This window comes from Trematomus bernacchii, unplaced genomic scaffold (genome assembly GCF_902827165.1).
Source record: "Trematomus bernacchii unplaced genomic scaffold, fTreBer1.1, whole genome shotgun sequence".
NCBI lineage: Eukaryota > Metazoa > Chordata > Actinopteri > Perciformes > Nototheniidae > Trematomus > Trematomus bernacchii.
In genome coordinates, this window is record NW_022987547.1 from 9,670,018 (window position 1) to 9,742,106 (window position 72,089).

Consider the following 72,089-nt stretch of genomic DNA (forward strand, 5'->3'; position numbering starts at 1 on the left):
TCCAATCTGCCCCAGGTCAGAACACCTTCTATACTGTAGGTAAACGATGTTGACAGTTGCATCGTGACACAGTTGTTTGGTGTGTATCTTTATTTGTACATTTGTTTGTTTGTATAGCCTCCAATCACAGTGGGTAACATTGCCAGGAAGCAGAACAATTATACTTTTATACATTTCCAAATGACACCCACAACATCTTACATCTTAGTGAAGACGATACAAAAGACACCCACAAATATTTTTCAAAGATCAGATATTGTTTCTTGCATCCATTTAAAATGTTTACAAGGATTGTGCAGGACTCAGGAGTATGACAAAAGTGCTGTTGTCAGTTTAGAACCCAATGTATTGAAAAACAAACAGGAAGAGGATCGACACCCTTTGTAAATATGACTGTCATGCATATATTATGTATTTGAAAGTAATTATTCAACTGTCTTCTCACTGCAGCAACTACACAAATGTGTATGCACCTATCATTATTGATAGCCAGTCTGAGCCAGAAGACAACATGGAGCAAACTGCAGAGCAAAGGTATTAATTGTTACTATTACCACTTGATTTTTCTATTCTATTCTATACTGTAAATCTTATTACTAGCTTCATCATTTAATATTACAATACATCAGTGTGTCTTTCCCAGCACAGAATACCTGACTGCGGAGGACATTTAATCAAGTCAATCAAATCATTTAATCAAGTCAATCAAAAACACATAGTCTAAATAGTGGTTAGCTAAATAAATAGAAAGATACATCACGTTGAATCTGTGTTTTGTCTCTCCTTGAATGTCTTCTCTATATTTGTTCTTGAGCATGTCTAATGCAAACTACTCTCCTGTCATTACTTTGTCCCGCTGGGACGCTCGATCCTCGGTCCTCGATGTGCATTTAGAGAAATTAGATGTCCTTCAACATGGCCCGCCGAAAACCATTTCCGGGTCACTACCAGAGGACCGAGGAGGGGGAATTAGAGAAATAAGGGTGCGTTTTACTTCTCTTATTTTTTATTTCTCTTATTTTTCATTTCCTCGCTCCTCGGTCTCGGTATCACCGGAAGTTGATTTGTCTGCGCCATCTTGAGTACCGTCCCAGTGGCCTTATTTGTGCCGGAGGATCGAGGATCGAGGAGCGATAACGGAGGAGCGATAATCGAGGAACTACCAGACCATCCTCCGGTGAAATCCTCATACACTCGCCCCGCCCCCTTACTGTGTATCGCTCACTGATTGGACGATGCAGCGCATGCACTGATCTGGCTGCTGTCAGACGATCAGCTGTGCGGCGTCATCACAAACGGACGTCGCTTCACGTGACGCTTTGGAGGAAACAACGTCCCATTGCTCTTAAAACTAATTTCCCTGCTTCTCGTGGTTTCCTTGCGTCTCTCCATGCTTCCCTGGTGGGAGGGACTAGTCGCAGGGAAACGACGCAAGTGAGGGACGCAAGGATTCCATTTAACCGAAGTGAAACACACCCTAAGAAAGGCCCTTTGTCCACTTCAATCAACTTTGTTTTCCTCCGGCTTCAATTTCCATCACTCTCGTTCGTTCTCTCTGTCTGGTCAGACATCAATCTGTTCCACGTAACGCGCCCCCTAGAGGCCTGGAGCATTGTGTGTTTTGGGGATTGTATGTGTTTTTGACTTTGCATATCGTTTTTGTATTTGCAGCGTTTTTCTGTTGCGTTTGTTTTCGGGGTTTGTGTGTTGTATTTAGTTTGCATCATTTCTGTAAATGCAGCGTTTTTTTGTTGTATTTGTTTTCAGGGTTTGTTTGTTTTTCATGTCATTATTTGCAGCTGTTTCCTGCTTATGTATGCGTTTTTGGCCGTTGTTCCGCGTTTGCACCTGCCGGCCACCGTAATATTTAGTGCTGTATAAGTGCAAAGCAACAAAAACATGTAAATACTTCAGTGAAGCACAATTTAAATTGTATCTAATTATTATATAGTATTTCTGTAAATGCATGTATTTACATTACACCACTTTCACTCAGCGCTGACAATGGGAGTTAATTAATCTATTGATGGATCAAGATGAAAAGTCAGAAGGCCACTAAAGTTATTCCAATTCACCCTGACACACACAAGAATGTCTGCACCAAATGTCATTTTGATGGTCGTTAAACTCACGTTATCTTGGTTTCTATGACCTTAGTAAAGCACAGTGAATAATGATGATCTCCTGAGCATGTTGATGGGTTAAATAGTTGGATACAGGCAGCTATCAGCTTGCTGTGTTGACACTGTGCATAAACATGACAGTATTCAGAGATATGCGCCTCATATGTTGTGTAATATTTAGGGAGCTAACACATTTCTTTGTAAAGGAAAATGTAAAAACTGGGTCATACAGGAATCTGCAAATAGAGATGAAACATCCCCTTCATGCTCCAGAATCTGCATGGTGAAAAGCTCTTTGACAATGTGTCTTCAGTCTCTCATGGAAAGCATATAGAAAGAAGCTCATTAGAAGGACACATATATATTTAGCAACCACTCAACCCTTATCAGTCTTAGTTCACGGTTATGTACACATTTGTTCTAGTCGACGCGCTCAATGCCCCATTAGGTCATAATGTTTTCTGCTGATACAGAATTGTGTTTATGAAGTGCACAATCGTTTATTTTCCTTTTAAGCATGCCATTTTTTACATTTACATTCTGCATCCAGCACAGTTATTATTTCTTATAAAGCAAGTTGTTGTGCATATCATTACATATACAGTATTTGTTCTCCCATCCTGACAGGCTTAAAATGCATCTTAAATAAATGAAGTGGACTAAAAAGTGAAAGATATTCAGAAAATGGCATTTTCATTAAAAAGCAAAGATAATAAAATAAACATTAAGAGAAAAAATACATGAATAAAAGTGACAGTGCAGTTTAAGATAGGAATAGCTCAATTAAAAGCAGCGTCAAAAAGAAAAGTCTTCAGCCTGGATTTAAAAGTAGTCAGCGTTGCAGTGGACCTGCAGGTTTCTGGGAGTTTGTTCCAGATATTTGGAGCATAATAACTGAATGCTGCTTTACCATGTTTAGTTCTGACTCTGGGGACAGAAAGCTGACCAGTCCCTGAAGACCTGAGAGTTCTGGATGGTTCATAATTTAGCAGGGGGTCAGAAAAGTATTTTGGGCCTAAACCATTCAATGCTTTATAAACCAGCAGCATTATTTTTGAAATAAATTATTTATTTTATTTAAATTATCTTATTTTATAAGACTTCAGAACTTGAGTGATGTAATTATTTAGCAAATCTTAATTTTGCGTTTTTTAGACTAAATCTATTCAGCAGGCCTAAAGTAGGCTCAGATAAGCTCCTGCAACAGCTTTTAAATCAGGGATGGAAGTAACATATTACATTTACTTTTATTAACAATATTGATTTATATGCATTTTCAAGTTAAAATCTGTAGGTTACTCTTACCTACTTTTTGTATTAGTTATTTATTTGTATAGCAATGCAATTCATGCAAAGATGCAAACTCTAGTATGGGCTAGCATTGTTGTACTCTGTAGTGCATTGACATTAATTATTTTCTGATTAAATGCTAAACCCAGCTAGCATGCTAATTGACACAAATCAATCACACTTACGATATTGACCAACGTGACTAACAGGTGCATGCTGGGTGTCAAACATGCTGATGCTAACTGATGCTAACATACTCCAGGTGGATCATACAGATGACTGAGAAACTTCTACCTTAATTTTTGACTGTGTGAGTTCTTTCTGCTGTTTGTGGACTGGTTATACTGGGACACAAAGGCTAGGCATTGCTGTGGACTTTACATTTGGGAATAAACGAGGAGATGAAGTTGAACCTGGAAGAAATTGTGGAAGTTCATTCAGGTCAGTACATCAACAACTAGCCTGTTTAGCCTTTAGTTGTTTGCTGCTGCAGCTGTGGTTTATAGCTTTTGTTATATACGTGCTGTTTTAGTATTGTTTTATTATTTGACTCTTAGTTGGTTAGTTTACAGTATGTGGCTTAATTTAGGACATTGCTTGTTGTATCTGCCAAATGGTTAGGGTTAATACATAGGGTACTTCACCTTGACTGTTATAGGCTATTCTCATATTTGTCTCTTCGTTAATACACAAATTAAGATGGTTGTATATTTAATATGCAGGGTGCAAAGGGCATGTACAGTTTTAAAGGAATATAATATGGCTGTGTACATAAGGACTGGTGGTGTGATGTTTATGTTGATCTAATAGACTTCATCTTGTGTAAATGTGTTCATTACTAAATAGTTTAATCCAAATACAACTTCCCCTTTCCCTAAAAATGTAACATAGTAACGTTGATTTGGAGTAGGCTAAACTTCAATCTTTTGGCCTACTTTCTACAGAAGTGCAATTTTACCAAGGTCCTTTAATTTATTTTTTAAAATAAAAAATAGTTAAAATACCACTACTGTTACCTGACTGTAATATAGGCAATCTTCATTACCCTGATTAAAATGATAAATCCAGGCTCCATGTTGCTGATAAAGAACTTCAATGAGACTTGTACTCGCAATTTAAGCACTTTATTATAATTATTTGTATTTATTATGACCTGCACACTTTAGCAGTCCTCTGGTCCTAAAATGAGGACACTAGGGCCGCCCGGACACCAGCCTGCTCTCAGCCGCTCAGAGCAGTCCAGAGGCCGGGAGCAAGTCTGCCCGCTCCGTACCTGAGGGACACCGCTCAACTCTTTTAACACACATACAGCTTTGCATATGTATGTTCATTATAGACAGTTTATCCGCTATCCTTTATTATTTAGTTTTGATACAGAAGGACACAACTTCGTGGCTTTAAGACATGAGTGGACTGTCCTTAGAGGAAAGTGCTTTATTACCCAATGGACAAAGAAAGGTAAGCAAAGTGCTGCTTCGTTCTTCTTGTGGAAAAACTGCAGTAGCCTACAGGCTTCTCATGGAACTTTAATCTGACTCTAAATCATTTTCAAAGTGGTTCATGTTCGGATCATTTATCACAACTGAAACACTGCACATCTACTCAGTTACAACTCATTAATCAAGCAAAACAAATACAATTGTGGACAAAGGTTTGTGGCAAAATGTTTATTTTAGATAATAATCTAATCAAGAAAAGTTTCCCACCATTACTTTATAATAATCTGAAATGTTTCTGTCAGTTACTGGTGTATATAGTCTCAATGGGTTAACATGGCTTTTTTGGACTGCTTAGGCTGACAAACCAATACAAACTCCTTAAACAAATGCCACAACTCTAAAGCTCTCTAATACCTCTTTATAAAAATCATATTTGGAGTTCATTCATGTAAATGGGTCTGTGCACAACCTTTATTAATAAGGTTAATTCATATAGCAAATTGTGTGTGCATAGTGGTTTATTTTGTGTATAGTTCCTTTCTTAAAGTTATAGTGGTTTGACAGATTGCCAACTAACATCTGGATTTTGTAGCCTAAAGTATACATAGATGGTGAACTCTGACATAGATGGGGATATTTTAGGTATCAGCCTGTACAATATAAAACTTGTTTGATGAGGTGCTGCCTTTTATATATATATACAGTCTATGGGTGCTGCTGGTCTGAGCAGTGGTTGAACCTGTGACAGCCGGCCACCAGGGGGCTGTCTGCAGTCCCAACCGGAGATCATTTATTAGTACTAAGCAATATGTATTGTATACAGTGCTGTCAAATACAAATACCCTCGCAGAGAACAATTTGTACTTAAAATGAAATAAGCATTAACATCTTTGTATGTGAACGTTGCTATACTATTGAAAATGTCAGTACAGGTAGAATCCCTGGATTGACAATGATCCTTAACATAATTACAAATTACTTGAAGTATCATGGTAAAACGACTCAATGCAGAATAATACTCGCTGTCAATGTAACTCTACAGTATGTAATACTTATAGTGTAGTATACATTTTTGGTCTTCTAAGAAAGCTGTAAACTAGTCACTTCCTTTTGGTTGTTATGTGGCTAATGTTTACCTATTTATACAAACCAACATTGGCATTCTCTGATGTTTTGTTTGTGTCCACCTGATTCACTCTCATTTTAGCTCTGTTTTGGTATCCAACAGCTCCTAAGGGAAATATCTGAGTCTTTACTTTAGCCGCTAAATGCTCCCCCAGCTAACTGTGCAGAGCAGAGGGCTTATCAGATATTGAAGCTGAAAGTGTCTTCCTTATGAGCAGTAAGACCAAAACAGTAAAGCTGTGCATTTCAAAAACCAAAACAATGAGTTTAAAGATGCTAAACTGTTCTGTACAACTGCGCAGAACTGCAGACGTATGTGATAAATGTTGACCAGGTGCCATGGCCAGCCCAGATTGATGCCAAGCCAGTTAGCCCCAAGTAGGGGCCAGGAAGTGGGAAAGTGATGTTTTGGCCCGCCCTACTTATGTACTGTCCTGATTTGGCGACATGGCTGGTGTGCTACCATTGCATAGTATATCGTTTATTATATTGCATTTACAAGTGTCACTGTCAACTCATTTTTGTTACTGTTTTCTATTCATTTAAAAACTTGTACTATACTTCCTTGAGGGGTCACCATGGAAGAAAGAGCACTCTGTCTAACTTGCATACGGGAGCCATGTTGACTACAGAGGCTGGGGGGCAAAGATTTTACTCTGTGATTGTTTAAACGTATTGACCTCCGCAGCGTCACAGCAACCCCTACATCTTGTAATAAGTCAAATAGAAATGACTTAAATGAGTAGAGGTAACATATGGTAAACATTATTGATCTGAAACTATCACTTTAATAATTGCCAATTTGATCATCCATTTTGAGTCTTTTTAGGCAGACATTGACTAGATTTAGCTTCTTAACTGTGTGTTCTCTTTGTCATATTTGTTATTTTGCTGAAGATATTTGGGTTTGGCCTGGTGGTCAGACAAAACAAGCAGTTTGAAGACATCAATTTCTGATTTAGGAAATGGTTAACACTAACACCTCTGGTGGACAAAAAGGATCACTTCTAATATTAACTGACATTGTATGGACCAAACTGTTAAAGGTCCCATGACAAGCTTTTCCGGTTATACCCGTCCCCTTGTGTGTTATGTAGCTTTTTCTGCATGTAAACGGTCTGCAAAGTCACAAACCCTCAAAGTACACCCTGTAGCGAGTAAAACTAACACAGAAAAGACCTGTCTATGCTGCCCCAGAACGCCTCGTTGGAGATTTCTCTTTTTCCATTTTTTTCTTCCTGGTCATAGTGACGTAACGGTCATAGTGAGGTAACGGCTCCGCGGATTGGTCCAAATCTCACACACACACACACTCACTCAGCCTTATCTTTTGAGTGTGTGTGTGTGTGTGTGTGTGCTCAGGCTGAGTTCCGCAGTGTCTCGCTGTCTCGCTGTCTCGCAGACCCCACGCAGCAACCAGGAAACGACACCAGTAATCCAGCTCACACTGTCCGCTCCTCGAGCCTCAAAGGGCGGAGCGGCGAGCCCCGCAACATCCCGCCAACACGGCACCCAGACCCCACGCAGCATTCTCATCTGTTTGTCATTACTGGTGTCATTTTCTGGTTGCTAACAAACGCCGTTGTAACACATAAACACTGATGTTCCGCTGTAACGGTGGTGGACTCATCAGAACAGAGTGGGCGAGCTGACCAATCAGAGCACAGTGGGCTCACAGGGGGGGGGGGGGGGGCAGGAGCTCCAACAAGCCTTGTAGGACAGAGAGTGAATACACATACTATACAGAGATGCTGTATGAGAAACCAATGTGATTGTGGAACATTGAACAATGTAAATATATTCTAGTAGACCTCAACAATGGAATTATGATCAGTAGATATGACCATGTCATGGGACCTTTAAGATTAATTGAGAAACTTCGTCAACCCGAGTCCTCCAAAACGGAACACACACATTTTGGAAAAAACTAATATACTAATTTTAGTATATTTATCAAGCAATCTCAAAGAAAGTGTAAGCTAAAGGAGAAGATAGAAAGTGTTTTTTCATCGAGTATTAGCCGTATACTTCTTTGACAACATTATGTGTAATTCGCCACAGTGAGGCTTGAAGTGACCCCTGGAGTCAGAGCAGGGCCTCAGGGGAGATAAGAGGGTCATGATGGAGAAATATAATGTTAGGGAGAGGGGGGAGTGAGAGAGGGATGGACCGTGGCCAATGATCTGCAAGCAGAATAACTAAAGTAGAGACACAGAGGAGATTTCATAAAGCAAACAACTCTCCACAGGCCAAAAACACGAGCATGTCTCAGAGGATGACGCGATGAAGAGCAGCCAGGTGGTTTAGTCAATTTAGTGATTTTATTCATTAGCCGGGTAATTTCATAGATGCGCAAGCGTGGAGCAGGCCATCAGCTAGGTTTAGACTATAGCATGAAACACCTTGTTTGTCCTGAATATGACATCGTTATCCAAGATCCTGCACTAGCGGAGGCTGAGGAGGATTGACGGGACGCATGATTGAAAGAATCACGTTTCCTCCCCCCTTGATGTGCTCAAACGGAGGTGTGTGGAGGAGAGAGCGATTGCCGATGCCCGGAGAAAACAGCCGCCTGTGTGCAGGCAGCTGTGGACCAGAGGAAGGTGGTACCCGAGTGTTTATTATCCGGGATCTGACTCCGGAGGCGCGGCGCTGAGGCATGGGCTGCGCTCCCAGTATCCACGTCTCTCAGAGCGGGGTGATCTACTGCCGAGACTCGGACGAATCCAACTCCCCCCACCAGACCACCACCATCTCTCAGGGTACCGCGGCCACGCTACACGGGCTCTTCATCAAGACCGATGCGGCCGAGACCATCCCCTCCGTCCTCACCTACCAGAGCCGCCCCTCGCGGAACAACTCCTGCCGGGATCGCAAGGAGAACAGCGGCGGGCACATCCGCATCGAGGCCGAGACGCAGACCAGCCACAACAGCGTCAAGGTATGGTTATCTGTCAGAACACTGGCACAGCATCAGCACCGGGTCGTGAGTGGGAATCACACGTGAGGAGGCCTGTCGGTGTGTGTGTTTGTTACCGGAGGAGGCCCAATAAGCCTTCTGATCCGGTGCTTTAATTACAGTTCTGTAATGACTTCAGTTCATTCAGCCTCTTCTCATTCACTGCCTCTATCAGTTCCTCCCTGCAGCCAGCCATCAGTCATGATGCTAGGAGGCTATGATGTGACAGTGATCTCATACATGTCTCAGTGCTTTCAATGTTTTTAAAGATTGCTCACAAAGAAGCAAGCAGTTGGGCTATCAGATAAAATAATGTTTAAAAAGAAAATGCCATCAGTTGGCCCTGACAGGATTTAGCCATTTCTTTAGCGGTCACGATGGAAGCACTTTACTTCAACTTTGGCACAATAGTAACTATAAAACATTCATTTAATAGTGCATAACATACTGTATTGTAGTTGTATGCAAACATTTGGAAATGTGTAAGTGTAAACAATAATAACTTCTCATATGAAGACGCATTTTATATTATTACACCTAGTAATTTATGTTTTTACATAAGCTTCTATTGTACATATGGCTGCTGGTGGAAGACATGTTGTTGAGAAAAATATGTATTCCACACTCAATCATACATTATAGTTCAATAATATTGAGTAAACCATGTATTTGCTTTCATGCTAAATAAAAGGCGTTATAGTCAAATGTATCTGTCAAAAAATGTTGTATAACGAACAACTTTAATTTAAAAACTGTTGCTGTTTTCAGATTATTGTTTATTACTGTATCTCTAACTTATTATGTACAGCCGTGCAGCCCCAGGCAAAGGTTTCTAGAAGCAGAATACAGAGTCAGATGAGCAAATCAAATTGTTTTTCTCTCAAGCAGCAAAGCACAGAGCACTCTCTGGTGTTCTTCACCTAAATTCAGATTACACAGGACAGTTCACGGCAGCACTGCTTCAAAGTGAAAGTTAAAACACAGGGAGACATTGTCCGATTTGGCATGGACACCAAAGCTTCACAAGCTTTTTACCTGATAAACTAGTGAAAATATAGTTTATTTTATTTGCTGCATGTTAAAGTCAAGTGTTTGACAACAAAAAAGCCTCAACTCAGGTGTATTAACTAACACTTCAACCACATCTCAAGGTCTTCCTCTGTTTCTGATGACAAATGAGCGATGTGCATGACAAAGAAAAGTTGTGGAAAACCTTTTAGTAGTTCTTGAGGTAGGATTGTTTTGCCTTTTTTATAGGTAAAATGTAAGAACGTTCACACACAAAAGTCAAGTTAACATGCTAAACGTTCCTCACTTAATAAAACCAAATTAATAAGTATTAATATGTTGGTGTGAAATCTGTGAAGGATCCATGTGTCTTGTAGCAGTTCCATTCAGAGTGTGCAGCTGAAACCCCCGTCCAGAGATCATAAACTTGTGCAGTTGTGTACACGTCCTGTCATATTATTTGTGTGCTTGTTGATGTATCTCTCTCATGAGGGAGCATGTGAACAGTTACTTTTTCATATTTATGATCCCCAGAGGATATAGACGGGTTTTGTTAAGAAGTAGTGTAGCAGATGATCATCAGACCCTCAGAAAAGGTTAACCCATTCAGGCCTACAGCTACAAATTATAAACACATGTTCTATTACTATAACCCTACGATTTTATTCAAAAATAATTTTACTTTTGCACCTTACATTTTAAAGGCTTTCTTTTTGACATTTGTGGATATTTTTCTTTAAATTTGTGTGTGTGTGTGTGTGGTGTGTGTGTGTGTGTGTGTGTGTGTGTGTGTGGTGTGTGGTGTGTGTGTGTGTGTGTGTGTGGTGTGTGTGTGTGTGTGGTGTGTGGTGTGTGTGTGTGTGTGTGTGTGTGTGTGTGTGTGTGTGTGTGTGTGTGTGTGTGTGTGTGTGTGGTGTGTGTGTGTGTGTGTGTGTGTGGTGTGTGTGTGTGTGTGTGTGTGTGTGTGTGTGTGTGTGTGTGTGTGTGTGTGTGTGTGTGTGTGTGTGTGTGTGTGTGTGTGTGTGTGTGTGTGTGTGTGTGTGTGTGTGTGTGTGTGTGTGTGTGTGTGTGTGTGTGTGTGTGTGTGTGTGTGGTGTGTGTGTGTGGCTGGTTATGTCAGCTGTTTCTTTGTCCTCCCTCAGTTCCTTTCTATCTAAGAGGCTTGAGAGAGGATCAATGATTCCATTTATTATTAAAAGCCATCTGCCTTTCCCTGCAGGATCTTGATAATCTGCCATGGTGTTGATCATGCACCCGTGTGTGTGTGTATGTGTGTGTGTGCATATGTTTCTATAAGCACAAGTCATTTGTTTACGCCTCTCGTCAGTATGGCAGGAGTGTGAACAGTCCCATGTGAAGGAGCTGGTGTCCTGTACAGAGACACCCTCAGGGCCTCGTACACAGACACTGACTTATAAGAACTTACAGGGAGAGTATCATTTAGCACTTTTCTCTGCGTCATCGCAACAAGCGCTATTTTAGACGCACAAAGGTTACGTGATCATGAACAATACAGCTTTTGTGTTTTAAAAGAAATGGGACAAACTTATGCTGGCAGGCACAGCTGTTCTATTCTGACAATAGCCCTGTAGAAAGTTACACCATTTAAAATAAAAAATATGACCATAACTACATGCAGGACAAGTGACAAAATCCAAAACAGTACAAGCAGTTGCAGGCCATTAAGAAACAGAAAAACAGTAGACTTAAAGAAACGTTTACATTTTACAATTATTAATTTTTTTGGTAGAAAATCGGAGATCTCTCGCTTCTCTCAGTTTTCCAGGTCTTAATGAATGGTTATATGAAGCTAAGCTGAGTGTAAGCTAAGTTTGTATCCTTCTTCGTGTCTTAAAAACAAGGCCAGTTACATCATTATTCTCACCAAGCAGTAACGCAGAGTAATGGTCTTGTTTACATACATCAGTGGTATCATGCATGGTACACAATATTAGTATTCCTTTATGAAAATTCGTGTCTGTCATGTCATCTTTTTTCCAGCTGTTGTAGTGTGGATATAGTCTGAGTTTTGGGATGTAAGAGGGGGATGTGTGAGAGCAGGAATGTCATCCAGGCTGTGAAGTGGAAAATAGTTTGAATGTTGGAGTGGGACAACTGTTTACTTGTGAAGAAGTTCCAGTAGGTGTGTGTTTACATGCATGTTATCTCACTGGAGCATAGTCTGAATGTGATATGCTTCCATGCTCTTTTTTGGTAATTTTGAAATATTGAATGATCAGTGCCAGGGATGGTAGTGCTTGAATGTTTCAGTGAATTCTGCACTTCAAACTGAGGATTTGATCACTTCACAATTATTCAGATTTGGACTTTCACAAAATTCGACTTTCTCTTCACCATTATCTTGGTCATAGCGATTTTATAGCGGACCTATAGAACATGAATTAAAAGGATAATATTGCCATCAGTCAGATTAATCTAAGATCAGAATCAGATTCAGGTTTATTACCATGTAAGTTTATACATGAGGAATTTGCTTTGGTGAGTTTCCCTCCCATGCCTCTATTGGACTCCTTTGTTTACTTCCTAACAAAGTGACATCACTATGTAACACCCTCGCTTCTATTAGTTAGCACTCAAACACTTTGTATGTGATCGGCTAAGGGGTTGGAATGGTTGGTTGGCCAATCACACCAGAGCCGGCCAGCTAACCAATCAGAGTATGAGAGAAATAAAGAGCTTTTTGAACATTAAAGCATGGAGACATGTCACAGTAGAGGCACAACATACAAATATGAACCTGAAAATGATCATAATATGGCCCCTTTTAAAGAAGATGACAGTAGACAGATGACCTTTAAAGACGATGACAGTAGCGGTGTGCAGGCTGAGGCGGAATTGAAGTCCATCGAGGCATTTCAGTAGGCCTGCACTGCAGATAAGACTTACTTCAAAAACTGTGATTCACATAAACTCCTAGGCCGTACAAAATAAATCAAATAACATTTCACTGTTAATATACAGAGGGAAGTTCCCTAATGCATAGGATCAGAAGACTAAGCCCCGCACTGAAAGCCACACTAACGTCATACTGTATCATATCTGCTCTCTAAACACTCTGGTGAGGTTCAAAGTAAAAGCCTCTCTCAAGGTCAACTCTTCTACAACTCCGCTTTGTCACTCCCTCGCAATGATTAGACATTGGCTAATAAATGTAAACAACTCTTTCTGTTCTCTAGCCATAAAGTAAACTCACTTGTCATCTTTATAAACTAACATCATTGTAAACAGTGAAAACACCCTCAAAAGAATACATTAAGCATAACGTAACTGTGTTAAGTTTATTGCATTGTGAAGAATAAACTGCAATAAGATGGCAGAGCAGGTACAATGAAAGCAATGTTTAAACTGTCTTGTGTAATGTGTATACAGTATATGCAATGACATGATGTACCTGGGCCCCAGTAAGTCATTAAGGGGTTATTTATACAGCACTTTTTTAGAGCCAACGTTACAGAGTGCTTCACTAAAACAATACAATGAGTGGAAATGACTTCAATGAAGAGGCTGCAGTCTAACAAAGAAAACGCTTTATAAGGTTAGCAATTAGCTACAACTCAAAATGAGAGGTTTACAACATTTGAGAGTTGGGTTAAGGGTGCAGAAGGAGAAACATGAGGCAAAGATAAAGCTTGAGAGACGCATGGTGCATGCTGGTGTTCTGAAACATTTGGAAGTTATTGTGTAAGTGATCATGTGCGGCAAGGCGGTCATTAATACAAAACAAACACTGTCATGGTGATCAGCATCCTGACGCGAAGAGGACTGATCTTACATCAACATGAAGGTTTTCTATTTTCATTCATAACCGCCTTGCTGTACATTATCCCACTTATAACAAGGCTACCTACTAATTAATCCAACAACTTGATCCACAATATTGTTTAAACACTATTTTATTGATTACATAATTAAAATAGTTTGATCCACTGCGTACTAACGGCTGGAACGGCGCCGCTAGCAACGTTATTTAACATGACGGCAACACTGATCGAGGTTCTCTGTATCCGTCCAAGTCTGTTCACATTTTATTTTCCATTAAGCAGTCTTTAAACACTGCAAAGCCATACTGTGTTCCTGTTAGTGTTTACCTCCTGTCTGTCTTCTTTTGCTCTGTCTGTTCCCCTCTCTTTCAGTACTTTTATTTAATTTTTTCGGGGTGCAGCCCCGGGGTTTAGCCCTCATGAATCCAGATTTTCATTCACAAATATGAAAATGTGTGTTCAAGTACGATTAAAAAAAAAAAATTGTAATTGCCAAGAGATCACAATTCTAGGTTAATTTCTGTTACATGTCCAGTCACCGCAATAATGATTCATATAATTGTCTTGCTTATCGACCTCTTTGGGTGTCTGATTGAACTGGTTTCTTTAATAATACAATTTCTCATTAGATATGAAGTATTCATTTGTCTGTGTCCACATCTACAGTACATGTTCGCATGTACTGATAATAACAAAAATGGTAGCTCATTTAAAAAATGTGCCTTGCAAGACTTTAGTCTTTCTTCAGACTGACATTTATTTTCTATCCACTTTGTCCTCTCTGTCTTCTGAGCCTCTTTGTTTTCTAAATCCTTACAAATCAAGTGAACTTCATCTCGCTTGTACTATTCATTTGTACTCTAAGGCTCTTGTCTGTGTAAATCTTCCTTCACCTAGTTCCCCTTCCTTTCGTTCCGTGAGTATTTGATCACCTTCTCTAAGTAGAGATGGTGTCTTGAGACAGATTCACCCAACACTTCTTTAATCATAGTCTTACTGTAAATGTACTGACTGATCGCTCTTCAAATTGTTCTCTTTTTCCAGCGCCTTCCTTCCTGTTCTGTTTCACATCTGGCTGTGTCGTCCTCAAGTACAACACGATTACTCATTTTCTCTGACATCTCTGGAGTCTGTGCTTCTTGTTGTCACTGGAGCACTCAATAATGATTTAGTCCCTTCAGTCTTTTTACAAGTTCTCACAAGTCTTTGGCCTTCGACACCGAACCACCAGATGCTGCTTGTTCTCATACTGACTCTGTGGTTCTGTAGTTTAGCTCTCCCTCGGGTCATCTCTTACTCGATTGACCTCATTTCTTTGCCTCGTTGGACCCCATCATGATCTCAGACAACATTAAAGTGAATCCAGCTCAGACTTCCAAGTTCTTCCTCACTCCGAGACAAACAATATTGATGTGAGGTCTACATGACTGTGACGACACAACTGCTTCTCATATGTTGTGATATAGGTTTCTGTGCATGTAAACGGTCTGCAAAGGTTAAAATCCCAAAGTTCCCAGCACTCCAATTGTAGTCCTTTGTTTACTTATGTAACATTGTGACATCACTATGTAACACTTGCGCTTCTATTGGCCAGGGCTACGAAACACATTGTACGTGAGAGGGCTTAGGGGCGGGCAAAAATCTAAGAGGTTCACCAATCACAACAGAACAGGCAAGCTAACCAATCAGAGCAGACTGGGCTCAGACAGAGGGTGAAAAGAGGTGCTGCAGCACAGGCGGTATGAAGGGAAAACATTTGCTTCTTGAACATGAATGCATGTAAATATGTCACAGTCGAGGAACTAAATACAAATATGAACCTGAAAATGAGCATAATATAGAGCTCCTTTCACTTTCACTGCCAAATGTGGGTCCAACAAGCTTACGCACTGGTTACAAGTATATAGATGGATGGATGTTCTCTTTTTATACCAAATTGGGAAATCATTGTGTTAGAAGGCTATTAATAGTTAGTAATTCGTTAAAAAAAACTGCTAATATCAACAGTAGAAAGATCTACACATTGTCTATAGGATACACAAAATAAGCTATATAAAAAGTTACAATAAAAGGCTCAACTATTATTACCTAAATAAAAAACATGTTACTAAATATGTTAAACAAGTGTGAAAGTGTTTCAAATTGTCTAACGGGGTAGAGTTTAATGTCGAAATTGTCCAATTGTGTGACAGTGAACGCGTTGCAATTTTTGTTATAGATATTATCATGTGTCCAACACTAATGCTCACAAATGCTGCAATTATTTTACAGTGATATCATATTGCTCTACTAAAGCAACATAGATACATTTAACCAAAATCACGCTTTTTCTTAAGTGTCTCAACCAAGGCTCTTAATGACGTTATTAGCTGGTAGAGGTATATGTGGGATGAAGTATGTTCACTTCTTCTCAGCCTAATACCAAGGGACAAATAATACCAATGTGTGGTTGAGTCACCAACTTGTGTCTAACTCACTGCTTTAGTCACACAGCTGCGTCTTGGTGACTGGTTAGAGTTTGTGTGTTGCATGTATTATTATGGAGCTTGTGCCTCGAGTAGATAACATAAATCCCCCTCCCCTTCTTTCGTTGTCCCTCCTCTCTCTTGGAGTCTACTGTGGGTTATGAGTGCGTGTTTACGATCATAAGCAACACAATCACATAAGCCACTCGAAGACCTTTCAATGAGAAAAATGACTCATGAACACTGAATTTGCTTGAAAACATGCCTGATGGTTCATTCCTGGGCATGACACTCACAGCTAAAGTGATGGAGTATGATACGGTACACCGCTGATTCACTGCTTGTGGGGTAAACATGTGTGTGCACGCATATGCTCAGAGCTCATGTAGCTGAGTTGCTTATTCACACCAGAGTGACACATGGGGTTAAGAGGCCCGCTGGAGCTTCCCAGACAGGCTGTGAAAACACACACACACACGCATATATACAGCTCAGTGTGTGATGCTCCTGCAGTAGGATTATGTAAGTAAACCTGGGAGTTCTATCTGCGGCTGTCTGCTAATACTTTCTTAAGACGTTTGCAGTAGACGGTTCCATTCTGGGCGGCTAAGACTGCGAGTAAATATCCACATCTACAGGGTAGGAGAGGCGTTAGAAAATGAAAACAACCAGGATGAATTGATATTTGTTTTTTAAGCAGGCTGTTGCTCTTTTCAAGGGAATACTTGCTTTATTGCTGGACTTTTTAAACTTAAAAAAAGGGAGGTAAGAGAGAAGATTAAAGGTGGTGAAGTGCAAGAACAAACAATATGCCAATATGCTTCTGGACATGAATGATAAAATGGTAAGAAGGGTTTTCAGCTTGTTTTGCGTTGTGTGTTTTGTGTTCTGTGTGTTCACATTTCTTCTCATCTGTGTCCTGCAGGTTTCAGCTACAGAAGAATGTGTAGGACCGATGAAACTGACTCAAGAGCCCATTCAGGTAAGAGACTTTTTAACTTCTACAGTCATGTTACTGTTTTCTTCACATGCAAGAAGCTGATGGCAACATAACAGTATCCTCATTTTGTGGTCTGTACAAACACATTTATTTAAATGTTGTATCACTGTATTTGACCAGGTTTAGCTTCCTCGACACCTTTTCATTATTGTGCAGCTGCAACTAAAGATGATTTAATAATTGATTGATATTTTTTTATAAATAATTGAAAAAGAAAGAAAATGGCAAATGCCCAAAACAAGTTTGCTCAAATTACTTTAGCTTGCAAAACTGACAAACGATTAATTGATGCATATTATTCATATTTATTTGTATTAATATTATGAATTGTTTAGCTCAACATTAATGATAATTTGAGTTATTTCCCTATTTTTGTCATATTATATAATTTATTTTTATTTTCAAATATTGTGTCAAACTGCCATTTTAAACTAGGGACTGATCGCCAATACAACAGTTTGTACTGTGCATGTTTACATCCAATGCTAATGCTATCTTAAAGGATAGATGCACAACTGTTCTGTCTTAAAACAATGGTCATCTGCCCATATAAACACAGAGACGGAATTCAATCAATTTAACCGTCCCTCATCCTAAGTTACACCCCCTCATTAACTCTACATTCATAGCTTTCTGAGAATCGTATTGGGGTCAGTCCTGCTGGGGTCTTGCCCTTCAGGAACTTCTAATATATTGCAGGATGGGCTGAGTCAGGGATTGTCTGCGCTCATCCTCTGGTTGGGGATTAGGCCGTGTGCTCGTCAGATTTATCCTTATGTAACAAAGGAAGTGTCTGAAGGTTACCAGCTGGTTGAACTGCAGGTACGACACAGCATTCCTCTCACTGCCAGTCCCTTTTCAGGAATCAGCTCCTTTTATTAGGTGCTTTGATTTAATTTGTTTGAGCTGTGCTTGTTTGACTGACCTCCAAGGCTTTCTGAGTTCAGTTCTTACTCCAATGTAGTGACGTGAGAGGCCTGGCATGCCGCTCAGGTTCCTGCTGAGCTACAGTACACTGCTCTCCACCTCCTGCCAAACGCAGCAGGAATCTGTGGCAGCGTGCAGGCAGGTGGAGGGACCAGAGGCTTTATTAAAACGCCTTCTGAGACTTGTCTAAGGCCCCATAAAACCCTTAAACTGCCCTCACAAAGTTTTACAGCTTTCTGCAGGATCCATGACCTAACTCGCCCCTCTCCAGCTTCACCCCTTGCTCTGGAGCGCAGAGATGAAAAGGGGGAGATAAAGTGCTCTGCAGGAGAGAGTTATATATAGTGAGTTTTCCTTGACATTTACTGTTACTGCCTCACAGGCCTGGAGAGTTTCAAGCTGTCCAGATACCTCCGCCTTCAGCTTATCGAATGATTCATGTTCCACTCATTTATTACACAGATAAAATAACACACATGTTGTATTTTGTTATATATATATAAAAGTGTTTTCATTCTGCTACTTTGACCCTTTAGTACCCTCTGTTTTTCCTGCAGGATGCTAACACACATTTGTTTTAGGGAAGTATATTTTAAGCTAATATTTTCTGGTTTTAGAGTTTTCTATGGTACAAAACTTACTAACTGGTCATTATTTAAAGCCCCCCCCCCCCCCCCCCGCCCTCCATTGGACTCCTTTGTTTTAGTGACATCTCTATGTAACAGTCGCACTTCTATTTGCTAGCGCTCCAACACATTGAACGTGATAGGCTAAGGGGCGGGATATCTCTAAGTGGTTGACCAATCACAACAGAGCCGTCCAGCTAACCAATCAGAGCAGACTGGGCTCTGGTTTCAGACAGAGGGGGAAAAGAGGTGCTGCAGCACAGGCAGTATGAGAAAAATAAAGAGCTTTTTGGACATTAACGCATGGGAACAGGTCACAGTAGAGGCATACTATGTCTTCTTTAACACATAGCAAATATGTGCTGGTTTCTGGAGTCTTTTATGATACAAAACTTTTGAATTGGAACTCTTTTGAACTATTTAATACATTTTTCACATTTTATAGACCAAAGGAATAAATGTGAAAATAATCGTTGTCCAGATGAAATGTGATTTAGAGAAAACAAAGGAACCTTGGAAGATTTCTGGCAGTCCAACAATATAGTAAATCCTGAAACACTTTATATGCCTAAATGATTGCAAAGGTTTTAAAAATGCAAAGGAGGGGTGGGTGTTGAAGGGTTGACATCTTGATTTATAGTGAAGTGCTTTATAGCCTGTAAAGTATGATACAGTTTGTGTGTTGCAAAACCTGTGGCCTTTTTATATACACAGAGCTATCTTACATCCAGATACATTTCTAGCTTCAAGTGCGATAACTATTTTTATAAAGAAATGTAACATTAGATCTCTATAAAGTATATCGTTTATAGTGAACCATCAAAATGTCCTAAAGCCAAGGTTAAGATATACAAATTGATCTTTTTAATATAGTCCAAAAACTAATGTCTGCTTTACTCCAGAAAGAGGATAATTTTTCAAAAATGTACATGTTTATCGCAAAGCACACAATATGCATAAATAAAACATGTCCAAATAGGAAGTTCTTGCACAGTGGGACATCTTATTGGCATGTGTATAAAACACTTTGACTGAAAAAAGTCCTTCCCAATGTCCATCACTTGCAGGTAACATTCATAAAGACAAACAGCATTGGCACCATGTAAAACGGCCCACCAATCACAGAGCAGCAGCACCTTTACCTGGAATTGTTCGAAAACGGTCAATAAGCTCATACTTCATATCTTATACGAAGTTGCAAGTAGATGCATGACTGAATAAACATTTAAATCCTGATGCAGGACTCCTTTAAGACTCCGATGCTCCCACACGGATAAAGTCCTCAAAGCCTGTTAGCCCGATGACACCCCTCTGTGTTTGGGAATCTCCCAACGTCCATGTGCAAACATGGCGGATTAACCTCTGAACTCAAATAATGTGAGTCAACTCGCAGCAGCCGTCGGGGATCAGTCTCTGTGCCAGCCAACTGTGCGCTGTTTTCAAACAAACTAGGAAGCCAATACGGGACTGTGTTGTTTGTGTAGCTTCTCTTATTTACACTTCCTTCCAACACATTGGAATCAGCTGTTTTATTGTATTTACAGAAGCCTTTCCTTCAGTTATAGCTTTTGCACAACCACAGCAGCCGATAGAGCACCACACCAATACACACTATAACATTATCAGTAACACTTTATTTTTACAACTCATTTACAATTTCTTTACGTTACTGGCTCCTTCAATACTTTTATATCTTCACTTGTTTTTTTCCACACAGTTTTGCACCTTAGGTAAGAATACTGTTGTAACTTATATTTTAAACTTGTTTTCCAGTAAAGACAAAATAGAGACCCTCATTATATTGTCACAATGGTGCAGTTTAGCTCTAAATATTTTTGGAAGCCATTTTGTCTTTGGGTCTTCTACAGTCTCCTTCTGCAGTGGTTAGATTGAAGATGTTTAAACTGGCATTTGTAATCAGAAATACTTTAATAATCCAAGGGGGAATTCATTTTTTGTGACAGTTGTCAACCCCATTACAGGATGAATAAAATAAAAGATAAATCAAATATAATATAGGAAGTAAAAATGTACAAAAAAAGAATAAAGAACGATATATAAACATAAGATTTAGAGTAAAATGATAGGATATTGAGTAAGAGTGCCTGATATATAACTCTAAAGCAACACACCAGCTTGTTAAAAGCATTATTGTGCATTTTACACTGAAACAGGAACCTGTTACTATTTAAATCTGCACACATTCTGATGCTAAGCTTCCAGTCTCTTTTAGCAATGACTGGTGACTTCTTCTGCTCTCTTTAAACTGTAGCTCTACCTTTGACTGTCCGATTGGTTGAGCCATTGTGCAGTGTTTTGTTCTCCATGTACAAAGCCAACCCTTCATTCAAATTACCATCTATTTGTGAGGAGGAATGTCTACACCCTTGAAGCATGAAAGACCACTCAAACATATAGAGTAGTCCTCTCAAGCCTTTTGAATAGAACACTATTAAGCTCGTATACAAGGAAACGTTGGTAGCTTTGTATGTTAAAATGGACTTTAAAGACGCTGTCATGTACATTTTGTAAACATACATTTGTGTGTTTCATCAACAGTGAGTGACATTTCAGAAAGTGGTGCTGTGATGGAGTGCAGCCATGTGTTTGTACACTTTAGTTTGGGTATTAATACCATCGCTGGTGACATACAGTATTTGGGTAGCGGGTCAGAGAGCCGTGCTGCCGGCATCGTCCAGGGGTCGACTGGGTACTGTGTGTGTGGAATTTCACATGTTAGCACCATGGTTACACAAAGCAGTGGCATGGTTACACAAGCCAGCACGGGATCAAAGACTGTGGACTTTCACAAGCTCTCACCAATACCAGCTCACTTTCTCCCTCAGTCCTATTTTAGTTCTTCTTCTGCTGTTCTCACCTGTTATTCTCTAGATTCAAGTCTCTCCTAGAGGTAGACATACTAACTTACTGATTTTAAAACTATACAAAAGTGTGTATGTACCCTCTCTCTCTGCTGCACCTCCATGCACTCCCTCTACCCTTTGTTGTCCTTAGAGGGAGTCAAGAGGTGATGCTGCTGAGAGGCAGAGCTGAGTACTGTTGGTTTTGGCTGCAGCCCAGCTGTGTGTGTGTGTGTGTGTGTGTGTGGTGTGTGTGTGTGATGTGTGTGTGTGTGTGTGTGGTGTGTGGTGTGTGTGTGTGGTGGTGTGTGTGTGGTGTGTGTGTGTGTGTGTGTGTGTGTGTGTGTGTGTGTGTGTGTGTGTGTGTGTGTGTGTGTGTGTGTGTGTGTGTGTGGTGTGTGTGTGTGTGTGTGTGTGTGTGTGTGTGTGTGTGTGTGTGTGTGTGTGTGTGTGTGTGTGTGTGTGTGTGTGTGTGTGTGTGTGTGTGTGTGTGTGTGTGTGTGTGTGTGTGTGTGTGTGTGTGTGTGTGTGTGTGTGTGTGTGTGTGTCCACCACTGTACCAAAGGTGGCTGGTGTGTTTGTGGTCAAAACACAGTGTGGGATCAAAAAGTCTCCACTCTGCAGGCTTCACGTCTGTAGGTGTGAAACACAGTTTATAGTTTATTAGATTATTTGCTGCACAGTTTTTTATATTTATGGAATAATTCAGTGAGAGAAGACATGACGTTTACGTGACATGTTCTGTTAAGCCCAGGTGTCAGTTATATTTGACCTCCTATTGAGAGATATGGCATGCAATGAGCAAAAGGCACTGACACCAGCACCCTATCACAAGGAAAAATGCAGATGGTTGAACACACTCACTATTATGGACAGTTAGTCTTCAAATCCCCTGAGCTCTTCTTGTAATGTGACTGTGAGAGGAAAACCCACATTTCCCCAGGGAAAAAGAGGCAAACTGTGAGGGGGTAACTCATTGTATGTAATCCATTTTATTTATTGATTTATCCTTTGAAATGTATTTATTCATATTGAATTGGGGAATAACCCAATTGCAGTGTGTAATAGGATCTGTCCATCCGGTTTGGAAAAAAAACAGTTTTTGTTTTATAAATGTTGGTTCTGCCACCTTATACATGGTAAAGAAATGCTTATAAAAAATAAAGAAAGGCTAAGATTCTTAATGAGGATTTTCCTGCTGTGAGACATAAATGTAAACATTAAGCCAGCGTAATATTTTTACCTCAATAGCAGTTATTTTTCTCTGTTTTCTATTTAGTCAAAACTTTTTCGTAACTTTTTCTCTGTCACTAAGAAGCTGAACTTTAAATATGCATCATATAATATAGAACAGAAACATTTTGAGTCGCTGTATTCATAACTATAACCTCCCTATACTGATCATATTGAACATAATATACACATAATGCTTGTGTTTTTTATTCATACATTCATATATTACACACTATAGAATATAATTACCATCGTTGTGGTTGTTTTCAATGTGTACACCCTATCCACAATTTCCCACAGACTATACCTTAAATCTTTAAAATATGGAGTCTTCCTAATGATCTAAAATAACCTACCCTCAGATGGTAGGTGGGTGTTAAAGGGTTAAATAGCTCTGAGAACTACTGTCAATCTAATCCCAAATGTAAGTTTTCAGGGTCTGAAAGATGGTCAACAGTTAGATCTGTTACTGTGTTATTCAGGCCCATATTGAATTCATCACTATCGATGTAAACCTTTTGATACATCTGATAAACTCAAAGTAGTTGTGAACATAAGTCAACAAAATGCTTGTAATCCACACTATGAAAAGTGATGGTATTCCCCATCATTGTTGAGGTTTTCAAAGGATACAATTCCCCACAGACCTCAAAAACCTTACAAATATGGAATACTGTACAGGTGGGTGTTAAGCGGTTAAATATCTCAGAGCTGCTGTCAATCTAATCCTAAATGTACGTTTTCCAAGTCTTAAGAGAGGGTCGACAGTTAGATCAGTTACTGTATTATTAAAGCCCATAAATGTCAGTAACCCTGGTGGTACTGGAGCCTCGGTGTCAGGATTGTATATACCATCTGAAGTCTGGTTCTTGGATGTCTGCAGCTCTGGAGAATGTCCTGTCTGAGTAGTGAAAGTAGTGAGGACCTACTAACAGAGATATCCTATAATCATCACCGTAGTAGCAGCACTGTCTCACCCAGGCGTCCATTCCTCCCCTCAGGTCCTGCTGGTGTTCGCCAAGGAGGACAGCCAGAGCGATGCCTTCTGGTGGGCCTGCGACCGCGCCGGCTTCAGGTGTAACATCGCACGCACCCCCGAGACCGCCGTAGAGTGTTTCCTGGAGAAACACCATGAGATCATAGTCATTGATGGACGCCACTCACGCTACTTTGAGCCTGAAGCTGTGTGCAGGTGAGCCTTGCAAAGTATTTACTCATTCAGTGAGGTTGTTTCTTATTTAACCTTTAATCCAATGTCATCTGCAGAATCAAAAAAGGTTGCTTAAAGGACATTTTTAACATTTTGGGGAATGTCTGCATTTACTTTCTTTCTGAGAGTTACATGGAAAGATTGATTGCACTCGAGGATCTGTACTGTTAATATGAAGCCACAGCCAGTTAGCTTAGCTTAGCACACACACTGGAAACAATTGGAAACAAACAAGAAACGCTCACTAATGATAATAAAATGTCACTGTGATACCATGAAGGATTCAAACTGGACTTCTGTTGATGTTTTCTAACCAGAACGCATACTTGACATTACACATAGAGTTGAAGGGGCTTCATCTGCCAAAAGGGTCAGATTATTTCTTGAAACAAAGATTGTGTTATCCTTCACATCCACAAAAAGAAACAATTCTTTAACTACAGTATAGGGTTCTACCTTAAATCTGCAATGTAGTAAGATGTCCTGATTTCACATGAGAATATTGATAGCACTCTCATGTCTGTACTGTTAATATGAATCTAAAGCCCATTAGCTTAGTTTAGCACATACACTGGAAACAAGTGGAAACAGCTAGCCTTGTTATGTCCAAAGGTAAATAAACGCGCCTACAGTAGGCCAGGTAAATATCTTGTTCTTTTATTTTTTATGTGGTCAAAAATGTTGCTATATCAAATGTTCTCCTTTGCAGTACCTACCTTCCTCAGCCCCATGTTCCAGTACTCTTTAAAGCTCACTGACTGATGGATATCCAACTAATAAATAGTCTTTACTTGCTTGTAATGTGTCATGTGTTGAGTTTCTGGACTCTGGATTTCATTACAGATAAATTAGGGAAATTATTATTTTTGCTAATCCAACAAGCTGCTGGCCAAAGCTTCATGTTGACCAGACAGAGACCCATACATCAATCCTTCATCTAACTTTCCAAAAGATAGGAAATCATATTCATATTGAACTGTGATACCTTGAAGAACTCTAACTGGCACAGCAATCTGTTAGCCATCTTCTAACCTGCATGTATGTTTGACATTAAACAGAGAGTTTGAAAAGGCTTCATCTGCCAAAAGGGTCAGAAAAAATAACAAAGATATTATTATAAACATCCTTCACTTTAACAGTCAATACTTAAATTACAGCAGGAGGTTCTCCGTAAAACCTGTGCTATACTAAAATGACTTTCAGTAATTTAATTCTCAATGCAGCTTTTGAACTGTAGAAAGCTTTGGGATATTTCAGTGGAGGGATTGTTGGCGCCCTCTGGTGTTCACTGGAGGCCCCACAGGCCTCTGAACCCTGAAGCTGCACACTGAAGTTACTTCAGTCTGTTGCTACTGTTTGCTCTGTAAAGTGGAAGTGGCTATTTAGCAGAGTGGCCCTCGAGTAAGCCTGAACTACAAACTGTGAGTTTGTTTGTTTGTTGACATGAACGCTGGATCTTAGCCCAGGGGAACCAAGAGTTGTACAAACACAGAAGCCTTTCTTTCTTTCATTCTTGTCCATTTTTTCAACAGCAAAAAAAGCCCCTGGCCACTTTTCAGAATCCTCCTGTGTTTGTAGAAGAACCTTACTTCTTCTATTTTACCAGCTGTTAATTAGGTCCGTTTTGGAAATACGGCTCTGTGCTAAGTTTGTCCAAGGTTACTTGATTTTTTAAATTTTTTAAACAATATCTTTATTGAGTTTTTTACATATCTTTCCACAATTAGTTATGTTCACAAATATAGTGACAATAATGAAATGACACATGCTCAAGTCAGTCAGTTATTCATGTAACGTATATATAACTCAGCTGTTTACACACTTGACCGACAACATTTTTTTAAATAATAATAATAATAAAACACAAAATCAAGTCACAAGACCAGGGAGCAAATCAAAATGACAGAAAAAATATATAAAATTATTCAAATTTAAATAAATGAATGAAAGACGAACATAAAAGCTCTTAGTATTCCAAAAATGTTAAAGTGGCTTTGTACATTGGCGTTGAATACTTTTTTTAGTGAGGTATACCACACATTTATACATTTATTTAGGGAGCATTTAAAATCTATGTTGTATAACTTTAAAGAGTTTCTTCCTCTTTTTGCTGAGGCACTGAAGAATATTCTAAACCTGTAGGTGATCGTAACAAATAAGGACTAGAAGTTGGATATTCCTTTACCTTTCGACAACTATGAACAAAAGACTTGTGTTAAGAGCTTTTATACGGGAGTCACATGAGTCAAAGTGTTTAATGTGTGTCCCATGCTTGACTTCATGCTGTGTGAATACCCTCTAGGCGTCATTACTACATTTGTAAAGCCCCTTTATTTAGTTGAAACCTCCTTGCTTCTCACTTTGGGTATTCAACGGGTGATAATAATAATAGTGCTTTATCCTACATGTTGTGCTTACTTCTGTCATTATTCCTACAGATGTGGGGCTGTAGTAATTGTTAGATACAGTACTAGACCATCCAACGTTTTTGGATACACTAAAAGTCACCGCCATATATTTTATCAAATAATTTATTATAAATGCTTCATTATTTCTGCAAGTAAAGCAGCAGATCCATGTGTCTCTCCTGTCTCCTGATTACCACAGTTTGGCAGCTGCTCCGTGTTTGTCCTACACCCCTCTCCCTCATCAATATTCTTTATTCCCCTTCCTCATCCCGTATGAGGATGTCTGCCTTCATTATGATCCTCCTCTCATCCTCCATCATGTCTTCTTTCCTCCTCCACCCCTTGGCCACTTTCCCTTATGTCCCACCAGCAGTGTGGCTTTCTGACCCTCTGGAGCACATGTTTGGTGTTATTGTTTTCATTTCAGAAATGTTCTGTTCCTTTCTTTTGTGGCAATGACATCAGCCCAAAAATCTGCCCACATGTTGATGCAAGACACTGCTCATAAGCTCACAGTGTGGATGAAATGGACTCCTGTTGACTCTGAATTTTAATCTGCATTCGTTTCATTTCCAGGTTGATCCGCGCCACAAAGCCCTCGGAAAACACAGTTATTCTGGCCGTCTTGCCACAGAAGTAAGTTTCTTTTAGACTTGTATAAACTCTGTGTTAAAGGTGTTTTGCACCATTGTACCTCACTACCCCTGACACTTCAAATCGTAGGTGTTCATATCTGTAAGATGGTTAACAAAAAAGGAGGAAAACGTAGGTTAATTTATTTAGTACTCAAAAACTCATCTGCTTTAAAGTCTTTTACCTCAATGAGCGAACTCAAAACCTCCTCAATGTTCGCCTGTTGTCTTAAAGTCCTTTTCCACAACACGATGTCAGTGCAGACAGTCATGTCAGCGGTACCACTTGGTTGTTTTTCCTCAATGTGAAGTTGGACCATAATTAAAAAAACATTAAAAGCTGCAGCCTTCCCTTTTATAGGTATGCTTTTACATTTAAGAGTTGTTTTAATAAGAGGATCTTAAAATGAATCGGAAATACAGCAAAGAGTTGAAAACCGTTCTGTGTAAATACATTATAAATCATCTACCAAGTGTGCCGAGTTCCACCCACCTATGTTCTTTTAAGCGTTGTTAAACATCCAAAAACAGTTTGAACTTTGGCAGAATATACTGCATTTTAACGTAGGCACCCATCACTTATAGTAAATAATTGATCATGAAAATATTTGTTTAGAGCCTCTTATCCACATTTCCATACAAGTGTGGACCGCTGCAAGTATTTGAATGAAAAAGGACTGTGGTTGAAGCTTGATGATTATCTTCTCCTCTCATGTGTAGACCGGCGGACCAGGAGGAGCCATCTGTTCTTCCTCTGATCTGTGCCGGATTCAGCAGAGTACGTCTTTGCCTCCGCTTGTGACTTTGTGTTTATATGTGGTTTCTGATAGATGCTTTGTATTGAGCCGTTAAGAGACTTCAGACACTAAAATAGCATCGAGTTGCCGGTTTCGAAGGAAACACTTATTGTCAGACTGTTTGATTGTGTGAAAATGACATAGGAGGTTGCTACAGAGTGAATCCTGACTCATTTAATTTTCCATTGCCCTTTCTCTCTCTGTCTCTCTTTCTCCTTCAAACTCTACTTAACCCTGTGTATCCTCCAGAGGTTTGTGGAGAACAGCAGTGTGTCGGCCTGCTATAATGAGCTCATACAGATTGAACATGGAGAAGTGCGCTGCCAGTTTAAACTCAGGTACGGCAGGAAAAACACATCGCACATACCCCACGCAGCAATACACTCAGACAAAACGTTTTATTCATTCATCAGGATTTGTTGTAGGCTGAGCTAAATGGAGATATCATGGCTGAAAAGTGTATCAGCAACCTTAAATCTACAGTATGCAGTGTCATACTTTCTTTGAGCTTTTGTTCTAAAAGACAATCGAATAAAGTTTAACGCTGCATAAATCAGTGCGAATAATATCTCATCTGTTCCTTGTGCATAAATGTATGTTACTACTACTTTGATGGCTATATCAAATAAAATATACTAACTAACTCTATCCATCCACAGAGCTTGTAATTCTGCCTTCACTGCTTTGGAGCACTGCCAAGAGGCTGTGGAGATCACCAGTGAAGATCACATCATACAGGTAGGTACTATACTCACACACTTGCACACAGAAAGAGTCAGAAGATCCACTTCTCAACAAAACATATCTGGGATAGTGTTGGTCGTTTTCTATTTTTTAAATGACATGTAAAGACCAAAACCAATAATGGGTAATCACTTTAAGAGTTTTGACTTCCCAAGCCCGTCTGTGGCACTCCTCAAGAGATAAAACTTGCCAAAAAATACTACAAAAAAAAAAATAAGAACTGGTATTGGGTATGAGGGATGCATTCAAAATGAACTACAGTTGGTGCTTTCATGGTAACAAAGAAACATGTCACCTAGTGCAACAGTGTGGCTCATATGTATTTTTGGACAGCAATTGACCTCGATGGTTAGCAGAATATATTCTTTTTTGGTTGTTTTATGGGATTTGCTAAGTGTAAGACAATTATTACTGAGCTTAAACTTCACTTTCTAACTGTACCTTGCTCTGTTTTTCACCAAGTACGTGAACCCAGCGTTTGAGCGGATGATGGGCTACCAAAAGGGGGAGTTGATCGGGAAGGAACTGACTGAACTCCCCAAGAGCGACAAGAACAGAGCCGACCTGCTGGACACCATCAACACCTGCATCAAGAAAGGAAAGGTGAGTCTCAACGGATCGAGCCACCAACACATCTGGGACATGAGATCAAACTGTATCATGGCTCACTGTTCTGCTGTCTCTGAAGGAATGGACGGGCATTTACTATGCCAGAAAGAAGTCCGGCGACAGTTTACAACAACATGTGAGGATAACGCCGGTCATCGGCCAAGGAGGGTAAGCTAAGAGAAATCAGACAAAACTTCTTACTGTGTGTTAACAAGAAATCAGAATTACTGACTGACTCTTATGTTGCCTTCAACAGGAAGATTCGACATTTTGTAGCCATCAAGAGACCTCATATTGACAACAATAATCAGGTGAGTCAAGTGATTATGTAATGTGTTCCAAAGAAAATGATAAGATTAGATATTCTTTATTGAGCCCAAGGCATTGCACAAGAAAAATCTGATCAAATAAACGAAGTCAACTGTAAAAACCTACATATCAATAGTAGAAAAATAAATAAAACAGTTAAACATTGTGAGTGAAAGATATATATCTAAAGAGTATCTCTATTGAATATACAATATAAATAAACAAAACTGACCATTTCACTTTATTTTTACTTTCAGTTATCATAAGAGAGAGCAAGGCAAGTTTATTTATATAGCACCTTTCAACACAAGGCAATTCAAAGTGCTTTACAAAAATAAAAGACATTAAGTGCATTGAGAAATATTGCAGCGGAAACACATTATACAATGACATTTAAAAACAGACATTAAAAAGCAAAGATAATAAAATAAACATGATTATTACATGGTTTAGTTGAATACTCGATTCTGATTGGTCAATTCAGAACACGTGACACGTTGTTAATCCAGTAGTACAGACCGTTGTTAAGGACGCTCACATCTGCAGAAAGAAGTCCGTCGATTTAACTGTATACAGTTTGGTCGAAAAGCAAACTGTATACTTTGCGTCGGGCTCCCTGATCAGCCTGTCCGGTGTTTACCCATAATGACCCTGCACCCTATCCCTTACATAACACAGGTATCAAATACGTGAATAAACCTGTCTATTAAAGCCTCCCCGAGATCTTTTCAAGTTTCCCAGAAACCTCCCTTTCTTTTTTGAATTCCCTTAAACTGGATTTGTATCCTGTTTTTAGATTTCCTGAACCTAGGATTTTAAACGCATTTCTTTGAAACTCCCAGGATCGAGGGCTTTCAACCTATTTTTGATTCCCAGAATCTGGTCTGTAAACCTTTCGATTCCCAGAATCAGGATTCTAAACCTATAGAAATGTCTTTACGCCTCTCAGAGAAAGGTTACAGTGTAAGATATGAATAGTTCAATTAAAAGCAGCGGCAAAAGGAAAAAGTCTTCAGCCTTGATTTAAAAGTAGTAAGGGTTGCAGCGGACCTGCAGGATTCTGGGAGTTTGTTCCAGATATTTGGAGCATTATAACTGAACGCTGCTTCTCCATGTTTAGTTCTGACTCTTGAGTTTGATCATCAAGAGGGGCAAAAATATCTTGTTTTTCAAACCTTTGCTTATTCAATTCAAACCTGGGCAACGTTTTTTTACCCGCACAATTAGTAACTCGTGAAAATAGTTTACCTATGTGTTGATTTGCAGGCGCAAAACCCTACATCTCTAGTTGAAATGCCTACAAGCAGCTGTTTAGAGAAAATAAATGTGCACAACATTATAACTTTCAAAAGACTTTGACTAATAATCCCCCTTTTGAAGAGACCACAGTGAGTTGTTTTTTCAGCCGTGCAGCTTGAACAAATGTCCATCAGCAGCCCTAATGCTGCAGCACGGCTCGGCCCAGTCAGGTCTCGTGCAGAGATGAGTGATTGATTCAAACTGGACACAGATTACTAACTCTACTGGCAGTAATCATTGTAGAAATACGTCAAATGAACTGCAGGCTGCAAGTGTTGGATTTAAATACGTTATTGGAGTACTTTACCCTAGTATCTCTCTTTTATAGTACTTTAGACTTCTACTCCATAACATTTTGAAGCCAATATTGTAGTAATACTCCACCACATTTGTTTGACAATATTAGTGACTTCATATTTTTAGATTATTAGCTCATACAAAAACAAAACATAAATAAACTTATAATTCAACTATGACATATAATTATTGGTTAAAGCAGTTTACCTGAAAAATTCAATTTAGCTTCATTTTTACTTGCTGTGATTAACACATTAATGCATCAATAGTAATTATCCAGTAATTAAATACTATATGTGATTCTGAAATGGGTTTTTATGCACAATAAGTACTTTTACTTTTCGTACTTTGCATATATTTTGATGCCAATACTTTTACTTAAGATGGATTTTGAATGTACGACTTGTAACAGGGTTATTTTACACTCTAGTATTGGTCATTTTCAGGTTTCATATTTGCATTTTGTGCCTCTACTGTGACATGTTTACATGCTTTAATTTACAATAAGGGCCTTAGCTTTAAGCCTTTGCGGCCCAATATCATGCTATCACCTATATAACACTACAGGAAAGGGAAACCCCCAAAAAGCACAATATGGACTCTTTAAGTAAAACATCTGAGTGCTTCCTCCTCCACTGTGTCGCCTCACAGGCTTGCAGCTCTGTGGAGCAGCGTGCACACTTTCTCTGCAGCAGGTGTGTTCAGCTGGGTTTCAGGCCAATAACGTCATACTATGCTAAGCTAGGGCTAAGCACCAGGATCCCCTGCTAAGGCCAGGCAGGGCTAGCAGCCAGGCGCCAGGGCTATTTATACCGCAGGCAAAGCTGCGCAGAGACTAGCTGTAGCTCATTGCTCTTTTCATGGTGTGGACAGAAGGTGAGTCAGACGTTGGCATCTGCCTGCCAAAGCCACATGGCATCCCCTTCTTCTTGGGATTGGGAATCCTTAGACACGGCAGTGGCCTGATCCTATTCTCGGAGGTCATCCCCACCTGAATCATGCAGTGTCCAACTGAATGGCTTTACCAGGGGGACCCCTTCTTTTTTTTAAAGCATTTTCACCACACATTTTATTACGCAAAGTAGGAACATTTGATGATTTGATGACATTTCAAATGAAATCATGCTTATCTTCACTGAGACACTTGTATTCATCTGATGACCCGAGGCTACAGAGGTCCTTTCAGGATAACACTGATCTGATACTGTATCCTTTCTTATGACATTTTCCTCAAAGCACTTAAAACCTCACGTTATTCCTCATGTATTCCCACCCAGACACTTGGCTGTAGACCACGGTTTCCATTTCATAGTGTTGTTTAGTTAGCAGTATTTGTCTAAGCACTTCAGACTTAGTGCAGGTTTAGGGTCAGTTTGTCTTTCTCCTCTCAATTAAAGGCCATCATCATTTCAACTATTTCCCAGCTCTAGTCGAGTTAATTCAGAAGATTCTTTTTTGAGTTGTCTGTTTGTGTTTAGCAGGCCAAGAAGCCCATTAAGATGTAGCTAGCTAAATCTGGCAACCTTATATGTCATTAGAAGTGTTTACACTGTCTTAATCCTATTTACTCAGTATGGGACACAGTGGAGACGTCAATGCAAGCGACATAGATATTTTAAGAAGGGGGGGATGTTTAATTTAAATCTAAGGAAATCAACTTTTCAGGAACAATTTCCTGTGTCAAATTATATAAAATCATATATTTGTACAGGTAAAGGCATACATATATTTGTATGTACACATTTGGCATTGCAAACATGTGCATGTTGAACTGTCAGCATAATGTAAAGGTGCAGTGAGTCACTGGGTGAGGGAAATCTTCTGTAACCGGATTCAACCGGATCTGCTTATCCACATCTACATAACCTCAGTGTGACGAACAGGATGTTGAACACATTGTCACCTGCAGGAAAAAGTGTTATTACAAACAGTGGAAGTGTTTGCTACATTCATAAATAAAATAGAAACATTTACTGTACATGTTATTACATTTATTATTCTCATTCTTGTATACCATTAGCTGCACTTTAAAGGACCTTTTTATGCTTTTTTGGGGGGGGGGTTCCCTTTCCTATAGTGTGTTTATAAAGGTTTTTGGAAAGGCTAAAATACCCAACTTTCTCTCCCACACACTCTCTCTGACAAATTGGTGTCCGCTTCTTAAGTTCTGTTTTAGATCAGCCTGTTGATAGCTAAACAAATTAGATGTACTTTGAACTACACACAGCTGGTTACCCATAAAGCGAAAGAAAATAATATATATTTTTTTACCTCCTCTCATGAAATGATTTTGACAATGTGATTTATTCTTGATAGATAAAGTGTATATATTCTCAGAAATGCATTGATTGATCTCTTCCAAAGATATCGCATTGAAAATGAAATAGGAATAAAAAGAGGAATGTGTCTGAAAACTAAATAAACTACTTTATGGGCAACAGTGACATCTTTGTGGTTCTTTCTAAGCCTGGTGATTATAATTATTTTAAATACAAAAGGTTGTTTGGGTGAGATGAAAAGATTTAAATCCTAGGAATTAAGAAGTAATCTTGTCAGCGTGTCGCCTTCAAGGAGCAGGAAATGAGGCTGATTATGTTCCTCACAGCTGTGACCCTTGGTGTTTGTCCAACTTCCACTTTGATCTCAATTCAAAGAAGCTTTATCGGCATGACCATATCAAAACACAGTGTTGTCAAAGCACATTGTATAATAAATAGTAACATAATAAACTGTTCCTCTGTCTGTCAGGTCCACAAGCTCAACAAGGAGGAGAAATGCAGCGGGGAGCATTCACAGTCAGGTAACTTAAAACACTGTGTTTTTAAATGTCTCTTTATTGAACTGGTATATTTGTATCCAAGCCTTAGAAGTAAATATAGTAATACATAGTATGACATGTTTTAGATGAGCCCAAGCACTCTTCCATTACATTTGGATCGCTGAGTGAAAATAAAAAGCCTCACAAACTGACTGTATTTGACTTATAAGACAGATGAAACAAAACTCCATATATCAGTGTGTTAGTATAAAGAAATATAAAGTTGTATACATTTATATGTACATATACTTTATACATATACCTTTAACCTCCTATCTGTCTGTCTGTTTAGAAATGATGTTTGTCATTATATCATTTAAGTCTTCTCATTTGGTCTTGGCACACACTCATTCATCTAATTTGCATTTCCTTTTACTTTCCTCGTCACATTTTCAGTTATCTAGTACTGTTATTATCATATCTGAATATTCATGCAAGTCCAGATGTGAATGGACAAAAACAAAAAGAGAAAATGTCATTTCTGGTTACCTGTGTTTAAACAGGCAGAATGTTTGTATCCATGTGGCTATAGCACTCTTTTTAAAAAGGATTATCATAACCTTTTGTAGCAGTATTCATTGTTGTAAAATGCCCTAGCTGTCTCTGTATTGATGTATCAAGATGAATCCCCTCTGACTGCAGCTCTGTTTCTTGCATGTATTGCTAATAAATAGGACCTTAAAACTAGTGCAAGATTAAAAAATGGCTTCAGAAGAAAAGGAGCACTTAAACTCACTTATTTCAGTTTAAATCCTTCCCTTAATCAGTCTTAACATACCGCACATTTAATGAAATGAAATGAATAACTTCTGTGTACAGAGTGCCATTCTCTACGTCACCGGGACAGGAGGAAAGACTCGATTGATGCCAGATCCATCAGCTCTCGCAGTAGTGACGGTAAGACTTTTATTTGGACTATCTGGAGCTATAGCTTTTTCCGCTTTGGACAAAAGAAATAAAGTAATAGGAGGAACACAGAGGAGGAAGGAGGAGAGTACTGGAGATGAGCCAGAGTGTGTTAAGGTTGGCACTTGGACTAAAGAGATGGTAAAGAGAGATGTGGTGGGCTGATGACATTACGTAGCTGAGCCTATTTTCAGCTGCTTTGTCTGCTTCTTCAATCAAACCACTTAACCTCTTTCTCTCCTCCTTCATTACTCTTGTATTAACAATTTCTCTATTTTTAAATCTCCTGTCCTTTTTTTTCATTTTCTGTATATCCTTTCCTTTGAAGCTTACAATTGCAGGCCCTATGAATGCTATTAATAAGTAGAAGATTAGGATCAACAAGCCACGCCATCATGATACATTTCATCTTTTTTGTTTGATTTCAGCTCCCAGTTTACAGAATCGAAGATATTCCTCCGTCGCCAGGATTCACTCCATGACTATCGAGGCTCCCATCACAAAGGTATTTCATGTTACACCTCTTATAGTCAAACTGTGTTAAACCTGAGAAATAAAACGTTCCCACTTCCAATTAACAATTGTATGCCTTAAGCACTTTTCAACACAAATGCTTCTTCAAGTGTAGAAATAACTGAGTAGAGTTCATTCCTCCATCAGCAGTCACCAGGTTGCACATGTTGGATTTACACCAAGAATGTAGTGCTTTTATGATCCAGAACCAGCTGATGCTGAGTTCATTGCATTATCTAAGTATGTCTATGCTCAAATTCTAGCATTTTAGTGTAGGATAAGAAAACTTTATTGTCCTTACATAACATGAAATAAAATGGTGTATTTGTCATTCTGGCAACATAAAACAGTTCAAAGCAGCTACACATTTTTAACAGCAGCAGTGCAATCAGGACAGAGTGAACACATTACTTTGATACATGAAAACTGTGCTATGTATCAAATCACCTTTTGAAGTCAATTCAATCCAGGGTCTCAAGAGCCGCTTCAACTTCAACCCTATTTCTAAGTTAAAGTCAAATGAATGAGAAGGGCCTCTGTTTTTTTACTTTTCTTCAAATTGATTTCCCATTCATTCCCATGAGGGCAAAAGATAGCAGTTTTTGTTTTTTTTGGCTTCTCTGAATTCTCCGTGACTGCTGTCATGCTGTGAGGGTCGGGGGGGAGCAGAGCCCATAATAACCCAGGTCAGGCCGTACAGTGTACAGCACAGGACATTGTCCCGCTGCAGGTCCTGTGATGCTCTTGTTTCTTTTGAGAAACAGCTTTTTTTAGCCCTTTTCACCCCAACAACATTTCTATAGCATCACATGCACATCTCACTGACACATGCACAAAGAAAGGAGCACTCTGTTTATAGCATGCTTTGCAGAGGGCCCTTTGTGCAAGTGTATGTATGTAGTGTCTGTTTGCAGCAGGAATAGAGACTTCTCTTCCCCCTCCCCAGGTAATAAACATCATCAATGCAGCCCAGGAGAGCAGTCCGGTGACGGTGGCCGAGGCCCTGGATCGGGTGTTGGAGATCCTGAGGACCACCGAGCTCTACTCCCCGCAGCTCGCCTCCAAAGAAGACGACCCCCACACCAACGACCTGGTCGGGGGGCTCATGAGTGTAAGACACAGTGTGGATACTTAGCATGGGGTGTAGGGGGCACTTTCAGATTACAAAAAAAGCGACTGCATTAAACGCCCCCCCGCAAACAATACATACATACATATGCTTCAAATCGTTTTTTTACAATTAGTGCAGTAAATATGCTAAGCTGCTGCAAGCGGGAGCAACAATTGCTTTACTTTTCTATATTCCATTAAAGCGTACACTAAACGTGTAACAGGAAGTGCACCCAGAAAGTGTGAACAGTCCTCAAGATTGTTCTCTTGTGCAAAGTGTACAATTCTTTGTGCAAGCTATTTTCAGATTTCTTTTACCAAATGATCCTAATGCTAAGTGGTGGGGACATGTCCCTATCGTCCCCAGTATAAATTGTACTTAGTATATGCTTCATTCATAAGTACAAGTGGTTGAAAGTCTTTGAGGAGAAGTTAGGTATACTCTTTAATTGTCCACGCATTGTAAAAACGTTTCTTACCTCATGCGTATGAAATGGAAAAAACATTCCTTTTGAACCAAGACATTTTTGGCTTCCAAAAACAAATCTGTGTTTTCAGAGTGCCAGAGTGTTTATTTATTTAACTTCCTAATTTGTTGAATAGTACCAACTATGAGGTGAGTCACTGCACCCAGATGTTGGTCTTACTGCAACTTCCAGCAAATACTAAATTACAACTTTTTCTAACCTTGTTCTTTTTTATTATTGCTGTGGTCTACCAATCTCATGTTAAGACCAAAACTAACAATGTCCAAAGCCAATTCTTGTCTAAGAAAGATTAAAAACAAGTGTGCCTTCATTCAAGGCTTTAAGTCATCCCAAACAAATGCACAATTAACTTCCAAAAATTACAGTGTGTTTTTTATTTATATATATTTTTTATATTTATGATGTCTTTTTTTAAGATTTGTGTCTTCAAATGTGTTCGGAGCAAACGGTAGTCAGTGTACTGTTACAGTGGGTTATTGCCCTTTCATCTGGTTAGTTGGCTAATATAAACACCAGTACATTCTTCTAATATGTATTTTGCAGAAAAAGATTGATGGTTAAATTGAGCTGCAGCTTATGATGAAATATGTTTTATTACTGCGATGACCCCTCATCCTAATCACATTTCTTCCTAAAGATAATTAAACTTGTTCTTGTTCTGATGTTTTTCTCTCCAGGATGGGCTGCGGAGACTCTCTGGGAATGAATATGTCTTCTGCAAAAGTAAGCTTTAACCAACAATTGTATTATCACATATCAGTTATCATGTATCAATCTGATATAATATCAATATTAATACAATATACTACCTCTTAAATGTCTGTCTACTAAATAACTTGGTTCATGGGTTAAGTGTATTGTACAGTAAATACTGAAAGGAGGGGGAAACTGTTATCCTTGCTCTGTCCAAAGTAACATAAATAAAGAAGCCATTTAATAGTGCTCTCATAATGTATGATATACATTAAGAAAAGGGTAGAAGGTGGCCTTCATCTTCACAAACATTATGCAACATGAGGTCTGCTTTAAATACATATTATTCATAAAGTGATTATTGCTGTGATTCTTCCATTTGAGTTTATTTCGTAACCCAATTATAATGATTACAGTCACAAGAGCACTTAACTGAGAGAAAATCAAGGGTCTATTTTCAAGGAAATGGTCTTCTCTGTCTTTAAGTGGGAAACAGTATTGTTATCTCAGAGCTGCAGCTATTTCTGCTCTTAAACTATTCTTAAAACAATCCTATCACACAGACGCCATCTTCTAACAGCATCTCAAAGGGAGAGATTCACAAAGAGAGACACTCAGCCAGTATGAGTGCACATGTATATAGATATCAGATATCAGTATATAGAAGAGCTAAGATTGGTGAAGCCATTTATTATTTACCCGTCAAATCCAACACGGAGCCCCCTCGCGGTTTGCCCCTTTTATGGTCAAATCACCAACTGTTAATGTGTGTTCGTGTGTCTATCTGCTAGATATGAGCCAGAGCCAGCTGGCCATCCCCATCACTCTGAGTGACGTCCCCCCCCCCCATCGCTGAGATGCTGAACGATGAGGATTGCTGGGAGTTCAACATCCTGGAGCTGGAGGCGGCTACACACAAGAGGTACAAGAGAAGGGGGAATCAAATGGACAGCGCGCCCCAAAATAAACAATATATGTATTTCCTCTTACTTTAAGTGTCTTTTATTCATCTAGATTGTTTGACTGTCTCTAAAATTATTTAGGTTTAAGAAAAGCTAAATATTGCGTGGTTATATTTTGAGTTTTCAGTCAACCCATTTCTCTTCTGGTGCTCTCTTTACATTGGCAGGTTCTTATCATTCTGCCTTCAGTAATATGGTTTAATCATCAATATCCTATGAATAGTGAAGAAACACGCATGAATTTTATTAAGTCGAGATGAAAAAAACGGTTCTATTCATCTCAAGTCCAAACATTTGTTCAAGGTTTTGGAAATACACGTATTTACTATCTGCTGAGAGTTTAAAGAATACATTGATCCTCTCATCTCACTAGTCGACCAAAGGAAAGTCAACTTTTCTCATATTTTCGAATTCACTCGATTAGTAGATAAGACTACAGTAGGATGGGATACCATGATGAAGCAAAAAGAGCCTAACATGAGTCAGCGCTGTGTAAAGTGTTGTGTGTGATTCTGCAGACCGCTGACGTACCTCGGGCTGAAGATCTTCACGAGTTTCGGGGTGTGTGAGTTCCTGAGCTGCTCGGAGGCCACGCTGCGCTCCTGGCTGCAGCTGATGGAGGCCAGCTACCACTCCTCCAACTCCTACCACAACTCCACCCACGCCGCAGACGTGCTGCACGCCACCGCCTACTTCCTCCGCAAAGAGAGGGTCAAGGTTAGAAGAACATCTGATTTTGGACAAACTGACAACATTTTCCTTTTGTGAACAGCTCTCAGGTAGCAGATGCTATACTAATAATGTTAAGTCTTAGAATACACACCTCTTATTCATTCTGCTAATGCTGTTTAACATGTCATGGATTTCATAGCTTCAAATGTTCATGTCAAGGAACAGAGATGAATACTTAGGACCTGTAACCACAGATATAGTGTTTATTTATAAAGATCTCTCAGATTCTCGCAGTTATATATATAAGGGGGGTCCCTCTTTTGGTGCTCTTCTTCTGGCTTCTTTCCATTTTTGTATCCCAGTAAAAGCGCTTTCTTTGCAAAAATGACCTTATCCATGCTGTGATTAAATGAATTTCACTTGCCTTACATACTGTAGCAAATTAAACACATCGAAGGGTATCTCAAGAATCACACTGTCTTAAAATGTTGTTGCCCAAAAATGGCTCCAAAAGTAGCTAATTATTAAAATGATAAATTCCACTTGTGGTTGCTTATTTTGAAAAGAGGTAGAAGTGATCTGAAAAAATCCAGGTATGATAGATCCAAGTATCTAAAACAATATGTAATAATTTGTTGTCTATCTGATAATCCATCATACAGATTGATCTATGAACACTACAGCATTAAAACCAGGCTCTGGTCGGCAGCAGTGTGTGTGACCCCCCCTCTGTGTGTGTTTTCTTCAGAGCAGTCTGGACCAGCTGGATGAGGTGGCGGCCCTGATAGCGGCCACGGTTCACGATGTGGACCACCCGGGCCGGACCAACTCCTTCCTGTGTAACGCCGGCAGCGAGCTGGCCATCCTCTACAACGACACGGCGGTGCTGGAGAGTCACCACGCCGCCCTCGCCTTCCAGCTCACCATCAGAGACAGCAAGAGCAACATCTTCAAGAACCTAGACAGGTCCGTACCGGCAGGTTAGTCCCTGTGTTAGTATCAGAGGGATCCAGACCCTGACTTTATCCCCTTCACTGCCCACAGGAATCAGTTCAGAATACTGCGACAGGCAATCATCGACATGGTGCTGGCCACAGAGATGACTCGACACTTTGAGCACGTCAGCAAGTTTGTCAACAGCATCAACAAGCCAATGGCGGCCATAGAAGGGACCAGCACCAGTGTAAGTGTGCCGAGTTTGTTTTATTTTAAATATGTCCCAGAAAATCCAGTGCAGAGAACTCCTACATTTTTTGCTGAGATCTTTTGGAGAAAAATAATTGAAACATTTTTTATGAGAATGCTTTAATACTTTAAGACTTTGCATTGTTGAGCTGTAAGGTTTACTAATTGTTACGGTGGTAATTCATATAAAGACTTGTTTAAATGATTAGGAAGGAACCAAAAATGTAATAGTATGTTGTAAAAAATATAAAAACAAGTCGTGGTAGTTTGAGAAAATCCTTAGAAAATGTCATAGTATTGTATCTTGTAAAAATATTATAAAATATGTCATTTAAAAAAGTGATTGGATAGTATGAAACAAAAAAATAGAGAGAACACAGAAAGTCATATTATATCATAAACATGGTACAAAAAGCCATCACATAGTATTTAATTAAAAAGGTCATTAAAAAAACATATGATAGGACATTTAATTAAAGATGCATACTGTAGTATAGTATAATATAGACATAATTGAAAAGTGATAGGATAGCATGGAACTAAATTATAATACAAAATAAACAAATATGGTACGTCCTATAAAATGTCATAATAGTCAGAGTATAATTTATCATTTAAAAGAATTGTTATCCGACAGAGTATCTGATTAAATGTGTGTATTAGCAAACATGTATCATCTGTATGTGCAGAGTGTGAACAGCGACTGTGACGGTCAGGCCAACATCAGGAACTCTCCGGAGAACCGTCTGCTGATAAAGAGGATGTTGATCAAGTGTGCCGATGTGGCGAACCCCTGCAGACCCCTGGAGCTCTGCATCGAGTGGGCCGGGCGCATCTCTGAGGAGTATTTTGCACAGGTAACACATGACAACACTCATTTGAGGACTCAAGGATTCAAATGTTTTATTGTCAAAAGCAGAATAGCTACAACACAGAATTTGGCAACAATAATATTAAGTTACAGGATCCTACAGCAGTGCAATGTTCTATATACTTTAGATATATAAGAAATGAGGAAGTAAAATGGTGTGTGTGTGTGTGTGTGTGTGTGTGTGTGTGTGTGTGTGTGTGTGTGTGTGTGTGTGTGTGTGTGTGTGTGTGTGTGTGTGTGTGTGTGTGTGTGTGTGTGTGTGTGTGTGTGTGTGTGTGTGTGTGTGTGTGTGTGTGTGTGTGTGTGTGTGTGTGTGTGTGTGTGTGTGTGTGTGTGGTGTGTGTGTGTGTGTGTGTGTGTGTGTGTGTGTGTGTGTGTGTGTGTGTGTGTGTGTGTGTGTGTGTGTGTGTGTGTGTGTGTGTTGTGCAGACAGATGAGGAGAAGAGGCAGGGGCTGCCCGTGGTGATGCCGGTGTTTGACAGGAACACCTGCAGTGTGCCCAAATCTCAGATCTCCTTCATGGATTACTTCATCACTGATATGTTTGACGCCTGGGATGGTAAGAGCAATATTTTCCTGTTTGTGTGCATTTTTTTTAATACTAGTATTACAAAAATGACAGTGTTGTATATTGAAAACTTCAGAAAAAACGACATGGTAAAGTATGTTTAGAAAAGTCAAATTAAAGTATGTCGAAAAAAACGACATACGGGGACCCCTTGGGGCACTTGAGGGTTTTGCAGGGTGTACGTTTAAAGATTAGGGATTGCAATATATTTCTACACAAAAGAACATTTTAAAATGAATTTCCATAAGCCTGGTGTCCTGCCTCCAGAACTATCAAAGGTCATGAAAGAAAAGCAACCTCAAGTGTTAAAATCCCTAGTCTTAACAAAAGTTTTGAAACTGAGTATTGATATCATTATTTTTCACTGACAATAAGTGTACATTTCAAGTTTAAATGTATTTGTATTAAGGGTGGTTGTCCAAGTGATTTTCATCTGAGGAGCAGTCAGCTTCAATCCGATTACACAGGGTTTAACACAAGAAAAATAAAAGTCATAGTAAAGTATTTTTTTAATTCCTGAAAAGAAAGGACAGTATGTCGAAAAAAAGTCATAGTATATTATGTCGAAAAATATCAGAAAAAACTTCATTGTATAGTACGTCGAAAAAAAAGTCCTAATATAGTATGTCGAAATTATCAGGAAAAAAACAATATAGTATAGTCTGCGAAAATAACAGAAAAAACGTCCTAGTATAGTATGTACAAAAAAAGTCATATTATAGTATGTCGAAAACGAGTCATATTATAGTATGTCGAAAATGTCAGAAACAACTTCAATGTATAGTATGTCAGAATGAAGTCATCGTAGCACGTCGAAACATTTTCTAAAAAACACCATAGCAGATCCTTAAGCTTTTAAAATACTTTCTGTTCCTTTGTATTGGCTTTTATTTCTCAAAACCAGCCTCATTGGAAGACTCTGAATCATTACCCGCATTTCTGATTTGTTCAGCTATTGAAATGTAATGAACAAAACAAAACATCAGACGATAAAACAGAGCATCATAAATCATAAATGCCTCCAAGGATTTCTTCATTTCTCTTGGCAGATTGCAGGGTAGGAAATCAGAGGAAAGGGATGAGAAGGAGACAAGAGAAGGAGACAAGAGACATCATGGTTCTTTAAGTTCTTCATTCCCACTGAATTTCATTTTATTTAGTCTCCCCAAGAGGGAACTTGTTTACTGTCAACGCAGCTCTGATGTCACGGAAAGTTTCCAAATGCCAGTGGGACGCAGAGAAACTGTGAGGCTGTGAGGGGAGGGGGAGTTGGGAAAATAGTAAAGGGTATGGGGGTTCACGATCGCTCGGTTAAGGGAGGGAAGAGCACAATTTCACTTACGAATAAACACTAAAACACATGCAGCAGCAGCCGCTTTCAATTCGCCAGGGTCGCTGTGGGGTCACCAAAAGAGGAAGTAAACAACACACAGAGGGAAGGGGGATCCTTTCTCCCATGAGTCCTTTAATGTGGGAGCAACTCTGATCTGTGTTGAAACATTAGCAAATATACATGAACCAAACACACACATCTTCCTGAGCCTGAAGGTCTATCTCATCGATTTCTGAAGCGCTTTTTATTTTCACAGAATCCTTAGGTCTTAAAACATGTGCACTGAAAGAGTTATTCGTTGTGAGTGTTCTTGCAGTTTATGCAAGATCCCCCCCCCATGATGCAATTTGAATTTTCAGACCGAAATCAGCAATCCCTTTGTGCACAAAGAGTAAATATGAGTCAGTTAGTCTAATCAAGTAGAATTTTCCTTAAAGTTAGTCATCTTGGCACTAAATTATCGAGCCTTAACAATTAGGTCATTTATTTAGGCATTCTAAACCAAATTAATCAGCATCCTTTTAAAATAAATAACAATTTAAGCTAGGTTTTTAGGGAAGCCGCAACTTCTTCAATGTGGGGATTTACTGACTCTGAGGTTAAATAACATTTGAAACTGAATAATGTGGATATTTGAAACAAAACAAGACATCTTAATCATCATGGACCTCGGAGCACTTTTAAACATATACTTTATTGCTTAAACAAGTCATTTCATAATGTGCAGACTAAACTATAATCCGGCCTGCACATTGCTTTCCCAGGCATTTCTGTCTGAGCCCCAGTGGAGGGACATTGTTCATAATGCAAAAGTAAACCCAGACTGCTAGAGCCTCAAGTTAACTCTGGATGAGTTTTACACACATTTTTACAAAAAACAAAAACTGTTTCCATCTCTTGAAAGAAAGTCTATCTTAACAGCCAGTATGAACAGGAGGAATGGTTAAACTTATATTAGTATCGCTAAAGATCAACTTAACTTCTGTGTGTTGTCTCCCCTCAGCCTTCGCCAGCCTGCCTGGTCTCATGGAGCATCTGTCGGAGAATTACAATTACTGGAAGGGCCTGGACGAGATGAAGTGTAAGAGCCTGCGCCCTCCTCCTGCTTCTTGACGGAGTCCTCGGAGCAGGGCAGGACAGCGAACGCAGCCCCGCGCTGGAACAATTAGTCTCTTCTGCTGTGATTGGACGGGGACACGGCCCCGGAGCTGGGCCCTCGGGACCATGAGAGCCGACAGGACGGGCACTGAGACGCCGTTTCAATCTCAAATCACAGCCTCTTTTCCCTTACGTGGTTCTTGGTTGAGCTGGGGTTCTTCCAGAGGAGACCAGGTTGTCATTTGAGGGCCCTGTCGACTAACTACTCCTAAAAACCCCTCTATGAAACTGTGTGGCCCCCGCGGCTCACATGACAATCTGCACCATACAGTGTAACACACCACAAACCTGCACTTTAGCTTATCAAGACTATTCCATTTGGAGCGTCCTCTTGCTTTTCACAGTTTTTTCCTTTAAATCTTTTCACTCTACGTCTGTCTATTGCTGAATACGATGGTGACCAAAGCTACAGGCACTGAAGTGAAAGCTTGTTCCTTTTTCAAGATGCCAACTTGTGAAGGTGCTCACCCTGGAACCATCCATTACTATGAGCTGTGATGCTGTCTACAGTATGAGACACTGACTTGTGTCTGGGACCAAACACTTTAATGATAAAGTATCAGAAACCTTATTTAGCCAATTACCAGGGTCCAATCAGAGAGGGAGAACATGTTTCTAAATGTCCAGCCCTGTATCCGAGCTGCCATGGAAGAAGGGCTGCTGCGTTTGAGATTATTTCTTGGTTTAAAGATCATGTAGCTTCATCACGGTATCATTGTCCTTTGTGCACTGTGGAAGAAGTCAGTTAAGATCAAATAGAGGAACATAATTGCACTGTATCAGAGCAGCTTAATTTAGCTGTGATTAAGTAAAAATATAACATAGCTTTGTGACACCAACTGTAGACACCCACATAGGAAGGACACATCTGACTTGGGAGGATCTAAGCAAGAATAACCTTTCCATGAATGTTGTACTGTACGAAATATACAAATCCTGTAGAGTCCATGCAACGTCAAAGCAGTGAGTCGCTGTGTCTGACCTCTCGGTGACCTCTCGATGTATGAGCAGGCTCCTCATCAGCTTGTAAACAGCAGCTGCAGATCGACCGTCTGCTCATCTGCTCCCGCTCTCACGTGGTTTCTGCTGAACCGGTTTGACTGTTTCTAGAAATCTTGCAACTCACCTTGCATTCGGGGCAAAAATCTAGTCTGCACATGATTTTCAGATTATTTAATTTCAGAGAAACAAGACCCTCAGATCGTGATATGTGCAGGAAGTGTCTGCCCTCTGGTGGCCACATGGGGGAATTGCAGTAGCAACATTAAATCTGTGAGAATCAGATTTAGATACATTACCCCACTTTTACCAGAAACATTTCTTATTTTGGTTTAATATGAGCATTTAACTAGAATGACCTCTTAGTGTATGCTTCTGTGTAACTTTCAGAGCACTTTCTTCAATTTTAACATGACAATTTTAACATAAAACAATTGGGTTAGACATCAAACAGTAATCAATCTGCAGATATCCATATTACCCGCTCTAGTCCCTCGAGTTTAACTCCAACAAACGCTCATTAAAGTATTAACTAAAGGCACGGAAAGTTATATACTGGTGCCTTATTATTTTATAATTTCGTGCAAACAGAAGTACTTTTAGTTGCAATATGTCCTCCTCTTCTCTCTCAAAAAAAAAGCCATACATTTTCAGATACTTTAGAATAAAATAATGACCTACAATATGTTGCTTTATGGTCTGTGCTACAGTTTTGTGAGTCAGTGTTAATGGTTCTGTCACAATGGTCCTCACGTTTTATCCTTTCTGTTTTGTACGACTGTGAGGTTGAATCAGGGGAAGTTAGATCAGATGTGAATTCCACTATTGCTTTTAGAGTTCTCCTTTCAGTTCCCTTTGTAGAGAACTGGTCCACTTTCAATGTGTTCAGAATAATGTGTTGTCATTTTATTGATGACCAAGGTCTTAATCAAAGCCTTAATCTTGTCATGTCTCAGTGTTTTAGGCCTGCTATTGTGGCCTGCTAGTGTTGCAATACACTGTAAACTACCTAATGTACCTGCTGTTCCTGTAAATACTCGCCCACTTTATTGCTTTTACATTTTCAATTATTTGCTTGTCACTTTTTTTTTAGCGGTTATGTGTCGCAGGGATGATTTCCAAAATCTCAGACTTGAAATGTGGCTGCAGCCCTGAATGTTTCATGACATGAAGATATTTTTGCTAGTCGATAATGAAGATTTCTATACACAAAGAAGATTGAAATATTTCAGATTGACATGCCTTTCCTGTGAGCAGCAGTGACTGGAGTTTGATGATATTGATTAGATCAGATCTCAGTCTGCTGAGGCACAGACAGATTGTGGAACTGCTTGTTATGAAATAATGATAAGCCTTCATCACGAACAGTGATTTCTATTTCCTCTCTTCCATCTCTGACACCGATGGCCGTGGCTGCGTGCCAATCCTGTGTGGTTTTCTATCATTTATAAACAACAACAATTAGAAAGTGGCAACATTATATACAGAACAAATTATTTTTCAAAGACAGATTATTGGCCATGAAAACTGTAATGTGTGTTTTGAAAGATGTTACTGCCTCGTGCATAGTTGTGAACAAAAAGCTTTCCATCAGATCAACTAAATCTCTACCTTGTTTGTTTGAAAAGTTTCATTAAGTTTGCTCTCTGGATTATGATGTCTTATTTTGATGTTCTCTGTCAAACACCAACATGTATTGTGAGAGACGATTAAAGCATTCTTTAAATATCAAGTTGTGACAGGAATGGCATTCCAGAAATGTTAATGAATAGTTTGGACATTTTGGGAAATATACTTATTCGCTTTCTGGTAAGGAGTTGGATCAGAAGATCTGGGTGTTTCTCAATGTCAAGGAAGGATGCTCCAGAGCCACTATTTCAAGGATGCTACGTCATCGAGTCCCGCCGAAGGACTGTTCCAATGTCCAGGCTCCTTGGAATTCTACCGAGCCCGGCGTCCTTCGTAGCGAGACATTTCGAGGCTGCACATGTGTATCCTCCGCGGTCTTAAAATCCCCACAATGCTTTGCGCACGGACCAATTCCCAAATCTTTGGCGGAAATCGCGCTCCATTTAAGGCGGGGCCTCGCATATGACGCACACCTGCACACCTGCACACCTGTTCGCCTGTTCCAGCATTCTTCGTTTTCCGAGGCTAGGAAGGATTCTTTCCTCGCTTCTGAAGGAAGTGACTCGGAAGACATGTCCTACCAAGGAAGCGTCCTCGACATTGAGAAACACCCTCTGTCTGTAAATCAGGGTTCTTACACCTTTTCCAAAGTCAAATTCAAGCACTTTTCAAGCATTTTCAAGGTGCATTTCAAGCTTATCAAGCATCTTACAGCTGTTGTAAATTACATATTTATATACACATACTTATCCTCAAATGATTATTTCCCTAGCTCACATTAAATCAGATGTTCTTTATGCTATAAACAACCAAATGTGTGTTTCGTGATAGCATTCTACACGAGGATGATAAATTAAAGAAAAAGAAAACAAAGTGTAATATTTCACAATGAGTGACCCATCTGTAAGTAGACTGGGCATCCCACATAACCTGGCTGAGCCAATATACAACAATCAGCCAAATAACTTTTCATTACATTCTTTATTAACATGTTGGAGGTCCTTAGGTTGGCAGTGAACATAAGGCTCTCCCAGGTTAGGCCAAAGGGTGCATTATATGCACACAAATACTGTATCAATTCAAATGTGAATTTTCCTTCACATTGAATCAGCAATCAGAAATTATGCAAATCAAATCAACTTTCAATCAGTCTTTTAGCTCCTTGAGTTGAAAAAGCAAACAGAAAACCTGCACTGAATCATTCAAGGTAAGGCTAAACAGCATACGGCCTATTAGGGAGTCTTTCAGTTCCTTGAGTTTGTCCGTTAGCTGTCTCTCCAAAGTCTCCAGATGTCTTTCCTTTCCCTTAGCAGCTCTTCCAAGGCCATTGGGCTTGGAGATGAAGCTTAGTTTTATTTTTATGCAACTGTGTACTACTTCTACTCCAATACAGTTCAGAGGTAGATGGTGTACTTCTACTCCACTACATGTATTTAATACCTTTAGTTACTTTACAGATGTGGATGAATGATGTGAAATATAATCAAGTGTTAAATCAGACTTTAGTTCCACCTGGAGTAAATTCACAAGCTACCCTGCAGTATACAAAGTCATTCAAACTAGCTGCAACTTTACCAGCTTTGAGAACACTTTAATGATCAATCATTATAAAACATATCATATATATTATTCTGAAATGGAGCCTCAGTGACCTTTGAGATATCACCCTCTTTCAATCCCAAGAAAACATTCCTCCTCAAAGACACATTCACCTCTGACAGACTTTCACTTGTGGACTAGAGTTATCCTGTGGATGAACTCAAGAAACACTATCTCCGCCTACAAGGCCTTCCCCTTCCCTCTTTTCCAAAGTGCAGCCTCTCCTACTAATAGGTGCAGATAACTTTCACCTCATTACCCCAACCAAAAGAGTCTCTTTGGGTCCACAGGGGGCACCAATAGCCCTCCAGCTAGGTTCAAATACAAGATCTCACTCCTCACCCATCAGTGCATCCACGGGAACGCTCCTTCATACCTCAAGGAACTACTCTCCACACGCAACCTCCATTCTACAACCAACCATCTGCTTCCCCCCCCCCCCAGGACCAAACTCCGCACCATGGGGGGGCTTTCTGTTCAACTGTGGAATTCCCTCCCAGACAAACTGAGGACTCCACAGACCACTGACTCCTTTAAGAAGGGCCTAAAAACCTTTCTTTTTTTTAAAGCCTTTTATTAAACTTGTGTTTCTTTAAAAAAAAAAAAGAAGTATATTATGCCCCTTGTAGCACTTTGAGATTACTTTTAGCAATGAAAGGTGCTTTACAAACAAAATGCATTATTATTATTATCATTAGGTTGGACACTCCAAGGGCCTCCCCTATTCAGGAGCCATCGGATGCACCCCAGAGTCTCTTCACCCCAACTGGAACCCCCGATGCCGAACTCAGTCGTCAGGTGGAGAAACTATGGCAGATAGGTGTCCTCCCCTTTCAGGAAGAGCCAGGCATCACCAGATCCAAGCGCCCCTCCAGTCCAGTGGACCCCCTTCCAGCAGCTCATTGACCGGCTCCTGCGTCCCACTCTCAGTATGCAGATATCCGGATGACTACATCGTTCAAAGTGAGATGTTGGGGCAGGTAAAGGCGGGGCTCCAAGCTAACCTGAAGAAGAGTGAGTTGGGGTATCTGGGGTCGATGGAGTCTCCTCTTTGGTGCCGGGATGGGTGGGAGGTGGTGGTAGGTAGCAGCAGGTGTATGTGCAACACATCTTTCTTCTTAAGAAAAGCTTTAAGTACAATTGATTGTTTTTGTTTATTTAATATTGAGGAGAGCTAACAGGAAGTCTCTCATCAGCTGCAGTCTTCTTCTTTATTTTCCAAAATGCCTCCACGCTCCTCTTCACGTCTCAAACTCGCCCCGTGATGAATAAACTGGGAACAAATCAAACCTGAGCTTGCAGATTTGTCTGGAACACCAGAAAAACGTGTTGAAACCTCGATAAATACACTTCACACAGTACGACCTCTCACCTTTCTGTGTGTCTTCACTTCCTGTCACCTGAGAGGAGAAGGAGAGAGAGAGAGAATAATGATGATGATAAAACAAAGAGAAAAAGCTCAAATGATGAAGAGAGAGAAAGAAGAGTGTTGTTTTCCTCTGAGGTCACGCTCCATTAATGAGTTTCATATCTTGATGAATGGAGGATGTGGTTTCAGTACTCACAGGTCTTCTGGATTGTGGCTCTGAACGTCCCACCATTGAACCTGTAGGGATGAACACAATCCAACAGTTTAAGATCCAGTTTAAAATAAGTGTTAGTTCTTTGAGTCAGCTTCAGAGTCCTGATCTCATGCTTTACATCCCATCATATCTTCTCTGCAAACACTACGACTGCCTGCCACAGCTCTCAGCTGCATTACAGGAAGTAACCAGTCATTGGTCTAGATCAGGGGGGTCCAAACTTTTTTCACCGAGGGCCACATACAGAAAAATATATAAAGGTCTGGGCCGCTCTCTAGAGGTATGTTGCCTCATAAGTTCAGTTATAAGTCAGGAAACTCAATCAAATGAAGGTAAAGGATGCTTGTTACTTGAAGATGCTTTAAGAAACAAAACAGCTCCCAGCTTTCCAGAGGGTTTACTGTATTCTGTTAGCAGCTCATTCCTTTAAACAGGAGCTTCAGATTGATTATAATTACAGGAAATATGAAGGGTTTATTTCACGCTTGTTATAACAATAAGTTATTGGGCTTCCTGTCTGGATTCATGACCCAGAGGAGCACGTTCCCTGTATCTACACACACAGCTGTAGTAACCTGGTACACTATAAACCCAACTTGCATAGAATCTGCTGTGAATTAATAGCAATAAACATATGGAAAGGATGCCTAAATAACAACAGAATGATACTGATTCGTAAAAAGCCTGAGTTAATGCTTTGTCAGGTCTGTCTCCAACACAACGAGCATAAAAAAAAAATGTCTGAAGAGATCGGTTTGATTAAAGCTAGGCTAACATTAGCTGCTCCATCAGCACTCAAGAGTAACTTCATGAAGTCATAAGTACAGCAGTCACTATATTGTTAGCACCACAGACAGTCTCTGGTTTATACAGGAACATTAATAACCCTGATTTAATATGAGCTGCTGTCGAGCTCTGTTCTCCTCTCCGATTCCCCTCAGACCGTCAGAGACCACACGAGCACAATCTCAACACTGACACGTTTTTGTAACAGAGCGTCACAAACTTTACACTCAAGTTGAAATGTGTCACGCTGCACGAATACACAGGTGACATGAATTTAACATCTTCACTTCCTTCGTGTTGCCAGGCACGGATCTGGGTCTTTGCATTGACTCTACATGTGATTTCACAAAACACTGCTAATGCTAAACACAACCAGCTCACCAGGTTATTACTATTATTAATAAACATCTTAAAAAGACATATCATAGATATGCCCAAGTAGTTCAATAATGTTTTGGACAATATATATAGTTTTTAAATCAGTATTTATCAATATTGTTGCTATTTAAAACCATTTTATACACAGATACAATGATAATATAATTGCATATTGAAATATCCTTAGATAATGTTAGCTTACTCTGCTGCGTTTTCCCTTTACAAACTGCTCACATGATATCATTAAAGAACAGTTTAATATATTAGATTACATCAAAACTGGATCCTCTTCAGGTCAGTTTACAGGAGAGACTCTTACTTTGTGTCTGAAGGTCCAGGTTCATTGCTGAAGTATGGAGGAAGCCAGTCTTTAGACCAGTCACTCTTCAGAGACCACATGGAGACCGTAGACTCTGCTCTCTGTCTGTGGAAACAACACATGTTTTAAACATCATTAGTTTATTTAAAGAGCAGCTTTCGATCTATGACTGTTCACCTTATTAAAGATGTTTAGAGTTGTTGAGTCGTGATTGTGGGTTTCTGTTGTTAAAATTCATTCGAGTGTGAAACGTTTTACATATTTGCATTTTATTTGCTTAAAGGACACCTATCATGCTATATTTAAATGATATATTGTAGGGCCATACCTATATACGGTATATTTATACGTTTCTGTTTTCAAAATACCAAACAGATCATGCATTTTAGCCATGCCTCATTTCGCTCTATGTGCTGTTTGCTGTCTACGGGGCTGATCTCTGTGAGCTGCAGCTGACCACGCCCCCCTGCAGGACAGGGGAGCCGTGCTCTGATCAAGTCAAGAGGGGGAGAAAAAAAGATCTCGATCCTCCGTGTTTTATTTATATATACACTCTATGGTTTTATTATATTATTATAGGCCTATAGAGTCGTTATTCATTTGTTTTAAAGCTCAATAAATAACAAAGAAGACCTATGACCGGCACTTTTCTAATTTTGTCCAGAAAATTTAAACTTTAACGGACATCTTGACCGGCGAAAGAAACTGAAACTCTGCCGCACGGTCACCTCGTTCCTTGGAAGAGGCGGAGAGGTGGGTGTTTGTCATCTGCTGGTGGACTAACCGGAGAGAATTACAGTGCTTGCCTCGACGGGGAGGGATTGCATTGAATTAAAGCAGCAGGAGCAAACGCTTGCCTCGGGGAGGGAGAAAAAAAGCCACAGCGGAGAATAAACAGAAGGGTAACCATGGTAACTATGGGCGGGAAGTCTTCTTCGCTGCTTTTGTGGCAGACTACAGCGCCACTTACAGGCCTGGCATATGTACTACAGCGCCTCCAGTGCTTTCGAGCGGCAATGGCCGGCCGTGGCCCAACCCCACATTCCCCTGATAGGTGGAGAGTTGGCCCAATAGCCGTAGCGCCACTTCTGAGACGACATAGAAGTGTTCAAATCTGGATCAGTCTGTATCAGATCCGTTGCAGCCCCTTTTTTAGAGATTTGGGTATGAAATAGAGAGGGTTGTGTTTTCTGACAGGGTGAGTTCCCTGGAACACCGGGGACACATGTTCATGTATAAAAGACGTACAAAAGTGCATTTTGCATGATAGGTCCCCTTTAATTTAACACAAAGTCCAACATGTAGAGTGTGAGGATGATTTCACTAGTAGATTATTTACTATCTCTGATGATGACAAGAGGCAAGAGTTCAATTCAACTTTGTTAATGTACTCTACTGGGTTTCATTAAACAGTTTAGATTATCAGATACCAACAAACTGAATCCTCTTCGGGTCAGTTCATAGCCGTGGGAACATGTTTCAAATGGGGGGTGCTGTGGGGATGACACCAGGGCCGGTTCTGACCAATTTGCTGCCCTAGGCAAGATTTTAGCTGGCATCCGAAAATGCTTCAATCTGGAGCACTTTGAGCATAATTACAAGAGACTGGATCTAGGGGGTACAACTTTAAACACCCATATGAAGAAGATCGGTTTACATTTTAATAACCAAATAAGTATGTGAACATAACCAATAACCCATAGCCAATAACAAATAAATGTAACTTACTTTATTTTTGTTGTTCATTTATATCTTATTTTACCCTAGTTAACATTTATTTATTTACGCATATTTTTGAATCTCTCCAGTTTTAAAGGATATTTTTGGTTTACTGTCTATAGTATACATTGGAATGATTTCAAACCAGTTTTTATTTATAAATATTTGTTTACATAAATGGTGACCAAACCGTTTTAGACCCACCGAGATAACTTAGACTGAAGTGAACTATCTAAACACTCAGAGTCCTTTACCTCACTGAGCCTCTCAGGGCAAATGGAAAATGTAACCGGGGTGAAAAGGGTGTTATCTTTACTTAATTATGAATGTTGTTACATCAATGCCGAAAATTTGTTTTTTTTGTATTATATTTGTATTATATTTCCATTTAATCTTGTGGACGTGCAGATTCCCTGTCCTCCATCAGGGGGTGCTGCAGCACCCTCAGCACCCCTACTTTCCACGGCCATGGGTCAGTTTACAGTAGAAACTAACTCTTACATGTTGTCTGAGGGTCCAGGTTCATGACTGAAGTTTAGAGGTGGAGTCATAGACCGGTCACTCTTCATAGACAGACAGCTGGAGACTGGAGATTTGTCCTCTTCCTCATCTTTTAAATCACTCATCTTCTCCAGTCTGAGAGATCACACACACACACACACACACACACACACACACACACACACACACGCACACACACACACACACACACACACACATACACAACCATCTTAATAATAGACTTGGTTAAAATACATGAAATCAGTCAGACTTCAGACAGGCCGCTCTCCATTTTGACTGCGCTGGGCTGTCACATGTTATGTAACTGATTAATCAGAGAACAGGAAATAACAAAAGTGTACAACACTTGCAGAAGTCTCATTGGACTCTAGGACGCAGATTGTTAACCAATACGTTATGTTCTGACATCCAGTTTGACAGAGTTAAATTAGAGTGTGTATTTTTCTTTCATATTGCCACAATTGGTAACCGTTTTATAAAAGCAATAGCTCCGCTTCGCGTCGGGCCGAACCACGCCCCTTAGCTGTGATATAATGAGCATATACCACGGCCTGTCGTTAGGCTTGTTTGAGACAAGCGAGACCTGCGCAGACCTGCGCAATTGCGATCAACGTCTTGCTAGTGCGTTGCATGATGGTTAGTCATTTTGTCCGACTTGCTCTGGAGGCTCGCCTACATGAGACGTTGAAATCTCGCGGGACAAAGACGCCCGCAGACTTGAGAGCGAGGCGCGGCGAGGCGGCGCAGTTTCTCTCCACGGGCTGCGGAAGCGAAATGCTTGATGGGAAACGAGTCGACTCGCTGGTATCTCGAGCTGAGCGCTCATTGGTGGTTTTTACCCCGTGCTGGTGATGAAACTCTCCATTGGCTCGGCAAAGGTTTGTTGTTGTTTTGTGTCAGTTTTACGTCGCCACTTCCATTCACATTTTTCATCATTGTTCCACAATGTTTATCATCATGAAATTAATATCTATATATTTTATACAATACTTGCACTGCTTACCGTTGTCATACTTTATATATTTTAGCATATTCATACACACTGTTAATACTGTTCTGCTCATAGGCTACTGTGTATATCTAGTGTATTCATACCCCTCACTGTTTATTCATCATTCAATTCATTCTATATTTTATTCTGTAGATTGTGTACATTACTTTTCACTTTACTGCTTTATGCACTCCTGGTTAGAAGCTAAACTGCATTTCGTTGTCTCAGTACCTGTAATCTGTGCAATAACAATAAAGTTGAATCTAATCTTGAGCAGGAACAAATGTATTTACTTCGTACATATCTGACATTAACGATTAAACACATTTGTGCATTCTTTAGAAGAGAGAAACTTGCTCTGTCATAGGCCTACTGGGTCAGGCTACAAGGAAGTGGAGAGGAAAATATCACAAACAGAATACTACAGGATTGCTGGAAATATACAAAGTTCCAGGGGCGTGGGTTTGGCTGGACAAGTAAGGAGAGAACGAGGGCATATGGAGTGGAGATCATAAAGTTTGCCAAAGCAAGCCCATTTAGCAGTGTTCCCCCATGGCTTTCCCCAGAAGCTAATATAGATGTGAGTATCATAGAAAGGAAAAAAGAGTGGCAAATAAATGAAGTGGGAATTAAAACGAGTATGTACCTGAACGAAAAGTATTACAATTACCTAAAAATGTATACAGATGGATCTAAGAAGCAAGAATGCGTGGGGATAGGCGTGTATATACCAGAATTCAAAATATCAATCTCAAAACGAGTGTCACTTAACTTATCAGTTTATACAGCAGAAATACTCGCAGCAATTATTGGGCTACAATAGGTTGAAGAAGTCAGATAGGTGGTGATATGCACAAACTCACTATCTGCTTTGAAAAGCATACAGTCGACAATAACTGTTAGAGAAGATTTCATTATTTTTTATTTAGCCTTTATTTATACAGGTGTAAAATCTCATTGAGACACAAGGTCTCATTTTCAAGAGAGACCTGTCTGTCTGTAAATTTGTGTGGTAACACTACCACACAAAGTTACAGACAGACAGGACACTAAACACAGAGGCAACACTAAAATACAACATCGTAAAAAAAGTAGTCATTGAAATCCATATAAAGTATTCAGATATAGCAGGTGCAAACACCCACAGATGATTTCTCCAGCTTTTTTAAAATTAGTTTAAAATCCGTGATGGGTATCAAACTGGTCAGCTTAAGTTCCTGCTGAAGTGTGTTCCAGGTCGAGGGGGCAGAGTATGATATGGCTTTTTTCCCAAGCACCGTGCGTACTGAGTGGACGGACAGAGTGATGTAATGTTGAGATCGTAGGCTATAGATGTACTGTTTGTGTGATATGTAAGTGGATATGTAGAGGAGCAGCAGTCCAAGCATAGCGGTATAGATGAGTTTGTACCAGTGTAGTGATCTGCTCATTGATAATGATGTCCAGTTGACTAAAGAGTACAGCGTGCAATGGTGTGTGAGGGGTTTACAGTTGGTTATGAACCTCAGAGCCCCACGGCGTCCAGCAGATGAAGGGAGTGAGCTGAGGCGTTCATGTACACAACATCCCCGTAGTCCAAGAGCGGCAAAAATGTGGCAGCTACAAGCCGTTTCCTCGCACTTGTGGAGAAGCAGGCCTTATTTCTAAAAAAGAATCCCAGTTTTAATTTCAATTTCCTTAAGAGATTGTCAATATGTGGTTTGAAGCAGAGATTTTCATCTATAGTAATGCCTAAGTATCTGTAGGTGTTAACAGCTTCAATGGGGTTATGCTGTGCAGACATGATGCAGGGAAGAACAGTTGGTAACCTTTTCTTATTGGAAAACAACATGACTTTTGTCTTATCTGAATTTAACACCAACCTAAGGTGGAACAGATGTGACTGAAAAGTGTCAAAAGCAGACTGCAGACGTTCAAATGCAAGGGCAACAGTGCTAGCACAACAGTACACAACAGTATCATCTGCATATAGATGTACAGAGGCATCAATACTTTGACCCACATCATTTATATAAATAGTAAAAAGGGTCGGTCCCAAGACCGAACCTTGAGGAACACCTCTGGGCACATTAAGAAAGCTTGAGGAGAGACCGCTGAATTTTACACATTGCTTGCGATTTGAAAGATAGTTTGCAAACCAACCAACAGCTTGGTCAGACAGGCCTATATGAGATAACTTCTGGCATAGAATGCCATGGTCCACAGTATCAAATGCCTTGGATAAGTCTATAAAAAGGGCAGCACAGTAGCTCTTTGCGTCCAAGCTTTCAACAATGTCATTCACTACTTTCAAAGCAGCCGTTACTGTTATTATTGAACGTAACCATTGCTTACTGAGACTTCAGAGGAGGGGAATAGATGTGCAGTTATGCTGGGTGCCTGCACATGAGGGGGTTCAAGGGAATGAGCATGCTGATAAGTTAGCAAAAATGCATTACAGAAGGAAATAGCAATACCAGTTTCACTTGGAAAAGGAGAAGGAAAAGCAATAATTAAGAAGAAGGGTATGGAAATATGGCAGAAAAGGTGTGAGGAAGATCAGAAAGGGAGGAGATACCACAAGTTACAGAAATCAGTCATAATAAAGATCTATACAGAAAGGAACAGAAGGGAGGAGATCATCATCAGACTCAGACTGGATCATAGGGGAGAGTGGGGTAAGTTGAGCCATTTTTTAGTTATGCTGTCCTCTAAGCAAGGAGAAATGACACATAGTAAAAATGAAAGCACACACCTATAATCAGGGGTGCACATAACTGGTACGCAGGTACGCATGCGCGGCACAAATCTGAATTGCGTAACGTCACTTGTGTCACTACGCGCCTTTGCGTACCTCAAAACATCAAAACAAAACACATATTTCGTCTACACGTGTTTCTTGTCAACACTCAATGGAGTAAACTACTAGGCATGTCAAAAAACCCAAAGACATTAAGCAGCTACGTTGCCGTTTCGCTCCCTGCAAAAAATCTTTCTATGACTGATTGAACTGGAGCTGGGTGAGCCGCGCAGGACATAACCGACGGACCTGTGAAGCTTTCCAGGAGGCAGAGGCTTAGATCACTGGACGACAGAGTTGGTCGCCGTGTGCACAGACAGGGTTAACGTCGGTATAAACAACAGAATTGTGCCAAAAGTCCGCCAACTGGCTGCGGTGGGAGACTCCCCTGTGCACATTCTGTGCCCCGCGCACACACTGGAGAACTGCGCAAAATCATCTGGGGCCTCATTTATAACGCCTTGCGTAGGATTGACGTAGGAAGGTTGCTTACGTAGTACAAAGCACAAAAATAGGTACATAAATGTTCCGCCATTTTCCGATTCACAAAACATTGCGTACCGGCGAGGGAAGTGCGTACGGCACTCCCTACGCCTGTTTCCCTTTATAAATCACAATCGACTGGTAACGCCCATATTTGCCTATACATAGTCAAAGAAACGCCCATTCATTCATTCATTTTGACTGACTGCATGAAGAAGATCGCAGGAAATTACGATAGAACAGCTAAAAAAGACATCTCGCACCGTGTCAGATTTTGGTTATTTTGGGGAGGTGGAGATAAATCATATTGTTTGGTGGATGCAGTTTGAACCAGAGTAGCAGCATGGAGGTCGGATCGTCACCAAAATAAATAAATAAGTGGTCCGAAAAAAGTTAATGACAAAAAAAATACACATAACCTTCCTCAGGCAGTGTGTTTGTACCGGGGACAGGAGACCCCCCCTTGATGAGAAACTAAGAAATGATCGGGGAATCCCTCCGGAGTGGAGTCATGACGACTGGATCTGAATTATTTTTGTTGTATTTGGTGGTTTGTGTTCCAGCTGTCGATCAGCAACTATATATCCATAATCCACCAGTTAAAGGAAATACAATGTGTTGTGTTATATTAGCTGTACAATTTACCACGGTGTTCTTAGTTTCCATACCTCCTGTGTTTTACGAGCGACTTATCAAGTCTTGGCAAACGGCATACACGATTAAACGTGATAGTATATAAAACCATGCTCGTATCTACAACCTATAGAAATGCAAAACGGCGTCAGTTTAGACGTAATTCTGTCCTCCTGCTTACCGCATCATGTATGAGAAAACATTTCATAACATTAACACAACATATTCGAGGTGGTTTTAAATAGCATATCCGTATTTATTTATTTCTCCAAGTTATGTTTTTGTGTGCACTGAGGAGTCTCAAACAGGCGTTTGTTTAATCATTTTAAGATTGGCTTTAATCAATGTTTGAAAATGAATTCTTCATATTTGATAAATGAGAGGTAACATTTTATTTATGGTATTATTTCCACATATTTCTCTCCATTCTTCCTTCTGCCAACGGTGTCGCAGTTTCTCGTCTCTCCCGTTTGTGTGCTTAGTGCGTACGCATGGGTTAGAGTTTGCGTGGAGGACAGCACATTTTCCCGTCAAGTTAGTATTTTATAAATCGCAAACATTGCGTAGAAACTGGCGTACGCCATTTTTTGAGCGTATATCCCTTTATAAATGAGGCCCCAGATCACAACGTTCACGCTCTGTGGTCAAGCTGCTGCAGTTTTATTTACACCAAAGTGGAGTGAAACACACAGCTGCAAACTTACTCAGGGTGTTATGGAAGAGTTTGAAATCAGACAGAGGTGGAAGAAGTACTCAGATCTTGTGTAGGAATACTCTGTTACAGTAAAAGTCCTGCATTCAAAATGTTACTCAAGTAAAATTAGAAAAGTATTATCAAAATATAGTGAAAGTAGCGACAGTAAAAGTATTCATTGTGCAGATTGGTCCATTTCAGAATAATATATATGATATGTTTTATAATGATTGATCATGAAAGTGTTCTCAAAGCTGGTAAAGGAGCAGCTAGTTTGAATGACTTTGTATACTGCAGGGTAGCTTGTGAATTTACTCCAGGTGGAACTAAAGTCTGATTTAACACTTGAGTATATTTCACATCATTCATCCACATCTGTAAAGTAACTAAAGGGATTAAATACATGTAGTGGAGTAAAAGTAGAAGTACAAAGTAGCATAAAATAGAAATACTCAAGTCAACTACAAGTATCTCAAAATTGTACTTGAGTAAATAAGTGTGCTTTGTTACTTCCCACATTTGAAATCAGATATGACTTCAAGTCATGTGATCATTTCTTAGTATTTGATCCTTCAACTTGGCCTCAGGAAATGCAAGGACTTCACAGTTTTGGCAACAAGTTTTGGAGAAAGCAAATCGGAGGCTTAAAAAGAGACAGGGAGGTGCATCTTCATCATCTTCATCATCTAGCATGCAAGAAGTGTAAATTGAGGACAGTGAAGGAGACACTGAGGAGGACCACGCTTCGTGTGGGGTGAGTACCAAACGCTGTCTCTTGGTACTCATCTGAGTAACTCACTAAAAAAGTTATGTGCACCCCTGGTTATAGCTAAAGACGGGCTAGCTGCCTTTAAACCCGCTTATTACACGGCTGATAACCAAATCAATTGAGGATTTGACATAACTAATTATTTTAAAAATGATTTCATATATTTGAAAATGATCGTTTTGCTTTCGCTAAGATATAATTGTGTGTTTTATGGCGTAGCAACTTAACTTAAAATGACGACGGCACTAATCGAGATTTTCTGGTGCATAACTGTCAGTCTTTTACCTCCTTTATATACGTTTCTTTTGACCTTATTAAACACCAATATGTTGAAGTATTGGAGCATGTGGGCTGTAACAGTTTAACACGGGAAGACGCTCTCAAATGACCACGAAGCATTATTATGACACAGAATAATGAACTCTTTAAAGCAGGGGTGTTAGAGCCACAATGAAGTCAAAGTTATTATTTAGATTCATAATTTGATAAATGAATTAATGATGGAAAATGATTTATATTGCCATGGTGAATATCTTTTGATGAAATGATTAATCATTTTAAATCGTAATTATGATCTGTTTCCTTGTACCTTCCGGTGTTTATTTAAAGGGGACCTATCATGCAAAATGCACTTTGGTACGTCTTTTATACATGAATATGTGTCCCCGGTGTTCCAGGGAACTCACCAAGTGTCAGAAAACACAACCCTCTCTATTTTCCTCCATACCCAAATCTCTAAAAAAGGGGCTGCAACAGATCTGATAAAAACTGATCCAGATTTGAACACTGTCCTGACGTCAGGACGGTGGCGCTACGGCTATTGGGCCAACTCCACCAATCAGGAGGAGACAACCACGGCATTGCCGTTCGAAAGCGCTGGAGACGCTGTAGTACATATGCCAGGCCTGTAGGTGGTGCTGTTCTCACAGAATCTGCCCTTGCAAACACAGAGCTAAAAAATGTCAAATTGAGCAAAATGAGGCATGGCTAAAATGCATGATCTGTTTGGTGTTTTGAAAAAAAAAAAGTATAAATATGCCTTATATAGGTATGGTCCTACACTATATTATTCAAATATAGCATGATAGGTCCACTTTAAGTGAGGCAATTGAAGACAGCCGCGGTGCTCTGAGACCTGATGAGACGGGGAGCGGAACAGTTTTTCGACCACAAATTGTAAACCGAAATTAGTGTTGCAAATTGGACTGCAAAGTATAGTTTATATAAGAAAGTATATCGCCGAAATATTGATTTAGATTTGTTATTTTGAGACTATTTAAGTCAATACTTTTTTGTTAATAAATTACATTTTTTGACTGAAAACCTTCGGCTGCTTATTGCTTTGGATTGTGTGTCGTCAACCCCGCTCTATAGTGGCAAAAGGAAACCTTGGATGCCACTACAAGGGGTGTCAAACTCAAATACAAAGTGGGCCAAAATAAAAAAATGGGTACTAGTCGAAGGCCGGACTGGTTCAATGTTTATTGCAAAACTTATTGAAATGAACTTATTGCACATATTAAACCTGGAACTAACAAAGCTTAAATTATTGCCTATAAAAACAACATTAAACATTAAATAATCAGTTGCATTCATTTCTTATGGCTCTATCTGCAGCTTTTCCCGAGTCATTTCTTATGATTACATTTTTCCACAGCTTCAAAAAAACTATTTCCCTCAAGAGAAAACAAACATGCCCTGTTGTCGTGAGAGAAAAAGTGCAGAAGGAAACATCCATTGAAACTCAGTGTGCTGCTCTGTGATGCTAGTTCAGATACTTGGCATCTCATCTTGGGTGCAAGTTCATCAATGTTTGGGCTCAGGCTCTGAGCTGAGGAAACCCTCAGGATTGAGTGAAGGTGTGTGTGCAATATACCGGCGGGCCAGATCTAATAGTCAGCCGAAATTAAATCCACCACGGGCCTTGAGTTTGACACATGTGCTTTAATACCTAATATGAGTTGAGTATGTGCAGTATGGTATTATATGCCAATACAAGATACACCAATAGACTTAAGTTATTACTTATTTTAGTTTTTATTGTTTTTCTCAACGAAAATCATTTGTAGAAGAAACTATCAGAAAAAAGTCAAGGAGTATGAAGATTATAAGGGTTAGGTTTAGGTTTAGAGTTAGGTTTAGGGTTAGGTTTTTGACATTTTTAAAGACAACATTTGACACTGCATGATTAAAGAGAAACAAACCAACATAGAAATTTAAATTAAATAAAAACATTTGTTTATTTATTTATGCTTTTGACGAATTAACCCGCAGATAAATTAGTGGCTTTTATCTCCTGGCCTGCTGAGCTTGATTCTCCTGAACCGTTTTCATGTGTTCAAGGAAGTCATTGTCAACGGTGACGTTCTTCACATTCAAGCCGTTAATTTGGTCCTGATCGCCGTTTGGATTCTGAACCGCTGTGTTTTTGTCCCTCAGCGGCTTCACCTGAAAGGCTGATTCACTGACTGATTCACTGACTAATGTTTTTGTTTTTTTTAATCGTACATTTTGGGAAAAACCCGGTGCTCCCGGAGAAAACCCGCAGATAAAAGCCACTAACTTAGTGGCTTTTATCTCCTGGCCTGCTGAGCTTGATTCTCCTGAACCGTTTTCATGTGTTCAAGGAAGTCATTGTCAACGGTGACGTTCTTCACATTCTTCCTCATAACGTCCTCTCTCTCAGCTTTCGCCTCCTTGTAAGAGTCCTCGAGCTTCATGAAAAGCAGATGCCTTTCCTTGAGCTGCAAAACTTCTTCTCGCAGGGAGACATGTTCGAGACTCATGGCGGCTTTTTCTGTCACCATTGCGCTGTAACTTTCCCTAATGGTGTCCTCATTCTGAAGTTCTTGGCACAACTCGTGTTTCTTTTGTTGCAACAATTGATTTCGCTGGAAAATCAACTCTTTTTCTTCCTTCACAATGTCGTATGACCCCTGAAGATCCTCTAAACCCAGAAGCCTCTTTGAAAGCTCAAAGATCTCTTCTTGCAAGTCTTCAGTTTGGCTCCTTTCCTCATATTTCGACTGGTTCATTTCGTCTATCTCAAACTGCACCGTGCTTTCATTTTCAAGCTCCCTGCAGAGATCCACTTCCTGCTGCAGAGCCTCGTTCTTCTGGAAAACCGTCTCCATCTCTGCCTTAGACACTTGGAAACAATCCTGAAGTTGCTCTTTCCTTTGCTTGAGACACTCAAGTTCTTCCTCAAGGCCACCATTTACTCTGATGATTTCCTCTGCATCACTTCTCAATGCATCGAGTGCTTCCTCTGCAGCAGAATAGCTTTGGATCGATGAACGCACCTCTTCAATCTGTGCTTCGAGCTCTCTCTGTACACATAGTGCAGCTTCATGCTCAGCTTTGATAGCATCGATGCTATCCAGCTCATCTAGCTTGTCAAACATCTGTCCCTCGAGGATCTGTCGTTCACGCTCCAATTCCTTGTTTGTCTGGATTAGTCCCTGGAACATCGCCTCTGCGGTAACGTTATTTTCGATCTTCTCATTAAGAACCCTCCCTACTTTTTCAAGGTAGGCACATTTGCGCTTCACAACACGTTCCTCGGCCTTCAGAGCGTCAAACTGCTCCCCCAGCGCTGGAAAGCTGCTGAGCTGTCTTTGTATGGATTGCATTTCCACATGTAGGGTCTTGAGATGTTCTTGAACTGCCCCAAGACTCCTTCTAACTCCAGCGTAGTCACCTCCCATTTCCTCTGTAATCTGTGCTTCGAGCTCTCTCTGTCCACATAGTGCAGCTTCATTCTCCTGAAACGTTTTCTTGAATTCAAGGAAGTCATCGAGAACGGTGACGTTCTTCACATTCAAGCCGTTAATTTGGTCCTGATCGCCGTTTGGATTCTGAACCGCTGTGGTTTTGTCGCTCAGCGGCTTCACCTGGAAGGCTGATTCACTGGTTAGGGTCCCCATGGCGCCACTATCACACCTCAAGGTCTCGTTGGATGCCTTCAAAGCCTCATACTTGATCATGAGATCATTTTCCTTGTGAACCTCATTGCTCACACCCTGGATCTTGTTCATTAAAGCCTCGTTCTTCCTCATAACGTCCTCTCTCTCAGCTTTCGCCTCCTTGTAAGAGTCCTCGAGCTTCATGAAAAGCAGATGCCTTTCCTTGAGCTGCAAAACTTCTTCTCGCAGGGAGACATGTTCGAGACTCATGGCGGCTTTTTCTGTCACCATTGCGTTGTAACTTTCCCTAATGGTGTCCTCATTCTGAAGTTCTTGGCACAACTCGTGTTTCTTTTGTTGCAACAATTGATTTCGCTGGAAAATCAACTCTTTTTCTTCCTTCGCAATGTCGTATGACCCCTGAAGATCCTCTAAACCCAGAAGCCTCTTTGAAAGCTCAAAGATCTCTTCTTGCAAGTCTTCAGTTTGGCTCCTTTCCTCATATTTCGACTGGTTCATTTCGTCTATCTCAAACTGCACCGTGCTTTCATTTTCAAGCTCCCTGCAGAGATCCACTTCCTGCTGCAGAGCCTCGTTCTTCTGGAAAACCGTCTCTATCTCTGCCTTAGACACTTGGAAACAATCCTGAAGTTGCTCTTTCCTTTGCTTGAGACACTCAAGTTCTTCCTCAAGGCCACCATTTACTCTGATGATTTCCTCTGCATCACTTCTCAATGCATCGAGTGCTTCCTCTGCAGCAGAATAGCTTTGGATCGATGAACGCACCTCTTCAATCTGTGCTTCGAGCTCTCTCTGTACACATAGTGCAGCTTCATGCTCAGCTTTGATAGCATCGATGCTATCCAGCTCATCTAGCTTGTCAAACATCTGTCCCTCGAGGATCTGTCGTTCACGCTCCAATTCCTTGTTTGTCTGGATTAGTCCCTGGAACATCGCCTCTACGGTAACGTTATTTTCGATCTTCTCACTAAGAAGCCTCCCTTCTTTTTCGAGGTAGGCACATTTGCGGCGCACGACACGTTCCTCGGCCTTCAGAGCGTCAAACTGCTCCCCCAGCGCTGGAAAGCTGCTGAGCTGTCTTTGTATGGATTGCATTTCCACATGTAGGGTCTTGAGTTGTTCTTGAACTGCCCCAAGACTCCTTCTAACTCCAGCGTAGTCACCTCCCATTTCCACTTGTTCCTTATTGCAGGACATGTTTTTTTAAGATGATAATGATACACACACAGTAGCAACTGGTAATACCTAACTGTTTCTCACGGGGAAAAAACAGAATTTCATGGGGTGTTGTCAGCGTCAGACTGGTTTCTGCTAAGCCAAGATATGCTATGCCTTAAAACTCAAACTGGTCTCCTTGCAGGTTCCCATTTGGAACTATCGAAGATGTCACAAAGCACATCACAGCATCATCATGACATCACTTGGAATTTCTGCACAATGCTCACATGTAGAGATGTGGCCATGGCAACAATGAAGATGCATTCTGGGTAACTTTGCCCAGGCATTCCATTTTTGAAAAACAACAACAAGATGGCTGACTCCTACTCTCTATTCTACTCAATATTAAGGGAGTTCTTTGTGGAAGATTATATAGTGAAAATGAACACACCGATGTTCTGAAACTAATATATAAAAAGGGACTTGTTTTGGGATGTCCTGTTAACAATAAACCATTATTATTACTCAAAAATTGTCGTCAAAAGCAGAGAAAATACTTCCTAATAATACTCTTTATTCAAAAAAATGTTGAGTCTGTCGGCATGAAATATTAATGTTTTTGGTACAAAATTAGCTTGAGCACAATTTTGTATTGGCCATTTATTGACTGATATGACGGCACAGGGTACCCTGATCAGAGCGTCCTGAATATTTGTATTTTAATTGAGTTAACTTTGATGTGTCTGTAGCCAGATCTGGGCAGTAAGTACACGGCCTGGTCTTCAGTGAGCACTCTGATCCAGAAGAACCTGGTGATGAAGACCCACAACCCTGCAAGGTACAGAGGACACACACACACACACACACACACACACACACACACACACACACACACACACACACACACACACACACACACACACACACACACACACACGTCTCTAAAACCCAGGAATTGACTTAAGACGTCACAAGGATGTTCCTAAGGAGTGAATCATACACAATGACAAGGTTGAAATTGTCACATCATATAAATACTTGGGCACCATTTTCGACGACCACCGCAAATTCGATGTGAATACTGAGTGTGCTGTGAAGCGGGGTCAATGCACCTTCTTCGCAAACTGAACTCTCTCTCTGTCAGGCCGGTCATTCTTTGTCGTTTTTACCAAAGCATTCATTGAGAGCCTTATTTGTTTTTCTTTTTTTCCATAGTGTAAGGAATAAAATCTATATTTATATGGCGTAACTTAAAATGAATACACTGTTCTAATTTTAAGCTGCTTTATTCTGAAAACCGGATGTTCACACACTCGACTTCCGGTTTTCGCGAGTAAATATCGTCAACTTCCGGTTAGCATTAGCATGTAGCCAATTTTGTGTTTCTGTGAATTTAAGGAGAAATGACACGTGGTGTTGCACACTAAACACACTGTCTTTAACCCTCACTTATTGACGCTGCAATACTATTATTAGGGAATGTTTAAATGACCAACATATTAGAAGATTGTAAAACTAACATCAGAAAACGACAGGACGTGCCTTGGACCCGCCCCCGTCAACGCTAAGACAATAGGAGAAGCCTACAGATTATAAAATGAGAAGCCAGCTGGAAGCCGCCCTCTTTCCCAGCTGTCCATCAAGGATAACCAACCATTCTTGCAATTTCATTGTATCATCGTATCGTTGTTTTATTAAACGCTGTTAACTTGTAAATAAGCTTCCTGGAGTCCTTTCAGCTAATCCTGAGCTCAGAGCTAAAATACCCTACAATAGCCTTACACTGAGAGACAGGAACAGCCTGAACAACATTGTTAAAACCTGCTCTCATGTCATCGGAGTGAAACAGAGAGACTTAAACTCCTTTTGCAACCAACAGATTATGCGGAAAGCAATTCAGAGTGTTTTGAAGTGGAAACGGGGGCTTCCCTTTCGTTTAAATGTAGTTCACTCTTCCTCCCTCTTCAGGTATTCTCTGACAGAAGAGGGTCTGGCTTTAGGGGAGCGCCTCGAGTCTTTAGAGGGAACTAAAGGTCCAGAAGGAGACAGAGAGGAGGCCAGGAGTGAAGGAAACGAGCAGGAGGAGGGAGAGGAGGGTGGCCCGGGGTTTGTGGACCTCACTGTTAGTGATGATGACGAAGAGGAGAAGGAAGAGGAGAGAATACAGTGAGTGTGCTTCAAAACTTCTGGGAAAAAAACGTATCATTATCTCAACATGTAACTATACTCTGAAATGCATTTAAGTCGCACCATTATTTCCACTTTGTCAAAGGTTTGTGTTTCTCATATCAATATATTTTGACCTATGTTTGGACTGATACATTTTGTGTTTAGAGACCATTTAAACATTCAAGATTCAAAATAACGTGGTCTTGGTTTTGACAATCTTAAGTCCCAGCCTCCTCCATCAACTTACGACATAAAAAGGAATAAATATAGTCCAAAAATAAACAGAAACGTGCAAGTAAAATGCAAAAATAGGTCAAATATATACATGTAAAAAGTAAATACAGAAAAATACGGTGCATTCTACTTTTATATACGACAATATGTAGACTTTTCTTTGTGTGTTTTAGCTTGTAATGTTTCTGTAAAATACATGAACTCTCAACAATTGTAGATTTATTAGTAATATATATTTTAGATCGAAATATCTCCATTATGTCTTATGATTGCACTTGTATTGTTGAACTGTTTGTAAATACAATAAAAGGAATTGAACCGCCTTTTTCCAGACCTACAGAGAGGCCGACCTCCTCTGCCCAGCCGAGGGTTGTCGTTCCTGGGATGTTCTTTTCAGGAAAACCCCAAAATGTACCGTCAACGAGCAGAAACCCAAATTCATGGAGTCTCCTTCCCGGCTCCTACGAGATCATCCTCTGTGTGGACTTCATTGAGACAACCGGGTAAGACAGCTGTGTGTTTTAAACTGTGTGAATCAAACGTATAAATGTGTGTGTGTGTGTGTGTGTTTCCTGAACTGTTGGTGTGTTTTGTGAAGCGGAAGCAAAAACTGCAAGCAGGATCTGGTCAAAGAGCTGCAGAGGAACGGAGTGACGTTCAATGTGAGGAACCTCAACGTGGGAGATTTCCTGTGGGTCGCTCGGGAAAAGGTCGCACCTATTCCAGGTAACACAACGTAAAAACAAATCCACTTTTTCCTGTCTTTTCTACATCAACATGTGTCCCCTCTTCTTCATGTCTTTTCTACATCAACATGTGTCCCCTCTTCTTCATGTCTTTTCTACATCAACATGTGTCCCCTCTTCTTCATGTCTCTTCTACATCAACATGTGTCCCCTCTTCTTCATGTCTCTTCTACATCAACATGTGTCCCCTCTTCTCCATGTCTCTTCTACATCAACATGTGTCCCCTCTTCTTCATGTCTCTTCTACATCAACATGTGTCCCCTCTTCTTCACATCTCTTCTACATCAACATGTGTCCCCTCTTCCCCATGTCTCTTCTACATCAACATGTGTCCCCTCTTCTTCATGTCTCTTCTACATCAACATGTGTCCCCTCTTCCCCATGTCTCTTCTACATCAACATGTGTCCCCTCTTCCCCATGTCTCTTCTACATCAACATGTGTCCCCTCTTCTCCATGTCTCTTCTACATCAACATGTGTCCCCTCTTCTCCATGTCTCTTCTACATCAACATGTGTCCCCTCTTCTTCATGTTTCTTCTACATCAACATGTGTCCCCTCTTCTCCATGTCTCTTCTACATCAACATGTGTCCCCTCTTCTTCATGTCTCTTCTTCATGTCTCTTCTACATCAACATGTGTCCCCTCTGTGGAAAGAGACTCTGAAAGTTTCAGGAACAAAGATTCTCTCTCTTTTTGTCCTGATCCATTTATATAAAAACCTGTCTGAAAATGAGCTGATCAGATTTTGGCCACTTAATGATGTCATAACCAGGGGTGCACATAACTGGTACGCAGGTACGCATGCGCGGCAACAATCTGAAATGCGTACCGTCACTTGTGTCACAAAGTGCATTTGCGTACCGACGTAAATGTGAAGCTTTTCCAGAAGGCGGTTAGTTCACCGGACGACAGAGTCGGTCTCCGTGTGCACAGACAGGGCTGCTGTTAACGTCGGTCTGTACAGCAGCCCTGCGCTAAAACAGCTGAACACAACGTTCACACGCGCCGCGGTCACGAAGCTCTGTACTCTACTGACGCCACCCCCCCGTTGACAATCGCGAAGCGGTGTACTCCACTGACGCCACCCCCCCCCCCCGTTAACAATCGTGAAGCGCTGTACTCCACTGACGCCCCCCCCCCCGTTAACAATGGTCAGAAGCTGGAGTACCAAACACTGACTCCAGGTACTCATCTGAGGACCTCACTGAGAAAGTTGTGTGCACCCCTGCCTATAATTCAGGATGTCTCCTATCAATGGCAATGATAAGAATTCATATTTGATCAAGTGCAGTGAAAATATTACTTCTTAAAAAAAAAGAAGTTTTGTGGCTCAACTTGGTTAGGGGTAAGTTGATCCAGGTCAGGGGGTAAATTGAACCACTGTTCAAACTTGGGCATACCTGTTCAAACCTGGGCATACCTACAACAAATCTTAAAGGTAACTTTAAACAATAAATAACAAACCAAATACAAGTTTAGTTTTTCAAATATTTTTTATATAAATTTCGATTGAATTGATTGATTTTTTTTTAACATGTTAATAAAAGGAAAAGTAATCATACAAATGGTGATACAATTTCATACATCTTACCAATCAAACACAGGGTAAATTCAACTTTAAATGTAGCCTACAATGAGCTCTTATTATCAACTTGGCCTACTTTCATTCATTTCTCCATTGAAAAACTGGCTCAACTTACCCCAAGGCCCATGGTTCACTTTACCCCATAGCCACCATTTTAGAAAAAATAGCCTAGCATTAAAATTCAGTCATCTTTAGCTTAATGACTCACATGGTTTAATACGCTGCCAACACATATACAATATATTTGTTTAAACCTGGATACATTTATTTTGACATGACAGCCGATATAGCTGACATCTAGAAAATTTACTTTGACAAGCAAAAAACGTTTTTTTGTAAAAAATGTTACTTACCAGACCACAATGAGCATCTCTTTCACAGGCAATGAGAAATGGGAGGAGCTTGCATAATTTCTGGTCACGTGATTACAACTATAAGGCGTTGCCTGGTTACAGGGGGTGGTTCAATTTACCCACTGGCTCAATTTACCCCCTTCTCCCCTACAGGATTAAACGGCACAATGTTTATAATGGTAAAAAGCGAAATTGAAGAATGCAGGGGGTGTGGAGTGAAAGAAAATGTGGAACACATCGTATTACACTGCAACATGTACAAAACAGAGAGGGGAAAACTAAGAGACAGGGTCAGAGAGGCAGGAAGGGAGTGGAGCCTGATGGGGATACTGGGAACAGAAGGTGAGGGGGTAAGAGCTACCAGGAAGGCCATTCTTAAGTATTTGAGTGAAACAGGATTGATTGGAAGAATTTAAAACAACGTAAATACAGTGGTATAATTCCACAAGTGGTGATAGGATGATATGGTGATACACACTCTTGTACAGTAGGTGGCGGTATGCTGCATACCGCCACCTACTGTACAACTGTACTGTACTTCTCTGGGTTTTGGCGGATTGCAAACAACTTTAAGGTGCATACCGTATGCACCTTAAAGTTGTTTGCAATCCGCCAAAACCCGAGAGAAGAAGAAGAAGCCGACTCCGAGCTGTCCGACTTCAGGCGAGCTTTTTGAGACCTCCCTCGGCTGCAATCGGCTATTCTCGTCTACTTTCGAGGCGAGCCGCAGCTCGTCTCAAACAAGCCTATTGCTTAATTATAGAGTGGCGAAGTCCCTCCCCTTCCGGTGGACCTCCATGGGACCTTATTTCGGAAAAATTATGTATTGAAGTCAATGGAGAGAGAAAGATTATCTTTCGATCTCGTTTGAATTGTGCCACGAATTACACATATGATATTTGTCAATTTAAAAGATAATTTTGCAAGTAAAAAAAAAAAGAATGTGTCGTAAAACTGTGAAGTAACACATTTGTTTGTGTGAAACGCTCAATGAACTACATCTCTGGTCTCACAGAACAACACACGTCACCAAGATGGCCGTCACTACTGTCTTGTCAACAAAACGATTGACTACCCTCACTATCACCACAATGAAACACGTCCTGAAGAAAGTCATGCAAAGCTGCCTGCCTTTCTTTGATTCTCTCTGAACTGCCTGGTCTTTGTAATGTTTAATGTCAACCATTTGTGCAGATAGCATGAAGTAGAGAAGATCGCTAGCGTTAGCGTTAGCATTTCTCCCCCGGGCTTAAATTGTGTATTATAGAATGATCACACCGGTGTGACAGTACTCTTCAAAGGGTTCACGAAATATGACTACTACTCTTACTGTTTAACATGTTGGGTTACTTCTTGTTACTTCATGTTAAGGCTAATACAAATGACAAGGCTGTAACGTGCTAGCTACTAGATAGCTTGATCCAGACACTCCTGGTCCTTTCATCAGACGGGAAGCGAAAGAACGAGCAAGACCCATTGCTGGTATGAACAACCTGGTACTAAGCACACAGGCATCTTGTTAAAGTTATCTTATCTTAGCCAGCGCCATATAGATAGATTCTATCTATATGGCGCTGATCTTAGCTATCGCTTAGTGGAGGAAAACAATTGT

At 40.2% G+C, this 72,089-nt stretch overlaps 2 protein-coding genes and 1 long non-coding RNA gene across 3 annotated transcripts; 2 read left to right on the forward strand and 1 right to left on the reverse strand.

The window, feature by feature from the left end:
• Positions 1 to 8,636: 8,636 nt before the first annotated feature.
• Positions 8,637 to 47,151, forward strand: pde8b (phosphodiesterase 8B). The gene is given in 23 exon segments (XM_034123433.1): positions 8,637 to 8,918; positions 17,117 to 17,173; positions 23,840 to 24,030; positions 27,033 to 27,092; positions 27,809 to 27,866; positions 28,135 to 28,223; positions 28,545 to 28,623; positions 29,092 to 29,232; positions 29,318 to 29,406; positions 29,495 to 29,549; positions 33,892 to 33,943; positions 34,781 to 34,858; positions 35,296 to 35,372; positions 36,327 to 36,491; positions 37,656 to 37,701; positions 38,463 to 38,509; positions 38,511 to 38,593; positions 39,152 to 39,350; positions 40,054 to 40,271; positions 40,350 to 40,488; positions 41,180 to 41,347; positions 41,791 to 41,920; positions 44,266 to 47,151. Coding segments are annotated over 23 exon segments (2,613 nt in total). The 3' UTR covers positions 44,376 to 47,151.
• Positions 47,152 to 49,370: 2,219 nt separating this feature from the next.
• On the reverse strand, positions 49,371 to 50,242 carry LOC117476595. Its single transcript, XR_004555277.1, has 3 exons — positions 50,213 to 50,242; positions 50,020 to 50,047; positions 49,371 to 49,920 (listed from the first exon to the last, which is right to left on the reverse strand). It is a non-coding gene; the product is annotated as an uncharacterized LOC117476595 (long non-coding RNA).
• A 15,379-nt stretch (positions 50,243 to 65,621) lies between these two features.
• LOC117476649 (crossover junction endonuclease MUS81-like) lies at positions 65,622 to 68,530 on the forward strand. The gene is made up of 5 exons (XM_034123328.1): positions 65,622 to 65,716; positions 66,137 to 66,225; positions 67,356 to 67,553; positions 68,123 to 68,293; positions 68,389 to 68,530. Exons 2-5 carry the CDS (start codon positions 66,203 to 66,205, stop codon positions 68,528 to 68,530), a joined length of 534 nt encoding a protein of 177 aa, XP_033979219.1. The 5' UTR covers positions 65,622 to 65,716; positions 66,137 to 66,202.
• The last annotated feature ends 3,559 nt before the right edge of the window (positions 68,531 to 72,089 follow it).

What these genes read in the sequence shown, in the direction of transcription:
- LOC117476649 (XM_034123328.1), top strand. Translation starts at nt 66,203, where the DNA reads ATGAAGACCCACAACCCTGCAAG. An exon ending in AAGGAAGAGGAGAGAATACA is followed by an intron (nt 67,554 to 68,122) that starts GTGAGTGTGCTT and finishes GCCTTTTTCCAG; the next exon opens with ACCTACAGAGAGGCCGACCT. An exon ending in GACTTCATTGAGACAACCGG is followed by an intron (nt 68,294 to 68,388) that starts GTAAGACAGCTG and finishes TGTTTTGTGAAG; the next exon opens with CGGAAGCAAAAACTGCAAGC.